General features: G+C 40.9%; 2 protein-coding genes across 4 annotated transcripts in view; one reads left to right on the top strand and one right to left on the bottom strand.

The window, feature by feature from the left end:
- Window positions 1–24,029: 24,029 nt before the first annotated feature.
- Window positions 24,030–61,612, bottom strand: cpne3.S (copine III S homeolog). The gene is made up of 16 exons (XM_018223846.2): window positions 61,457–61,612; window positions 50,565–50,696; window positions 48,950–49,129; window positions 47,826–47,900; window positions 46,850–46,921; window positions 44,761–44,844; window positions 43,834–43,923; window positions 36,688–36,786; window positions 35,367–35,453; window positions 35,102–35,161; window positions 33,848–33,981; window positions 31,066–31,120; window positions 30,188–30,239; window positions 28,968–29,101; window positions 25,380–25,616; window positions 24,030–24,326 (listed from the first exon to the last, which is right to left on the bottom strand). The coding sequence occupies exons 2-16, from the start codon at window positions 50,694–50,696 to the stop codon at window positions 24,216–24,218; spliced, it is 1,602 nt and encodes a 533-aa protein (XP_018079335.1). The 5' UTR covers window positions 61,457–61,612; the 3' UTR covers window positions 24,030–24,215.
- Window positions 61,613–65,802: 4,190 nt separating this feature from the next.
- The window catches only part of rmdn1.S (regulator of microtubule dynamics 1 S homeolog), a 9,782-nt gene continuing 3,495 nt past the window's right edge, over window positions 65,803–72,089 (top strand). The window contains exons 1-8 of one of the 3 annotated variants that reach the window (XM_018268570.2): window positions 65,803–65,927; window positions 67,721–67,838; window positions 67,919–68,006; window positions 68,513–68,672; window positions 69,573–69,662; window positions 70,534–70,589; window positions 71,817–71,904; window positions 71,995–72,025. In XM_018268570.2, coding sequence (XP_018124059.1) covers window positions 65,922–65,927; window positions 67,721–67,838; window positions 67,919–68,006; window positions 68,513–68,672; window positions 69,573–69,662; window positions 70,534–70,589; window positions 71,817–71,904; window positions 71,995–72,025 — 637 coding nt within the window. In that variant the 5' untranslated portion in view covers window positions 65,803–65,921. 3 annotated transcript variants of the gene reach the window in all.

Genomic DNA, 72,089 nt, shown 5'->3' with positions numbered 1-72,089 from the left:
GATTCGAACGATCGAAGGATTTTAATCGTTCGATCGAAGGATTTTCGTTCGAATCAAACGATCGAAGCCATTCGATCGAATGCTTTTCATTCGATCGAATGCTTACAATCGTTCGAACGAATGGAAATCGTTAGATTTTAGCGGTCGAAGGAATCGAATGGTCGAATGGTCGAACGATTTTTATTCGAATCGAACGCGAACTCAAATTGGCGAACGTTGCGCGACGTTCGCGAACATTCGGCGGACGTGAACAGTCGAAGTTCGCGCGAACTAGTTCGCCGGCGAACAGTTCGCTACATCCCTAAATATAACAACTCTATTTTATGAAGCTTTCCCAGGCTTGTGTAGTGTAATGTATTTGCTGCTACATATACGTCCATTGTACTTTAACTTGGCACCGTATGCAAATTAGGCATCGCTAGTGTAACTTCGCTTTGCTTGACGAATTAACGGTAGTGCAACTTTGCTACCTTTCGCCTCCCTGAGCGCAACTTTGAATTTTAGTGATTAGTGGTGAAGTGCGGCAAAGGCGTTGCTAGTGCATTTTCGGCGCTTAGTGAATTTGCTCCTACTGTTTAGTGAAAAAGTAGCCCAAGTAATATTGAAAAGTAAAAAATCTTTATTAGGACATGCTTTAGCCTAACACGTTTCACGTTTCAAGCACTTTATCAAAGGCTGCCGGTCTCCCCTCCACACAATCCTTTTAAAGGGGATAATGACCAATAAAATTTACATAAATGACATCATGCGCTCGATTCATAGTTGTGAACCAATAGAAGTGAATGACATAAGTTACATCATACATATATGGTCCAATCAGAAAAAGGGGGTGTTTTCACAAAATATTTTTATATTATTATTTTATTTAATAATGACTGTAATCTGCCACCTTGGGAATGTGAATAATTAACTCAGCATATGGAAACATATGGACAACAGTGGGCTAGATTCAAACTGGCTGTCCTAATTTACATTATTAACATGGGGGCTGCTTGTGGGGAGTGAATAAATATAGAAATTCTCCGACAACCGGGCCCCATTTTCTCATCGCTTAATAAATTTATTGCCCTTCGAAACCTTTCAAACTTAAGATTTCAAACTAAAATTGAACTTTGCTGCTTTGTTTAAGAAGCTGTTTCTCTAAAGGATACGTAGGCTGAAACATAATCGCTTCCTCAGCTGAATCATGCCCCTGTCCCATCAGTTTCCAAACTTGCATGAAGGGCAAAATGTTTCTGTAATCATTCATCTCATTCAGTGAATTTTAATTTGTCATTACAAAAGGTCATGTTCAGAATTTATCAGAATAATTCTGCATTAAAATGTTTTCCCCTGACCATGAGCTGCTAGATCATTATAGCTGCAAATGCAATAGAAAGAATACAAATAAATGACCCATACAATATATCTACAGTAAAAAAATGTCCGACCCCCATCTTGGTACAGTCAATAACCCCGTTATCCCCAATGGCTCTTGGAAATGTTGGGATTTGTACAATATCCGTAGGGATGAATTTCAGACATGTCCAAGATATAACCAACCGCCAGAGTCATATGAGTAACGTTTCATTATATTGTTTGGACTCACGCTATGGTTCTCTTGGGTAACTTTAAAGGGAATGGCAGCAGAGGTCAGTTCAACGTTATCTTCCCAAGTTCCTTTTCATTTCGCTGTATTTTCTTCTTCAGTGTTGGAAACCTGTTAAAAAATATTGCCAGAACCGGTGGAGCATTAAAGAAAATACACCTCATAAAACTCTGATCCTGACCTGAATCTCTCACATTATTTTCCCTCTACTAAATTATATTGCAGCTATTAACATATTAGCATGAAGCTGCATAATAGCATCCCTTTCTTTTCATACATTCTGACTTAGCCTGAAGTCTCTTTGTTAGCCGTCCTTATGAATCCAATTCAAGGGTTTATGGCACCTCATATTACTGATGTGTTATTCTCTAGCAATCAGTTTTAATGTCTGAATTAAAAAAATTTAAAATCTCTCACTTGTTGCCATATTACAGACCATATCAGTCTTTATTGTAGTTTTGTAGTTTTACAAACACAATCCATATCTATAGATGATGAAAGTTGAAGGACTTGAAAATGTAATTGTTATATTGATGTTTTATGAGCAAATGAAGCATTTGATTGGTTTCCTTGACAGCAGCAAGCAAATTAGATACATTTATTAGCAGGGGCAGTGTCGGACTGGCCCGGCTGGACCCCGGGAAAAAACCCGGTGGGCCCCGACCCTCATGGGCCCCCGCCGGGCCAAACCCCTCCTCTCCCGATATTCAGGATTGTACAAAAACAATCTCCAGCTCTGCGCATGCGAATACGCATCACAGTAGGGGGCGGGGGAGCCGTAGGGGGGCCCCGGACAACAGTCCCGGTGGGCCCCGAGCCCCCAGTCTGACCCTGAGCAGGGGAGATCCTGGCCAATTTGCAGATTGAGGCGGCCTTCCTTCTGCCGCCCCCTCCCCACGGCAATCACCTTTGCAGTGCTGGAGGGGGTCGGAGGTCCACGTCGTTATTGCAGAGAGTGGAATTGCACTCTCTGCAGTAGAAGGAGCAGAATTTTTGCCGCCTGAGGCAAGTTTCTCAACTTTCCTTATTGGCGAAGTGCCCTTGTTTATTAGGATTTTGAGGCAGAGTTGAGCTTGTTGAGACATGTTTTGGATAAGGAAGCACATTATAGTGACTTGTAGATATTTTTAAAAATAAAAATTATAAAAATGTGTGTTTTCTACTTGGTTTTACTTTTGTTTGGCGATTGTATTGATTACAAATACTATGAGCTTTTACCGCTGAGCAATATAGTTGACAGTAAACTTCACTTAGAATAAGGAAAGGCCTATTTAATTGGGGGTGTCAAAAGTTAGGCACCCCCAAGTGAATGTATTAACTTACCTGACACCCCGTGCCGGTGCTCCTATCAGCAGAAAACTGCACAGGTCCAGGGGTTATTCCAGAGAGCACCACGGAGCGATCGGTTTCTTCTTTCTTTGCACGGCTGCACATTCACAGTAGCACAAAAACTCGAACTTTAACAAAGAAGTCGGATATTTCGTTCTACTGCACATGTGTCTGCCCCAGGAAATGTGAAGAAAGAAGAAGGAAGAGATCACTCCGTGGTGCTCACTGGTATAACCCTGGGCCGGTGCAGTTTTCTGCTGATGGAGCACAGGCCCAGGGTATGAGGTACATATATTCAATCACTTGGGAGTGCCTAACTTTTGGCACCCCCAATTAAATAGGTCTTTCCTTCTCCTTTAAGGCACCAATGCACCCTGATTATATCCATTTTCTTCCCTGAAAATACATTTTAGAAGTATAAGAAAAAAATGCAGTACTTTATTAGTTGGGGGTCCCTCCAATCAGCTCCGCAACCTCCGTGTGCTCAGCCACCAGTGTCCCAGCTGTGATATAGATCCCAATAAGCAATTCAGGCGGCACTCGGATAGGTATAGAGGAGGTTTATTGCAACATGAATTGCTAATTGGGATATATATTAGGAAACTCTAACAAAACAATGCATGTCTTTTCTACTATACACATTTTTTTTCTTCTGGGGCCTCCCTAGTGCTGATGGACGAGTCTAAACACCCTTTCTGTCCTTTGTGCCTCTCAAAATAAGGGGAATCGGGTACTTTGTAAAATCTCTGAGTTAAAGGGGTCGTTCATCTTCCAAACACTTTTTTTTAAGTTGAGTTGTTTTCAGACTGTTCACCAGAAACAAAAACTTTTTTTCAATTACTTTCCATCTTTTATTTGTTATCGTTTTCCCAAAACTGAAGTTTAAAATTAAGGGGCAGATTTATCAAGGGTCGAAGTGAATTCGAGGGAATTTTCGAAGTAAAAAAATTCGAATAGGATACTACGACTTCGAATTTACTTCGACTTCGATTCGAAGTAAAAATCGTTCGAATATTCAACCATTCCATAATCGAAGTACTGTCTCATTAAAAAAACTTTGACTTCAAATTAAACCTGCTGAAGTGCTATTTTAGCCTATGGGGACCTTCTAGAGCAGTTTTCTAAGTCTTTAGAGGTCAAAGGAAAATTGTTAAATCGATCGCTGAAATCAATTTAAACGTACGATTTTACCTCAATCGTTCGCCAAATTTGGTAAAAAATCCTTCGACTTTATAAGTATTTTAATTAGATGGTTGAATTTGGAAGTATTTTTTACTTCGAAATTCGACCCTTGATAAATCTTCCCCTAAATGTTCGTGTCTCTGGGGTTTCAGTCTGGCAGCTCAGTGATTCTGAACTGTTACAATTTGCTATATGAGTTGATACATTTCTCAGCAGCATCTCTGGAGTATTAACAACTATTGTATCAATTCTAACAGCTGCCTGTAATGAAACCCAGAGATTCTGCTCAGCAGGGACAAAGATAAGAAATGTATCAACTACATGTTTTAGAACATATAACGGGTCGGCGACAGCCCCTCCCAGAGCTGCTTAATATTAACACTTCAATATTAGAATAACGGTCAAAAAAAAAAAAAAAAAAAAAAAAAGAATAAAGGTCACAAATAGAAAATAGAAAGTCATTTGAAAAGTCTTAATTTCTGGTAAACACAAATAAATCTGAAAACAACTAAACTCAAAAAAGTGTTTGAAGGTAACAACCCCTTTAAGGAACAGAAAACACAATGGCTAAGCCTCAGATTAGCTGTGATATAAAGGGAAGCATATTGCTTAGATTTAAAAGCTGTCATTTCTTGCCAGGAAGCTTTATTGAATCCATTGCTGTCAGGGCAGATTGTTTCAATAAAAGATCTTGTTGAATTTCCTTCTTAGATGCGTGATGTAATTGGAGCAGCAACTACGGGTCAAAGCTATTACCGTCTCTTACATGAACTCAAACAAAATCCCCAAACTCGTACAGAACCGTGTGAGGACCTGGTATTAATACACCTGGGACTTCCAAGGAATGTTAGGTATGACTCTACAATTACATATCTAAGCACTAGAGAGATTGAGAGAAAACCTTCTGTAATATTGGAAGGTAATGCTTTGAATTTACGTGGAATTATGAAGATATTTGATGCAAAATGTGACGCACCTCCTATAAAGCAATGTTTCACTACAGAAATAAATAGTGATTGTGTATGTGCTCTGAATATTAGGTTTGCATAGCTGAAAAGGTTATTGTTTAGTCAAACTTTATGCTTTTGTGTGAAAAATATTATATTGTATTACTTTAATAGTACCAAGATAATACAGTATAGTTACAGAGAACGTTTCAGAATTCCCATCTGACCCTACTCCAGTGTGGCTTATAATATAACTTTGCAATAGTGATGTGCAGGGTAACATTTTGACAAACACACACAAACACACACACACACACACACACACACGGGTTTATTCAACAGGCTGTAGAACTGCAAAATTTGCTATACATGGCTGTGGCAGAACCATAGTGCCTAGGATACTGTAGGATACTCTCTGACCTGCGATAGACGGCGCCCTCTAATGTCAACAGTGCTGCATTGCAATAAACATGAATAAGGCATAATAAACATGTTCTGGGCTGCTGCTAAAACACTACATGTGGGTTGACCCACAACCTGTGGTTGACAACTGGTTGGGTGGGTTCAGGTCAAAATCTGGTCAACCATTGCAGATTAGGTTTGGGTGCAGGTCAGCAGTAACGTAACTAGAGGGGGGCGGGCCCTGGAGCGGGACGTGCAGCCGGGCCCCTGTCCCCCTCCGTACGTCATTTTCCGCCGCCAGAGTCAGTGGCACGCGAGCTGCCGGGGGCCCTGAGGGGGTGCGGGCCCAGGCCCAATCGCACCCCCTGCTCCCCCGGTAGTTACGCCACTGCAGGTCAGACTGGAGAAATACACTCCTCCACTGTGCCAGAAGATTCCCTGTCTTGGAACCATAGGCGCACTCAGAGTGTACAGAGCAAGATGACGCAGGTTGGGCACGGGTCCTACAATGGTAACATCTTGCTGGTTAGGGTCAGGTCCAGGTTAAGGATTTGTAGGTTAGGTTTGGGTGCTGGTTGTGTTTTTCCTGGCCCGCACACCAGTCCTTTGCTGCCTAAGGTGCACAAACACACATATCTTCTACACACACACATATAATGAGCTAATTATCCCACCAGTGAAGCCACAACAATATTCTTGCCATTGTTGACAAAGTGGAGTGGTTCAAATTAAGTTTTTATTACAATTTACAACTGAGGTTGCCAAAACTGCTCATCGCATTGTTAAAGAGAAAGAGATTTCCATGTGAAGTGCTTCCAGATTTATTTTAGTTCTCTAAAACCTAGGTAAATATAGAATAAGAGCCTCAATCAGTTGTAAAGATGATTATGCATAGCCTGCAGGTTAGAAAAGATATATATGCCACAACCCAAGAAAAATAGAGAAAGGGAATGTTGAAATGTCTTAGTATGTGGACACACCCTCCTCCCTCACATAGGTGCCCCTGAAGAAGCTGGTAACAGCGAAACGCGTAGGGCAGCATAGGTGGACGGTGGGGGATATAGCCCCTATCCGCTCCCCACGTAGACAGGCAGAATTGGGCACAGGGGAGTTCTTATTGGCCTTAAGGCTATGGGATATTCACTTGCATTATCCCCAACAGATGTGTGCAAAACTTTGATGCACATAATCATTGAGCTATATACATTTTTTGCTTGATGTATCCCTCACCTACCACCTTTAGCATTAGTTTTTAATATATGTTTTTATGGCGACTGTCCAGCACTATCCACGGGTTGTGGAGTAGTGAATCTGTTTAAAGGACAAGGAAAGTCTAAAATAGAATAAGGCTAGAAATGCTGTATTTTGTATACTAAACATAAGCATGAACTTACTGCACCACAAGCCTAATCAAACAAATGATTTATGCTTTCAAAGTTGGCCTGTCATCTTGTAACTTTGTTAAACATCTTTGCCTGACCCTGACCCTGCACATGCTCAGTGTGGTCTGGGCTGCTTAGGGATTGTCATAAACAAAGCTGCTTGAGTTCTGCATGGCTGGGAAGTAAGGCGGGGGCTCCCCCTGCTGATCATAAGTATGATTGTTTCCCTGCTCAGCAGTTAGGGACCATCTGACAATTCCTATCCACAGCAGTAAATGAAGGGAGAATTTCACTGCATACAGTCAGGTTTCTTATAAAAACAGTACACATTTTTTAATTAAAGTATATTGGAGATAGGTTTCTTTTTCATTAAAGAAAGTAAAAATGGGATTTTATTTTTTTGCCGTTTCTTGTCCTTTAAACTGTGTTTGGTGTGTTGTGTGGGCATGGCCCAGTGCTGTTTGTACTAACTTTTAATTGTTTGAATTAAAGGTGAAGATTTAGTGTTACGCCACTAACTTATTTAAATTGTATCCTTGCCTGGACTGGTTAGCATTAGAGAGGGAGAAGGGTGTGTCCACATACTAAGACACTTCAACATTCCCTTTCTCTATTTTTCTTGGGTTGTGGCATTCTCTAAAACCTATTCACAGTCCCAATAAACTTGTATTGTACAACTAGTGTACAAATTCCATGCTTTCTACTTTGTTGCAACATTGTGGCTGAGGGCTTTTCTGTCTCAGTATAATAATGTTTAAAAGGTTTATGGCCTACCCAAGTGAACATTTGTGCAGGGCTCCATGACCCATTTCAGCTGCAAGAGTGGGTTCTACTGCTCAAGTGGGGGTACATATTGTTCTACCCTATGGAAAGGTGCCGCTCCTTGTTTTATATCTCTACAGTGCTATGAAATGTATGTCTATATGGTGCCCAGGTAGAATATTCTACATATCTCTTCTGTATTTGCCTATTTGCATAGCAGATGAGAGATAAGCTATTTAGAATGTCAGTTGTGGTTTCAATTTGCCATTTTTTATGTTATGATAAATATTTTTATTAAGTTTTTTTTTCTTCTACTCTCACTTTACCTTTTACCCATACTTCTTAACTTATGCCTTCTGCTACATAAGATTTATTTTTAAGGTGTTGTGGGTTCAAGTTCCCCTTTGTACAGCCTCCCTTAGCTCATAGCAAGATTACCTAACAGATCAGTAAACATGGTTGTAACAATCACTTTGATATACAGCAATTGTGAGAATAATTTAAGACAGTAAAATTTTATTCACCCTAATTGGGCTATGAGTTGGTTGAGCACCTCTGCATTAGATATTCTCCCATTATTACTAAGTACCCGTTAATACTCTCTGCAGGGGCTAATCAGGTGTCAGTATCTGCCCATCCAATCATATCCCACAAGTATTTCTTTAAATATATATTTCATACTATATATTTAGCTGATGCCTGTTGTTTATTTCAATAGGGTTGTGATGGCCAAATGATCCTGCTGAGACTAAAATTCACTGTATTTTTTACCAGGGGATTTTGTGAGCTTAAAAACCTCCTTTCATAACAAATGCATTTTATTCCTTGTGTGTTCAGCAGATAATAGCTTTGATGACATAATTGGCATGGCTAGGACAAGATTATGGAATATGTTAAACCTGGACCTGGAGTCAGCAGTTGGTTGGTTGCATAGTAGACATCCTTGGTGTATAAATTGCAAATATCCACCAAAAATGTATTTATTAGAATATATGCTTTGTGCTTTTATTTATTTAACGGACAACCATTGCCTCTCTGCCACATTTGAAATCTCTCCCTACTTAGCTTGTGGGGGCGCTGCTCTTCATGTAATTATTGAATCTGCTCCATTTGCCGTATTGGTGAATAAAATACATCTCAGCAGAGAGTTAATTTCAACAGAAGATTTAACCGGCTGGAATTACTGTCACACTCTAAGTATTAAATTGCTCAACTCAGCGATAAATTCAGCCCATGGCACTTCTCTGCTGTAAGATAGAATATTCCCAGTTGGCACGACCGTCTCTGCGTCGATTTATCTGCAGGTAAAACTTGTTAAACTTGCTATGAAAAAAAAACTGAAGAAAAGCACCTATTTATCAAGGGTGACTCATGTATTTTAATTTATTATAAGAGCATCCTTAACTTCAGCCGCCAATGGTAAGACGGCAGGGGCTGAAAAACAGAGGGAATTCGGCATAGGAAGAGCCTTTTTTACACGGGCACCTCAGTTGCACAGTGACAGCACTACATGAGTTATGGGATCTTCCAAGCAATGTGCACAGTGTCAGCAGACTTGTTCATTTAAAAGTCAAGAGATAATGATTTCAAATATATTGCAGGTTGGGTTTAGCTGTAGGACTGATGGTTTCATTGAAATGCTCCTGGTATACATTATCTAAAACGAAGGCAACTATTTATTAACTCCAGCGTGATCCAGTCATGTTCATACATTTGTTAAAATAATTCGATTTGAGAGTAATATTCGACATCTACAGGACATCAGCGAAATGGCTGATTTTCATTATGTACAGTATGTAATGGCGATTTGAAATCAAATCAGGGTATTAAAAGGAGAGCTAAAGCTTAAGAGAAACATAGGCCCGAAATGTTGTACATTATGTTTTGGGTTTCTGTTAGAGATGCACCGAATCCACTATTTTGGTTTCGACCAAACCCGCGAATCCTTCACGACAGATGAAGGAGAAAGGTGGAAACTTTTTTTTACTTCCTTGTTTTGTGACAAAAAGTCACGAGATTTCCCTCCTCACCCCTAATTTTCATATGCAAATTAGATTCTGATTCGGTTCAGCCGGGCAGAAGGATTCAGTCGATTCCCAAACTGAATCCTGGATTCGGTGCATTCCTACTTTCTGTACCAGCCCAAGGCAACCACAGCCCTTTAGCAGTAAAGATCTGTGTCTCCAAAGATGCCCCAGTATCTCCCCATCTTCTTTTCTGCTGATTCACTGCACATGCTCTGTGCTGCTGTCACGTATCTATCTTGTATATCTATAACTAAGACCAGCATATTAAGGTTTACAGTATAAAACAGCAGCATCTACGGCAGAGCGGAGCTTTACCAAATCATCCAGCAGAGCATTTCAGTGTCGGGAACATTATTTAAAGGGAATTAAACTGACAGTTATGGATTTTTACAGCAATACCTGTTTGTCTGTACATTCTTTCTGAGTGCAACTGGGATAATCTCACGTCAGACAGTTTATTAAATAGTTATTGATGGATAAATCTATAAGGAAGTAAATCTACTGGATAAGGATGAGAGGGAGGTCAAACACCATCTCTTGGTTTTCATTCTCCTGTTAAAAAAAAAAAAAAGAAGTCAGGATGATATTGGTAATGATGGGTCTATATGTTTTAAGGCTGTTATTACCCATTTCTATACTGTATGTTGGGACTGATACTTCTACCGATACACGTAAAACCAATTAGACACTCTGATATGTTCCTTTAGAGCCAGGGTTGTCACCATTTTTGGTTCAAGTTGAACGTATGTTCAGGGCCCCACATATCTCATAACAAGGAAAACATTGATGTATTTGCCATTCAGCCACAATTCCAACAAGCAGATCTCCAAGGAGGGTGATATTGCACTAATCTGATCATTTGGCTCTAGGGCCAAATGCACAGATTACAATGACCACAAAAGGGTTTACGGGGTGAGGACCACATCAGCAAGCCAATGATGTCCCCCATCCGATGTGAAAATCCAACCTGTCGTTCAATATCTGCCAAATTTTTGGCCAGATATCCGTCGGGTAGCCCCTTTGGAGGTCTTAAAGAATTGAATCAGCAGCTTAAAAAAGCCCATGTATGGCCACCTTAACTGACCCTCAAGCTGGTCTTTCAGGTATCTAGTGTGGTATCTAGTAAGGCTGGTAGTATTGTCAGGGTTGTCCTGTGCTCCCTGACACTGTGGTCTACATCTCATACCAGATTTTTTTATTCGGCACAAGGTGAAGACCACAACCAGATTGAGGGAAGAAGTGTTGTCTGAGTGTGCACTCTTGTAGGGGTCATCTAACTGCAACAAATGCAGTGTGTAAAGTGCAATTTCTGCTGCATTTGCCATTTCCCCCATAATTCCAGCATCAGTGTGCGCTTCAATTGGAATTGGATGCAACTGCTCTGAAATTGTTATAAATACGTCTGGTGCCACTTTCGAAAAGCTTTCCTACCACTGACGTCAGACTAACTGGCCTATAGTTTTGAGGCTGAGAACGGGGTCCTTTTTTAATAGAGGCACCACATTAGCAATTCGCCAGTCTCTCTGCACTATGCCAGATCTCAATGAATCCTAAAAAATTAAGTAAAGAAGTTTGGCAATCACAGAGCTAAGCTCGCTAATTACCCTGGGATGAATACCATCTGGCCCGGACCTTTGTTAATCTTAACATGTTCTAGTCTCTTTTGAATTTCCTCAGGTGTGAACCATGCATCATTAGTTGTATTACTAGAATTGGGACTATTAAGAAGGAAACCTTCACTTACTGGTTCCTCATTTGTGTAGACAGATGAAAAATATGAGTTTAGAATCTGGGCTTTTATTTTGTTTTCATCAACCAGCTGACCCCTTCCTGCTTCATTTTTTTACTTTTAACCTATTTAAAAAATAATTTTGGATTTTTTTTTTACTGCTTGCTGCAATATACTTTTCTATATAAATTTTAGCTTGCCTTATAGCTTCTTTGCATGATTTATTGGCCTTCTTGTACCTTATAAATGTTTCGGCTGTACCAGCTAACTTGAAAGCCTTAAAAGCACGTCTTTTCTTACCCACCTCAACACCAACGCTTCTATTGAACCAAAAAGGTTTTGCTTTGCAACGACGTTCCTTGCTTACAAGTGGAATATACTGACAAGTATATTTATTAAGCAGCATTTTAAAGACTTCCCATTTTTTCTGTGTTTAACCCTGTGAAAAGCATTTCCCACTTATTATGTTACAGAAATGCCCTTATACTGTCAAAGTTTGCACGTCTGAAATTTAGTGTTTTAGTTACTCCCTTATAGAATTGCTTCTGCAACAGAATCTCAAAGGAGACCATGTTATGATCAGTATTCCCTAAATGCTCACCCACACAAATGTTAGAGATGAGTTCAGTATTATTAGTTATTTCAAGGTCCAAAAGTGAGTTATTCCTAGTAGGTTCTTGAACAAGCTGGAATAAAAATAGATAGATTGATGACAATAATAGATACACAGACAGACAGATCGATAAAAGAGATATAGATTGATCTCAATAGAGATAGATAGATAGATATAGATTGATCATTAGAGATAGATAGATGTGTTTCTATAAATATCAGCGGTTCTGGTCCTTCATTGCTAAACGGTTAGTACATGTCCCTGCTGCCTATGAGCTATGAGATATTGCCGGAGTATTAGCTGTGACATGTGCTAATGCACTACTGCCGCTCTCAGATTAGGTATCATGCTTTAGGCAGAAGTAATACACAAAGAGCCTTCCTGGAACAGTCCTTGTATCTCTGGGAACCCACGTGCCACAACACACGAGTCTCTCACTGAAGCAGAAGAACACAGAAAACTGCTTGTTGTAAAGCCTGCTTGGTTTGAGAATCCCAGGAACAAAGAAAGAAGGAGAAGGCAGGACAAGATGGGAATCTACCAGGCATCAGAAGGGACCCACAGGCCCCAAAATGCTCCTAGTCAAAGCTACATATCAGTATAGTGAATACAAATATGTTTATTATACATGTCAGGGCAATTTTAGCCTGCAACTTTCCAATTGTTGAAAAACTATAGCTCCCAGCACCTCCAGGCAAGCCAATGTTTGACATTCAGAAGGAGGGAGAAAAATAGTCAGTGTATATACTGGTTATTTTTAATATTCCCCCTCAATATGCCAAAGAACTGCCTGTGAAATACTGTTTCCCGTGTGGCTCATTCCTGCAGGTACAAGTATTTAGTTTACAGCGCAATAGAAAGGGGGAGAGAAGGAATGAGGAGAAAGGGTTATAAGAGCAATTACATAAGGGGAGAGCAAGAAATGAAGAAGAGAAAAGCTTGGGTCAGTCAGAAATAAGCTAAAGAACAGTAAAGAATAGAAGAGGTGCAGAAGAAGAAGCGCAGAACTATAGCAGAACTGAGAAGGTGAGTGGGGTCAGGTAGTTGTCGCTGGAGCATGTGCCCTTGGTTTTTTGGGTACCAAAAACTCCCCTGGATCATGTCTGATTCCCCATGTTGTGATTTAATTGAATTCAGATGTTTAGGATGTGCCTGACATTATGGGCTGGGGAGCTTGACTAAAAGTTCAACATCTTAGAGGCTTTTCCAAAACAGTTTCAAGACCTTTGCTTTACAGTCTGTCCCTTAAACTGGGTTCATGGTCAATTATTATAAATTGTGGAAATAAATGAGTTTGGTGTTATGATAACAACCCAATTAATTATATGATACAGGTACATGAACCTACTGAAAGAGAAGGGCAAGCCTGCAGGACCCACAGTGGTGAATAAAGACCTAGGCCTCCTGATACCTCCAAAAACTGAGACGCCTTGTGAATGAAGTCTGCTATGGTGGCCACACTGGACTTAGTCTATTAATGAGGCTCACACAAGCAGCATCAGTAAGAAATCCATAGCTTGTGCAGATGTTGTTTGTTCTCTTGTGATTTTATCAGTAAGGTTCCAGCATATATACCTCACCTCTAGTGATTAAGCTTTGGGAAGAGAAACAGAAATCTAGGTTTAGGAAAATAGGAGAAAATCTTTAAAGGGGATCTAAAACCTCCAAATAAATGTAAGCGCAATTGCTCAAAGCACTTTTGCAATCGAAAGCATTTTTTTTGCGATTTTCAAGATATTCACAGTTTTTTCACTGCTAATATAACAAATTTGAAAAAACAGTGCCACCGGCTGTTGAGTTCACCCATCCAGCCAGCTATGAGAAGATTTATTTAATGAAAAGAGAAAAGTCAGAGAACTGAGCAGAGAAACAACAGAAGGCCCTTCTCAGCTTGCTAACTTAATTTTTTTTGGCAAAGTAGCTTTAGAAGACTTTTCTATTGTCACTAATAGCGCCCCTGAAAAGAATTCCCAGATTTTTCAAAGTACAGTGAGACTTCAATTTTACATACCGTGTATTTTACACTGTTCTGTGGTCCCACCAATATATAACATGTATATATTTCCCTCATTTTACATTTTCCTGGATTTTATCTCATTTTTTTCTGGGTCCCCTGAAATATACATCAAATACATCATTTGCAAGCGGACTCAAGGAAGTCTGTGAAAATATTCTCCAATGTGCAACAAAGCACACAAGCAGCTGTGCCCTCTCTGATGAATTAAATCACAATTGCATCCTATTCAACTCCTGAAACCTTCTAGAATTCTAGGAAAATAGTGCATTGTGATGGAAAAAACATGGTGCTTGCACTCAAAATTGCACTTTCCACACAGTGTCAAGGTAAGTAAATGTGCTATTGTATCTCCTTAGCAAACTTTGCTTTAGTGCTGTGTTCCCAGCATAACGTCCAATCCCTCCAACTCAGCACATTCCCAGCAACCCGTCTGTCCTTCTTGAATCAAATCCTTCTACCAGTATGTCTGTCATTCCAGCATTATGTCTGTCGAATATTTCTGTCCCTTAAGATGACTATATATGGGCAGATCCAAACTGCATCTTGAACTGTTATGCAAACCTTGAGTTGACGATTTGGGGCTGATCCGATTGTGAACCAAAGGGATCACAAAGCCACAAATGCAGGTGGTGGAATCGAGGGCTGCATCAACAAACCGATGCAGCCCTTGATCCAATGGGAATTTTCAGCCTGCCTGGTTGACATCTGGCCGAATTTCACCCAGATAACGATCAGGAAAGCCCGTTGGAGGGGCCATACACTGGCCAATAAGCCGCCAACTTTGTCTGTCTACAGCTAAATGCCCACCTTCAATATGTTTGTCCCTCTAGCTCCATGTCTGCCCAATGCACCGTGCCTCATCTCAGTATATATGTCCTTATCTCTGTCCCTATGTCTCTTCAGCTCCAAAAGAACCACCAGCAGTCAAATGGTCCTGTACTGTGCTCGGACCCTAATAGACTTTCTTTTACCCCTGTACTGTGCTCAGACCCCAACAGACTGTCTATTTCTCCTGTACTGTGCTCAGACCCCAACAGACTGTCTATTTCTCCTGTACAGTGCTCGGACCCTAATAGACTTTCTTTTACCCCTGTACTGTGCTTAGACCCTAAGAGACAGTCTATTTCTCCTGTACTGTTCTCCAACCCCAACATACTGTCTATTTCTCCTGTACTGTGCTCAGACCCCAACAGACTGTCTATTTCTCCTGTACTGTGCTCAGACCCCAACAGACTGTCTATCTCTCCTGTACTGTGCTTAGACCCCAACAGACTGTCTATTTCTCCTGTACTGTGCTCGGGCCCCAACAGACTGTATTTCTCCTGTACTATGCTTAGACCCTAACAGACTGTCTATTTCTCCTGTACTGTGCTTAGACCCTAACAGACTGTCTATTTCTCCTGTACTGTGCTCAGGCCCCAACAGACTGTCTATTTCTCCTGTACTGTGCTCAGGCCCCAACAGACTGTCTATTTCTCCTGTACAGTGCTCAGGCCCCAACAGACTGTCTATTTCTCCTGTACTGTGCTCAGACCCCAACAGACTGTCTATTTCTCCTGTACTGTGCTCAGACCCCAACAGACTGTCTATTTCTCCAGTACTGTGCTCAGACCCCAAAAGACTTGTCTATTTCTCCAACCCTGAGTCCCACAGGTAGTTTCATCTGCCACTCTGTCCAAACTGAAAGGTATACATTTCCCTCCAGGCACAGCAATAAATAAACAGGCAACTGATAACTACTAGGTCCCTCCAGCAGCTGCAAACTGTCACATGCTCCCATGCAATAGGCTATAAATGCCAGGCCAACATAAATGTGCAGCCCTACAACAATGGTTGCTGGACAAAATCTACAAGTAGTTAAGAAGATAAAGCCCAACGAATGATAAAGTTGCAGAAGAGAACTTTTTGTAAGACAGGGGAATAGTGATTGTGCCCTTAGTGACACATTTCAACAAAGAGGCCAATAGATACATCATATGGGGAAGATGATGGATCTACACTTACAAAAAAATCTAGCAGAAAAGATAGATTGCATAAGCAGAGGAATTCTAATTCGATCATCCTTAAAGCTGGCTAAGCATGAGGCTGGGGAGCCTGGAGCACAATCGCGGCAGATGCATTGGAAAACACAAAGTAAAAGAAAATTGCTAACACAACACACTCCATTATACAAACTTCTAGAAAGTCCCTGAACTCTAAAATAAAAAAATATTTTTTTCAAGGCAGTTTTTAACAAATAGTTTGGGGCTTAGCCTTATACAGGGACTTGCTTTTCATACTAAGGTACATGTATATTTTATACATTGAATTGATTTTATGATACTAAATAAATAAGGATTTTAACAAATTGTTATATAATTAAACAGCCCACAATAGTGGTTAGTTCTGGAACAATAAGGATTAAGGACCCTATTAGAGCCCATACAACTATCATTTGCTCCCCTGCCCATAGAACATAACTGCCCTGCCTTAAAGGGCATGAAAAGGCAAAAAAATAAAATCCCATTTTTACTTTCTTTAATGAAAAAGAAACCTATCTCGCATATACTTTAATTTAAAAATGTGTACCGTTTTTATAAGAAACCTGACTGTATGTAGTGAAATTCTCCCTTCATTTACTGCTGTGGATAGGAATTGTCAGATGGTCCCTAACTGCTGAGCAGGGAAACAATCATACTTATGAACAGCAGGGGGAGCCCCCGCCTTACTTCCCAGCCATGCAGAACTCAAGCAGCTTTGTTTATGACGATCCCTAAGCAGCCCAGACCACACTGAGCATGTGCACAGTCTTAGTCTTGCAAAGATGTTTAACAAAGTTACAAGATGGTGACCCCCTGTAGCCAACTTTGAAAGCATAAATGATTTGTTTGATTAGGCTTGTGGTGCAGTAAATTCATGTTTATATTTAGTATACAAAATACAGCATTTCTAGCCTTATTCTATTTTAGACTTTACATGCCCTTTAAGCACAGGGCTCCCTTGCACTTTATATTCCAGGAGATTCCCACAGTTGGTCCAAGTGACGCCCATCTAGGATGAAAAATGCACAACTGTTTGCAGGCCCGGATTTGTGGAGAGGACATCAAGGCCCGGGCCTAGGGTGGCAGGATTTTAGGGGGCAGCATGATGCCAAACACACCTACATTGGTTCAGAAACACAGGGGATGCGCAGGAAATTTCCCGTGCACCAATCCCTATTGCTCCGGTCCTGATGATGAAAATTTGAGTGAATGAAAAGGGAGGGTAAAGGGGTGGCCCCTATGTAAATCTGGCCCTGAATGTTTGTGCTCCAGGCTGGGTGCATAGTTGTGCCTATGGCTGTTGGGTACAAATTCCAGAGGACAAGGTGTACATGACACATTGCAACTATTTGTGCCTTACCCCAATGGTTGTAAATGAAGTTTGTAACTGCTATCCCACAGTCACACTCCCTTCCCAGAGACTATTATCCCACTGTTACTATAGGCACCATCTCTCCCTACTTTACCTGCTATCCCACAGTTACACTCCCTTCCCAGAGACTATTATCCACTGTTACTATAGACACCATCTCTCCCTACTATACCTGCTATCCCACAGTCACACTCCCTTCCCAGAGACTATTATCCCACTGTTACTATAGGCACCATCTCTCCCTACTATACCTGCTATCCCACAGTCACACTCCCTTCCCAGAGACTATTATCCCACTGTTACTATAGGCACCATCTCTCCCTACTATACCTGCTATCCCACAGTCACACTCCCTTCCCAGAGACTATTATCCCACTGTTACTATAGGTACCATCTCTCCCTACTATACCTGCTATCCCTTAGTTACCATACCTTCCCAGAGACTATTATCCCACTGTTACTATAGGTACCATCTCTCCCTACTATACCTGCTATCCCACAGTCACAGTCCCTTGGCCACAGCTGGGCCAAGTAGTATCTGATCAGCATTAATACTTGGACAAATTACCTAATCCCCTGTGTTTTTCCCACCATCACGTGCACAAGCCTTGCCAGATGTTTACTTACAGTCTCACTCCCCACCTGGGGATGCTGGACAGTTTTGTTCATTCTGTCCCTTAAAATTACACCCCCTTTTCTCTTCCACACTAGACAGCTGTCTCTGCTGCACACCCCTAGTTCTTATCTTCTCTACTTCTTGACAATGCCCCCTTACACCATAGGCTCCCAGCTGTGGCCAATAGCTCCTGTATCTGAGGTCATTTCTGAGGCATTTAATGGTTTACCAAATGTCAGTATATAGGTACAGTCACAGGAATATAATAGGGAATACATACAGAATATTCTAATGGAAGATTTTGTTATAATCTGTTTAGGACCTTTGACAATCTCTTGTCATCACTGCCCTCTAGTGTCAGTTAAGGTGAATTTAGTTTTTTTCCCCTACTCACTCACACCAAAATTATGGGAAGAACAAGCCTGTCATTGTAGCAAAGACAGAAGAAGCAAATACATTTTCCATGAAGTAACTGGAGATCTAGCGGTTGGGCCCCATCCACAAAGACACAGGCTGAGCTTGATGGACCCGTGTCATTTTTCATCCTCAGCTTCTATGTATGTTACATTGGCGATCCATTAAAAACCAATGCAGGTCTAATTAGGTCCATTGTCTAAGTAATTAGCTGGAGTATGCATTAGGGATAATTAATACTGAGCTGGAAGTTTTATAGGAACATCCTTCCAATTAAATAAGGAGTAAACCCCATAACTGCAGAACGACAGATTTGGTCTGACCTATAATCTATAAGGGATGAGTACAAATGCTGACTGAGGCTCTATCTGATTTGCTAGTAAAGGATAAAACACTCAGTTGAATGACTTATGGCTCAGCATGATATTTACCTCTTTCCCAAACTTTGACTTATGTAGAGAGTGCAATGTAATCAAATGGTACTAGAGCGAGGAGTCTCGGGGTGAGTTCCAGTTTCCCACATTCTGCTTATATGAGATACAGTCGTGTTACATGGGCATGAAATCTCTGTGTTCCACTGTGTTACCATATGATATGGAACCTGCTATCCAGAATGCTTTGCACCTGAGGTTTTCAGAATGTATAATTGATATTTCCATTTGCATCATCATACATTAATTTAACTTAAAATGAATTAAAATATTAAATAAAACCAATAGGCCGGTTTTGCATACAATAAGGATTAATTATATCTTAGTTTGGATCAAGTACAAAGTACTGTTTTATTGTTACAGAGAAAAAGGAAATCGTTTTGGTTAAAATGTAGTCTATGGGAGGCGGCCTTCTGATGCTTTGCAGCTTTCTGTAAAACTGGTTTCCAGATAACAGATCCCATCCCTGTATTTGTCTTTGTTTGAGTTACTTGAGTCTGAGTCTCTTTCTTTCTTTCTTTCTCTTTCTTCAGGGTTGGACAGGCCTGCCAGGGAGTCTTCCAGTGGGCCCCTGATAAGTTTGAGCTTTCTGTATAACTGGTTTCCAGATAACAGATCCCATACCTGTATTTGTCCTTATTTGAGTTACTGTTTTTTCTTTCTTTCTTTCTTTCTTTCTTTCTTTCTTTCTTTCTTTCTTTCTTTCTTTATTTCTTTCTTTCCTGCTTAGTCAGGGCAGATGTTAGTGCAGGCCCTTCCACTCTCCATCTCAATTAGATGAAGTACAAGGTACAGGTATGGGACTTGTTATCCAGAATGTTCAGGACCTTGGGTTTTCCAGATATTGGATCTTTCTATCATTTGTTTCTTCATACCTTAAGACTACTAGAAAATCATCAAAGTCTTAAGTCTACTAGTAAACATAAAATAAACCCAATAGGTCCCGAGCATTCTGGATAACAGGTCGCATACCTGCACTTGATTTGATTGATTTATTCAAAAATACATCTTTTTGTTTGAAAATATTGCCCTAGAAACCTGGCACAGAAATAAAAGAATTATCCTTTACTTACAACTAATCATATTATATATATGTTTGCTTTTCTTTCCTGTATGTGAGACTTCTTGCTCTATGTGCTTGTCTCTGGCTTTGAGTCTATTATTATTATTAACATGTATTTATATAGCGCCAACATATTGCGTAGCACTGTAAAGTAAATGTGATTATACAACTACATCACATGAATTACATACATAGAATATATGGAGTAACAAACATCACAATCAATACAGGTACAAAGAGGTGAGGAAGGCCCTATGCATAGGCATACAGTCTAAAGGGAAGGGAGTAATACACAAGGTGTGGGAGTGGGCAAGATCGAAGTAAGTGGGTGAGAAATGTGGTGTTGTATTTGGTGTTGCGTTTGGTAGTTAAGCAGAGTGAGGGTAGGCTTCTCGAAAGAAGTGCGTTTTCAGAGATTTTTTGAAAGCAGAAAGGTTGGGAGAAAGTCGGACAGACCGTGGGAGAGCGTTCCAGAGGAGGGGTGCAGCCCTTCCAAAGTCTTGAATGCGAGCATGTGAGGAGGTAATGAGAGAAGAGTTGAGTAGCAGTAGTTGAGCGTAGTAAGCGAGGGAGTGAGTATATAGAGATGAGTTCAGAGATGTAGGGTGGGGCAGAGTTGTGAAGTGCTTTGAAAGTCAGTGTCATTAATTTGAATTTGATTCTGAAAGGTAACGGAAGCCAGTGCAGGGATTGACAGAATGGTGAGGCAGAGGAGGAGTGGTTGCTGAGGTGTATGAGCCTCGCAGCAGTGTTCATTATGGACTGGAGAGGTGACAGTCTCTGGAGGGGGAGGCCAATTAAGAGAGTTACAGTAGTCTAGACGCGATATGATGAGAGAGTGAATAAGAATTTTGGCAGCGTCTTGGGTGATAAATGATCGTATTTTGGATATGTTCCTTAGGTGGAAGTGACATGATTTAATAAGTGACTGGATATGAGGAGTGAATGACAGGGCAGAATCTAGGATAACCCCAAGGCACCGGGCCTGGGGAGAGGGGGTGATAGTGGAATTGTTAACTATGATGGATACTTCGGGGATGCTACTGGTGTTTCTTGGAGGAAAGAGAACCATTTCAGTTTTAGAGAGGTTTAATTTAAGGTAGTGTGCGACATCCAGGTAGAGATAGCGGACAGGCAGGAGGAGACGCGAGTTAGGAGTTCTGGGTTGAGATCAGGAGATGAGAGATAAATCTATCACTATTTCTCTCTGGGAAACTTTGCATTACTTGCCTCTCTGCGTCAGACAATATTTTCACATAATGGGGCAGATTTACATCTCATTCGGCTCAATATATTTAGGCTTGAAAGAAAGCGAGAGAAAGAACCTGTAACTCAAAGGCTTATTACTGCAGCTGTGACTGATAGAATTTATAGAGCCACACAGATATACTAGAGCTGGCACTGCTATCCATAGCACAGTTGTAACACTTGCCAACCCCCCTGTTGTACCGTCTTACCAATTACCAATGCAGGTCCTGAATCCCCTTTGCAAGGTGAAAGATACTGGGAAATTCCTCTCTTGGCGATGCCTCCACCTAACGGGATCTGGGAATAAACCTGCGGGTGGCCCTATTAGGAATACAGTAATCCATACAAAATGCTGTATAACAATATCAACTTTATGCAAGATTAAAGGCAAAGTAAACATTCCGTTTAATCATACGCATTCACATAGCATGACCCACTACCCTTGGGAACCTGTGACAGTACCATTATGGCACCTACCTGCCAGGCAAAGTCCCGCACTACTCCTTTGGCGGACAAAGAGTCTCAGTCCCTTTTCCCCAAAGAGCCCAATTCTTCCCAGGTAGCGCTACCTGCCTAAACACCTTTCTCTCTCTCTCTCTGGACAAGGTATTTGCTCCCACGTGGCAGGCGCACATAAAGCCTGTGTCACAACAGGAGAGCTGCTGGATCCTTTCCTTTTCTCTACCCTCCCACAGGCAAACTCACCCAGGGGCTCACACAAAGCTCGAACAGGCATCCATGTGATGACATCCTCAAAGTCTCCAAGCTCTCATAGCTGAGCACACAACTTGCTTTATCCTCCAGCTGAACTATAGCTTCCAGCACTGTCCATAGCGTGAGCACACAAAGTCCAGGTTTTGCATTTAGGAGCTTTAGACCTTTCTGGTCTAGCTCCCAGGCTTGAGGCTTTTGCACAAATCCTGCATGTAGAGAGACATGATTTCTGGTGATTTTAATAGAGTGAGCTCTAATACATCTTCTAGGCAAAAGGAGCCCCCCCCCTATAAAATATATTGGATCATTCACCTGACACCCAACTCCTGAATAAAGACAAAATAAGAAGCAGCAGATGCTGAGAGATGGATAGTAAAGATAGACTTGATAATTTCAGAAACGGTACAGAATATTTAATTGATTGTATTTAGAAAGTTTTTTATATCAGTATGCTGAAGCTTATATTAAATTTTCATTTTCGTAATAGTTCTCCTTTAATTTCTTCCACCAATTGCCTCCTCTCACGCTGGTCACTTGGGACAGAGGGACAGTGAGTTAGCTGTGTCTTCACCATAACGGAGATCCAGGATAGGAACATTAGCACAGACCAGAGGTGAAAGGCCAGTAGTTTGGGAACCAGTGTAAGGGGCCCGAAGGCTCAGCCAGAGGTAGCGGACCAAGGAGGAAGCACAGTCAGTCCAACCGGATCGAGGTATCCAAGGGGTTAAGAGAAAGGCGAAGTTGGGTCCAGGCAATAAGGTCGGTACAGGCGGCAAACGGTTAAACAGGCAAGGTCAAGATCAGGATCAATAGCAGAAGAATATAGCGCACCCAGGAACTCACTATGTGGAACCTATTGTAGGGCAAAGTCATCAGTGCTCCAGCATCTTTTATAGGCCTCCTTTGGCACCAAAAATGGACGCAGTGACATCATGACGCTGGCATCCTCATGCTGGTGTTTCGATGCTGGCATCCAATCCGATGCTTTGGCGCTGGTGACCAATCCGACGCTGGTGGCGCGTGATGTCACAGAGCTGCGCCCAGGAGGAACCGCATGGGAGACACCGCCATCTTGGGATGCCAGTCTTCCTTACAACCAGTGACTGGTGATCTTCTTACTCAATGCATTAGTAATAACATTTTGCATATTCTGAAATTCTATGAAACTCTATGGTTCAAATAGCTTAAATAGAAATTGTATGTGTACCTCTTCACCTTGTCTTGATGGGCACCATTACGTTTCTGTAGTATAGGTGAGACCTAACATTAGGGATTTGTGTAACTGAATCTAAAAAGCTTTATTAAGGCTGACAAGGTTTCACTTGGGCACTAAATATGAATGAGGTGTGTTTGAGAGCATGACTATTCAAGTGAAGGAGCTCTCTAACAAGGTTGGAATGAGGTGGAAAATAGAGGGACCTATAGGAACACTTGTGTTGCAATAACAATGAGCAATTAAAGCTATTGTATCTTCTTGTATACTTTTTTTATCTTGTATTGTTTTTTCCAATGATTTAGGTTTTTTTAGTTTAGCCGCTCTCTTCTAACCAGAGCGACCAGGCAGTGGTTTGAACGAGAGACTGGAAAATAAATAGGAGAGGGCCTAAATATACAGTAATAAAAAAGTAACAATTACAATAAAATGAAAAACTGCTAGGAATTGGCCATTCCATAACATACTAAAAGTTAATTTAAAGTGAACTACCCCTTTAAGATGTGGGTCACTCTACAGTGATCCCCAACCAGTGGCTCATGAACAACATTTTGCTCACCAAACCCTTTGGATGTTTCTCCCAGTGGCCTCAAAGCAGGTGCTTGTAGGCAAGTTTTGGTTGAATAACCATGTGTACTGCCAAACAGAAGCCTATGATCAAGGGATCCATTCCCGAAACGCGCAAGGCGATTGTTATCTGCAGGACCCTGCAATAAACCTACTTTTTTCCTGGAGTGCCGTCCTTCTTTGATTGTGGATACTGCCAAACAGAGCCTCCTGTAGGCTGCCAGTCCACATAGGGGCTATCACAGCCCTTATTTGGCATCCTCAGGGACTTTTCGCATGCTTATGCTGCTCTCCAACTCCTTTTAAATTTTAATGTGGCTCACAGGCAAAAAAAAAAGTTGGGGACGCTTGCTCTACAGACATAAACCAAAGAGGCAAATGTTTTTATAGGAATATTTTATTTATGTACAGTGGTTATATACAGAAAACAAGCAGAGAATTCGGGTTCCACTGTGGATTTTACTATGTGAAGGTTTTAATATAATCTGGTGGTTATGTAGAGAAAGAGAGAGAGGGGGGGGGGGGGGTTGGATATGGAATTACAGTTACATGGTAGGATTTGCTTTCTGAAAGTTCCTTTATTTTGCAGCTGGGTCGTTCGGTGGTTTAAGCTTGAATGTATTGAAGTAGGAAACCACCTGCTGGGGCACCTCGGCCAACACGCTCTGAGCCAGGGCTTCCTTTGGAGCCTACGGATAGCAAAGTAAAAAAACAATTATCAGCTTAATCCTAAAGGACACAGACAAAGTGCTGCACAGTTTGAATGTTTTGTACAGAGATCTAGAAGGGATTCCATGCTGTGCTTTATTTACGGATAAGTATCCGTGTTTTCTTTTTTAATCCATGTTGGGCATTTTATTGTACCTTGCACAGTCTCCGGCAGGTCAGTGAGTGATATCCTGCTATTTACAGGCTGCTGTTCTACCAGGTCATGGTAAAATATCCAAGTGTGTCTATGCATCACTAATCAAGATGTAATCAGTGGGGCTCATTTATAAACACTGGGCAAATTTCCACCTGGGCAGTAACCCAAGGCAACCAATCAGAGGCCAGCTTTTATTACTCAACCTGTAGCTGTCTTAAAAAAAACAGATTGGTTGCTATGGTTTACTGCCCAGATGCAAATATGCCCTGTGTTTATAAATGAGCCCCAATATGTTCTCTGCTCTGACTGCTCACATTTTAAGACCATTCATAGGTTCCTCTCCCCATCCTAAATAACCTACCTCTGAATCCATTTAAAATGATGATGAAATCAAATAACCCATAGCTATAAATAAAAAGGGCCAAGTGCTTAACCGATGTATACAGGAATGGGACCTGTTCTCCAGCATGCTCTGGACTTGGGGCTTTCCGGATAATCGATCTTTCCAGTAATTTGGATTAGAAAAGCATATAAACATAAAAAAAAACAAATAACCCCAATAGGCTGGTTTTGCTTCCAATAAGGATTAATTATATCTTAGTCTGGATTAAGTACAAGATACTGTTTTATTATTAAAATCTTCAGCTTCATTTCAAAATCGGCGCTTCATTTTCCAAAGTCGCCTCACGAGGAAACTTCGGGCGACTTCGGAAAACAAGGCGCCGCGAGTGCTATCCCGCCTGCGATTTTTCATTATAGCCAGTGGGAAGGTAGTTCGGGGAGATTGTTGCCGGAGCGACTAATCTGCCCGTGTGTCCTTACCCTTAGGGAGAAGAAGAGACACCCTACAGGTCTGATGGACAGGAACAGCACTAACCTGTGCAAACTGTCTGAAAGGGACAAACTGTACAATGTCTCTGATAGCTGCCTCGCCAGTGGGAGATTTGAGCGCTCCATTGTCCCCATCCAGAAATTCCATGGCGCTGAAATCAGCCGCCCCAACACCGATGATAATGATGGACATGGGAAGCTTTGCTGCGTTGACAATGGCCTGTCTGGTCTGATCAAGATCGGTTATGACTCCGTCGGTGATGATCAGAAGCACAAAGTATTGCTGTGGAACAAACACAATAACAGAACAAACATATTAGTTGTGTCAGAAGACACATCCGTGAGAAGCTCAAGACCTACAATAATTTACTTTCCTGTGTCCCCTATCACTTGTAGTAACATGAAGGGTCAGACGTTGCACTTCACAATAGCGGAGAACCAAAATGGTGAATTACAAAATATTATTATTGGGATAGAAGAGATAATGACAGGATTTTAATCATTCTTCACACAACCTGATGCACCGCAAAGGTCAAAGGGACTCACACTCTTTACATATTATTTTACCTCTCCCCCATCTCTGGAAACACTGGCGATATTTTAAAATATCCCCTTTCCCTACTGCCAATAGGTAAGCAGACTGAATCCAACCCACCCCTTAAAGGAACAGTGTTGTAAAGTAATGAAAATATAATGCAGTGTTGCCCTGCATTATATAACTGATCTGTTTGTTTCAGAAACACTTCTATTGTTTATATAAACAAGCTGCTGTGGCGGAAATTGAAAAAATTTAAATTTCCTCATGAGGCAACTTCGGGCGACTTCGGAAAACAAAGCTCTCCGAGTGCAATCCCGCCGGCGATTTTCATTCTAGGGATGCAGTTTGGGGAGATAAGTCGCCCCAAGAAGAGGAGATTTGTCGCAGGGTGACTAATCTCCCCGAATCTGCCTGTGTACCCTGACCCTTAAATAGAACCTTAACCCAGATTATAAACAAACTACAGGGGGCAGCAAGTATATATACACTTACTATCTATTATCTAGCCCACAGCTCTCCTGCTGTCATTGAACTACAACCTCCAGCATCTGTAGCCTTTAGCTTGGGAGCTTTCGTTTATAAGCACATTTATGGAGGGCAGTCTTGATAAAAAGTTATACAGACACCATCTTGACTTACTAAGCACAAGTACATATTCTACAGCTGCAGCCCTATGCAGAAAAGCTTACTTTTTTTGAATGGCATTGAAGATGTGACACTGTATAAAGGCCTTGTGGTATGGGAGCCTCAAGAAGAAAGGACCATTATTCAGTCAGTCAATCAATTCTGTAGTGCTGATCTGAAGAGCTCACATAAATCCTATAAATCTAGCCTAAACTGGGGCAATTACTAACTCCCCACTATTACCAGCAGCCACATTTCTTTCTTTATACTAGGGATGCACCAAATCCATGATTCGGTTCGGGATTCGGACTGAGCCGAATCCTTCTGCCCAGCCAAACCAAATCCTAATTTGCATATGCATATTAGGGGCGGGGAGGGAAATTGCGTGACTTTTTGTCAAAAATTTGTTTTCCCCTTCCCACCCCTAATTTGCATATGCAAATTCGGTATTCGGCCGAATCTTTGGCGAAGGATTTGGCGGTCTCACTATATAAAACACAGAAAGCGGATACTTATAAAGACATTCCACTAGAATGATCTTATTTCCCCAGGCCAGTATTAGCAGATAAAATGTTAAATTCATTTTATTTCTCGCATAGCTGCTCCTATCTGTAAATGAAGTCGGCTTTATAGGATCCACTCTCAGGGATGCTGCTGGCAGGAGAGAACAGCAAGGCACTTACAAGAGGACAGAAGGTGGAAAAAGGACAGAGAGTTAAAGGAACAGTAACACCAATGAAATTAAACTGATTTTAAGTATTTTAAATATTATGTGCTGTTGTCCTTCACTGGTACAGCTGGTGTGTTTGCTTCAGAAACTCAACTATAGTTTATATAAACAAGCTGCTGAGTAGCCATGGGGGCAGCCTTTCAATCACAAGTTACACAGCAGATCCACTCTTCACAATCCCATTGTATGATACAGAGCGTATCTGCTAAGTAACCTGTGCCATTTCTCCTTTGTTTGAATGGCTGCCCCCATGGCTACACAGCAGCTTTGTTTATATAAACTATAGTTGTGTTTCTATAGCAAACAGATCAGTTTTACCAACGCAGGGCAACAGTGCATTATTTTTTAAAGCGGTTGTTCACCTTACATTAACTTTTAGTGTGTTATAAAATTGCTAATTCTAATTTTCAATTGGCCTGGATTTTTTAATATAGTTTTTAAATTATTTGACTTCTTCTTCTGACTATAAAGCTTTTTAAAAACCCCATCTAAAAAAACTCAAGCCCTGTAAGTCTACAAATGTATTGTTATTGCTGCTTTTTATTGCTCATCCTTCTATTCAGGCCTCTCCTGTTCACATCCCAGCCTTTTATTCAACACAATGCAAGGTTGCTAGGGTAATTTGAACCAGGATGCTGAAACTGCAAACTAGAGAGCTGCTGAATAAAAAGCGAAATAAAAAAATGTAATTTAATCGCAAATTGCCTCAGAATATCACTCGCTACATCATATTAAAGTTAATTTAAAGTGTGTTTTTTCAAAACGCATCAGTTAATAGTGCTGCTCCAGCAGAATTCTGCACTGAAATCCATTTCTCAAAAGAGCAAACAGATTTTTTTTACATGCGATTTTGAAATCTGACATGGGGCTAGACATATTGTCAATTTCCCAGCTGCCCCCAGTCATGTGTCATGTGCCTGCACTTTAGGATGGAACCACTTTCTGGCCGGCTGTTATTTCTCCTACTTAGGGCTAGTCCACACGGGAGATAGCGACGCGTTTGCGGTCGCGGCGACAAAGCGCCGCGACAGTCGCCGCGACCGGCGCAGGCGACAGTTTTGTATGGGCGCCTATGTAAAAACGCCTGTGCTAACCACACGAGGCGATGCGCTTTTCAACAGACGCCTGAAAAAGCCTGGCGCGTCGCTATCTCCCCGTGTGGACTAGCCCTTAAAGTAAATGAATCAGTCTCAGTGGGACTTGGCTTTTACTATTGAGTGTTGTTCTTAGATCAACCAGGCAGCTGTTATCTTGTGTTAGGGAGCTGCTATCTGGTTACCATTGTTCTTTTGTTAGGCTGCTGGGGCAGAAGGGGTGATATCACTCCAACTTGCAGTACAGCAGTAAAGAGTGACTGAAGTCAGCTGGGGGCAGCTGGGAAACAACCAATATGTCTAGCCCCATGTCAGATTTCAAAATTAAATATAAAAAAATCTGTTTGCTCTTTTGAGAAATGGATTTCAGTGCAGAATTCTGCTGGAGCAGCACTATGAACTGATGTGTTTTGAAAAAAACATGTTTTTCCATGACAGTAGCCCTTTAAAGGCAAACCCCTTTAATTGAAATGTTTTTATTTTAGGTGTTACTTTTCCTTTAAGAAAGATGGCAGCTTGGAGAAGTGCAGGATGACAGTTGGCAGGCTGGTCAGGAAGTATCATTGAAGACCAATGTTACTGCAGAAATACTAAAAATGAAATCAGGAAAGGGGATGTGGCAGCAGGATTATCACAATTATCACTTACTGAAGCGGTCTGTTGTTGTGTGGCTGCAGCTGCAAACCGAGCAACATGATGGATGATTGGAGAGAAATTGGTGGGCCCATAAAGTTTAACCTGAGGAAGGCAATTTCTGTAGGCATCAACTATTCCTTGGATTCCTGTAAAGGAAAGCATTGAGAAATCAGGCAGCCAATGCAACATGTTGGGCATAAAATGGGCATTTATCCAATGTAATACAGAAAAATCTCTGATTAGAGGGATGTCTGGGACTGAAAATACTATGGATGAGGCCCCATTAACCATCAGTGATGTAATTAACTAATCATCATCACTCATTGAGAGTTAATAACAAATTAGTAGGGATGCACCGAAACCAGGATTCGGTTCGGGATTCTGCCTTTTTCAGCAGGATTCGGATTCGGCCGAATCCTTCTGCCCGGCTGAACCAAATCCTAATTTGCATATGCAAATTAGGGTTTGGATTCGGTTCGGTATTCGGCCGAATCTTTTGCGAAGGATTTGAGGGTTCGGCCAAATCCAAAATAGTGGATTCTGCGCATCCCTACAAATTAGAGAAGGTTATCAGGTTACAGCATCAGTCAAACCACAAAAAAGTCATGTTTGGTATTTGTTTAATCATAATTACCCTGCATTGTTATTATAACTACGTCTAAGATACTATGTGGCCTAGTGGGGCTGGTATTCAAGCTGGACTAGGGCTGTAGGGCTCACATCTGTACATTAGTTGATAGATAGACTATTAAAGAAACAGTAACACCAAAAAATTAAAGCATTTTAAAGTAATGAAAATATAATGTATTGTTGTGCTCCACTGGTAAAATTGGTGTGTTTGCTATATAAACAATGGTAGTTTATATAAACAAGCTACTGTATAGCCATGGGGCAGCCATTCAAGCTGAAAAAGGAGAAATGGCACAGGATACACAGCAGATATGTTCTGTAGTATGCAATGAGATTTTTCAGAACTTATCTACTGTGTATCCTGTGCTTCTGAAGCAAATACACCTGTTGTACCAGTGCAGAGCAACAGTGCCTTACATTGTCATGCCTTAAAAACACTTTCATTTTTTGGTGCTACTGTTCCTTTAAGGATATCAAGCAGTCCAGTTATCACCAAGGAATGACACAAAGACAACACCTTACAATGAAAACACAAAATGGAATGAGCAAAGTAACTGTAAATGCTGCTGAAAATCCCCTGTATCACTGACTCCATTACTTACCTTGACAGAAAGGATTGGAAGGGTTAAAATTGATTGGGAACTCATGTGAAACCTGAAAAATAGCGTTTACGTGAGACAAAGACACATTTCTTGGTGTATTCATTATACAGCTGTCTGCATACAGGAAAATACAACCGATCAGGCAATCTTGTGAAAATATATATATATTATATACTATTATTATATATTATTTAATATGCTATATACTGTGAAATACAGGAGATGAGATTATATGCGCCATATTTCATTGAGATAATATGATATAGCAATACAGAGCAACTAGAGCATTTTCGCTGAGACTATTCTGTGAGCTGGGGAATATCTGGGTTACTCAAGGGACCTTTTGGGGAGCTCCAATGGGGCAGGGACTGAATGATGAAAATCTTTGTGCAGCGCTACATAACATGTTGGTGCTATATAAATAATGGATAATGATATTAATAATGTTGTACAGTCCTCAGACTTTAACATTCCTAAGGGAAAATGTAATACAGTAAATGTCATAAACAAAGAAAAAAATTGGCACAAATAAGTAGGGATGCACCAAATCCAGGATTCAGTCATTTTCAGCAGGATTTGGCTGAATCCTTGTGCCTGGCCAAAGCGAATCAGAATCCTTAAAACCATGTGCCTTTTTGTTACAAAACAAGGAAGTAAAAAAATGTTTGCCTCTCTTTTTACCTCCCCTCACTGATTTGCATATGCAAATTAGGGTTTGGATTCGGCCGAATCTTTAACAGAGGATTCGGCCAAATCCAAAATAGTGGATCCGGTGCATCCCTACAAATAAGAATAAAAATGTGCATTTCACAATATAATATTCTCCATTAGACTCTTATTGCATTGCAAAATATATATTACAGACCAATGCTACTTACTTGTCCTGCGGGGGGAATCTGAGCTCCGAAACCAAATGCGGGAAACATTTTATCACTAAAAGCAAATTAAATAAATGAATTAATTAAAAAGTGCCAAATCTACATACAAAGTCACACACAGGTTTGTGCATGTTAAAATGTCATTCACAGAGTAGTTCCAAATTTCCATTCACAGATATGTCCTGTACTCGTATTATGAACCAATCATGAAGTACAGGGCCTCATTTGCACCTTCTGCCCATGTGCACTATTTAAAGGGGTTGTTCGCCTTTGAGTGATATTCTGAGACAATTTGCAACTGGTATTTTAATTTTTTGTTTGAGGTTTGTTTTGTTTTTTTTTAAGTTATTTAGCTTTTTATTCAGCAGCTCTTTTGCAGATTCGGCAATCAGGTTAGTCCAAATAAAAAGATAAGTAATAGAAAGTAGCAATAACAATACATCTGTAGCCTTAGGGTCAGGCCACACTGGGTGTTTTGGGGAGATTTGGTTGCCTGGCGACTAATCGCCTCGTTTTTGTTGCGACCAATCTCCCCAAAAGCGTTCCCTCACTCTGCGCCGGCTAAAATGAAAAAACACCGGCGCTAATCACACGCAGCGTTTCGTTTTCGAAGTCGCCCTAAGAGGCAACTTCGGAAATCGAACCGCCACGTGTGATTAACGCCGCCGTTTTTTCATTTTAAGCCGGCGCAGAGTGAGGGAACGCTTTTGGGGAGATTGGTCGCCACAAAAACGAGCCGATTAATCGCCAGGCGACCAAATCTCCCCAAAATGCCCAGTGTCGACTTACCCTTACAAAGCATTTGTTTTCTTAGATGGGGTCAGCGACTCTCCCATATGAAAGCTGGAAAGAAAAAAAATGAAAGATATAATTTAAAGGGGATGTTCACCTTTGCATTCACTTTTAGTATGATGTAGAGAGGGATATTCTGAGACAATATACAATTAGTTTTCATTTTATTATTTAACTGAGGTATTTAGCTTTTTATTCAGCAGCTCTCCAGCTTGCTGTTTCAGCAGTCTGGTTGCTAGGGTCCAAGTTACCCTAGCGACCATGCACTGATTTGAATAAGAGACTGGAATATGTATAGGAGTGGGCCTGAATAGAAAGATCATTAATAAAAATAAGCAATGACAGTAAATTTGTAGCCTTACAGGACATTTGATTTTTAGATGGGGTCAGTGACCCCAATTTGAAATCTGGAAAGAAAAATAATTAAACTATACAAAATAAATAATGAAGACCAACTGAAAAGTTGGTTACAATTAGAATTAACTCTCTTCTATTCATATACCAGTCTCTTATTCAAACCAATGCAGGGTTGCTAGGGTAATTTGGGCCCTAGTTACCAGATTGCTTAAAATGAAAATTGAAGAGCTGCTGAATAAAAAGCGAAATAACTCAAAAACTTTAAAAAAAAATTAAAACAAATTGCAAATTATCTCAGAAAATCACTCTCTACATCATACTAAAAGTTATCTCAAAGGTGAACAACCCTTTTAAATGAGAACTAAAGTCTAACTAAAGAAGTAGGTAGAAATGTTGTACATGATGTTTTGGGCTTCTGTACCAGCCCAAGGCAACCACGGCCCTTTAGGGCTGGGACACAGTGGACGATTTGGGGAGATTTAGTCACCTGGCGACTAATCGCTGCGACTTTCCGCGACCAATCTTCCCCCGAATGCCTCCCCTCGCTCTGCGCCTGGCTAAAATGAAAAATCCCCCGCGCTAATCACATGCGGCGATTCGTTTTCCAAAGCCGCCCGAAGTTTCCTCGTGAGGCAACTTCGGAAAACGAATCGCCGTGTGTGATAAGCGCCGGCGACTTTTCATTTTATCCAGGTGCAGAGCGAGGGGAGGCATTCCGGGAGAAAAGTCACGGCGATTAGTCGCCAGGCGACTATATCTCCCCAAATCGCCCAGTGTGTCCCAGCCCTTAGCAGTAAAGATCTGTGTCTCCAAAGATGCCCCAGTAGCTCCCCATCTTCTTTTCTGCTGATTCATTGTGCATGTTCTGTGCTGCTGTCACTTACTGAGCTTAGGGACCCACTCACAATATACAGTACACATAGAATAGAAATGTCACAATATAAGGCTGATTAGTAATTAATACAGATAATTACTACATGGCAGCACAGAAACCATTGCAATAAGACAGTTATTACTCGTGGAATTTCAACTGTAAGACCTGAGGAAAGGCTCAATTTACTTGGGGTTTGCCAAAAGTTAGGCACCCCAAGTGCCGTTTTCTGCTGATAGGAGCACGGGCCTGGGGTGTGAAGTAAGTATATATAATCACTTGGGAGTGCCTAACATTTGGCACCCCAATTAAATAGGCCTTTCCTTCTCCCGTTAAGGTGTCTTTTATTATTGCACCAGTATTTTTGATGCAAAAATAATGGTTCAAACAGTAACATTCACAACCCTTTTTCCTACTGGTGGATGGGGTTGCTAAACACTTTCCAGTTTTGCTAGAGCTATATTAACCAATATATATTAACACCCAGGGGAATCATTATTTGTGTTTATTTTTTCCATGAATGACTTACCTTTTTATCTTTCCCTATTACCGTCCTTTTGTATACTGGTATGAGTGAGTGCAGTAAACCTATTTTGTTGTCTGTATATATTACAACCTCATTGCACCCCCACAATCTATTTATAAAAAGTTTAGCAGTGAGTACAACTTTCCCTTTTGTACCGTGGGACAAAAAAAAAAAAAAAACAAGGCAAACCAGTTGTACATTTATCTTTACCAGTCTTACCCATAAGAAACACTTACGCATCATAGTCCTGAATAACACACCCAACAGACCAGATTGCTCTGAGATATTCATTGACACCATTAGAGCTAATGTGGTGCAGAGAGTCTGGAGAGCGGGGGTCGCCATTCGATCCGGTAAAGTCAATTCCAACCTGTGAAATGACTGAAGATTCAGTTCCCTTCTTATGTACAAGTGAAGCAAATGAGCTAAATGAGTTCCATGCAGAGAAATCCATCACAAAGTATGCACCAGCTGTTGGTGAACTACATCTCCCAGTATCCTGGTGCTACTGAAGGACACTGCCACTCTTACTATCAATTCAGTACAGGTATGGGACCTGTTATCCAGAATGCTCAGGACCTGGGGTATTTCTGTAATTTGTATCTTCATACCTTAAAGGAAAACTATATCCCAAAATGAATACTTGAGCAACAGATAGTTTACATCATATTAAGTGGCATATTAAAGAATCTTATCAAACTGGTATATATATTTAAGTAAATATTGCCCTTTTATATCTCTTGCCTTGAACCACCATTTCGTAATGGCCTGTGTGCTGCCTCAGAGATCACCTGACCAGAAATACTGCAGCTCTAACTGTAGCAGGAAGAAGTGTGGAAGCAAAAGACACAACTCTGTCTGTTAATTGGCTCGTGTGACCTAACATGTATGGTTTGTTTGTGTGCACCGTGACTCATACGATCCCAGGGGGTGGCCCTTATTTTTTAAAATGGCAATTTTCTATTTATGATTACCCAATGGCATATACTACTAGAAAAGTATATTATTATGAAAATGGTTTATTTACATGAAGCATGGTTCTATATATGAGCAGTTTCATGCAATATCATTTTATAGAGACCTTCATTGTTTAAGGGGTATAGTTTACCTTTAAGTCTACTAGAAAATCATGTAAACATTAAATAAACCCAATAGGTTGGTTTTGCTTCCAATAAGGATTAATTATAACTTAGGTTGGATCAAGTACAAGCTAATGTTTTATTATTACAGAGAAAATGGGAATCGTTTTAAAAAATTCTGATTTGTCGGATAAAAGGGAGTCTATGGGAGATGGCCTTTCTGTAATTAGGAGCTTTCTGGATAACCGGTTTCCCGATAACAGATCCCATACCTGTATTCAGCAGCTGCTTAACTATGACAGGCTTCAGGCTAGTAACAAGTGTGCCAAGAATCAATGAAGTATTTGTAAAAAATATTTTACTTTTAATTTTTGTATCAAAAAGCAAAATTGCAAATATGGAGATACTTACAACAAAGTTCATCTGACACCCTCCCATGATGTAGTCAAGAAAAGAGTATTCCTTTGTGATCTGAAAACAGAAGCCCCATACAGAATAAGGATCCGTATATTCAGGCCTGGCCAACAGGAGGCCCATGAGACGGCTATGGACCCCCAAAATATTTTATGCCATTCAGTTACCAGCCCTATGTTTGACAGCACCACTTGATACAGGTTTTAGGGGCAAAAGATGTAAAATTAAATGTTTATGGATATACGTCTGTATATGTACAAACCTCACAGTGCTTCACGCTCACTGTCCCGGAATTCTTGTAGCCTTTCTTTTTTTTCTTCTTCTTCTCATTTATGCAATCAAATTCCATCTACAGAAATAAGAAAATGTGCTGTAATGATTATGCGTCTTCCCTATACTTCATTCCCCATTGTTAGAGCTAGAATAATCAGGCAGAAACCTCATACTTCCCAATAACCTTTGCACCAATGATTAACTAAGAAGGGGAACTCCAGTATATAAGTCTAGTATATATAGGCACTAGCCTAAGGGCAGAGACAGACGAGAAGATTCGAGGGAGATTTAGTTGCTCGGCGACAAATCGGAGTGCTTCATTTTCCCGAAGTTGCCTCACGAAGAAAACGAAGCACTCTGAGTGCCATCCCGCCGGCGATTTTCGATTCTAGCCGGCGGGGAGGCAGTTCGGGGAGATTAGTTGCCCAAAGAAGAAGCGATTTGTCACCGGGCGACTAATATCCCAGAATCTTCTCGTCTGTCTTTACCCTAAGAGACATTTTTTCCCCAGGTAACAGGTATATACAGTCTAGGGGTAATAAACGACAGGGCTAGAGAATATGTGTGCATGGTACAGGATAAGCCAGCTCCTTTTGAATATTAGCGAAAAGGCCACAGGCAAAAAAATGCCATAAACAGCTATGGGATCTATTGCCCGTAAACCATTAGCCAGAAAGCTCTGAAATACGGCAATGCTGTTTATCACTGTATCCTATTTAAATAAATATTCATTTTTGACTTGCTCTGTAATAATAAGACAACAGGGTTTATTTACTATGCACTGTGTACAATTAACGGCAGAGAACTACCGATCCTTTTCATAATACTCCAGAATACTCAGGACCTGAGGTTTTCCAGATAATGGGTCTTTCCACAATTTGGATCTTAAGTCTACGAGAAAATCATGTAATCATTAAATAACCCCAATAGGCTGGTTTTGCTTCCAATAAGGATTAATTATATCTTAGTTGGGATCAAGTACAAGCGACTGTTTTATTATTACAGAGAAAAAGGAAAAGCATTTTTAAAAATGTGGATTATTTGATTATAATGGAGTCTATAGAGACGGCCTTTCCATAATTGAGAGCTTTCTGGATAATGGGTTTCTGGATAATGGGTCCTATACCTGTACTACCAACCTTCCCAATGAGAGTGACTCAATACACAAATCCCAGACCTTGGTGTTCATTCCTGGTGCTTCCCAATTAATCCTCTTTAATCTAATTCATCTGTATGAAATCATTTAGATGTGATGAAAATGAGATTTGCAACTAGCCCCTATCACATCCTTAATGATGATCTCCACTTACTGGTGAGGAGCGAGAAGCTTGCTGGAGTTTAGACATGCTTGTGTTAAAGGTCCCAATGAGGTCGTGAGACCCATCATCATCATAGTCAAAACATTCAACCTGAAACACAGGGAATGCATTCAGTCCAGGCACCATTGAGGGGCAGACGAAGATCTCATGCATTAAAAGTGGTTTTTCACCTTTATATTAAGTTCTAGTATGATGTAGAGAGTGATATTCGGAGACAATTTGCAACAGGTTTTAATTTTTTATTATTTATGGTTTTCGAGTTATTTAGCTTTTTATTCAGCCACTCTCCAGTTTGGAATGTCAGCAATCTGGTTGCTAGGGTCTAAACTACCCTAGCAACCATGCATTGTTTTAAATAAGAGACTGGAATATGAATAGAAAAAGGTCTGAATAAAAAGTATCAATAACAATATTTTTGTAGCCTTACAGAGCATTTGTTTTTTAGATGGGGTCAGTGACCCCCTATTTGAGTGCTGGAAAGAATCAGAAGAAGGTAAATAATTCTAAAACTATAAAAAATGAAGACCAATTGAAAAGTTGCTTGGAATGAGCCATTCTATAACATACTAAAATTCAACTTAAAGCTGAACCCCCTTGAAATTGTTCTGAAAGGTATGAAAACCAATGGAGAATGTATCCACAAAAACACAATGAATAGTCGTTAGTAGGGATGCACTGAATCCACTATTTTGGATTCGGCCGAACCCCCAAATCCTTCGTGAAAGATTCGGCAGAATACCTAACCCTAATTTGCATATGCAAATTAGGGGTGGGGAAACATTTTTTACTTTCTTGTTTTGCAACAAAAATTCACGCAAGTTCCCTCCCCCACTTTAATTTGCGTATGCAAATTAGGATTTGGATTTCTTGTTTTGCAAAAAAAATTCACGCAAGTTCCCTCCCCCACTTTAATTTGCGTATGCAAATTAGGATTTGGATTCGGTTCGGCTGGGCGGAAGGATTCGGATCTCATGCATTAAAAGTGGTTTTTCACCTTTATATTAAGTTCTAGTATGATGTAGAGAGTGATATTCGGAGACAATTTGCAACAGGTTTTAATTTTTTATTATTTGTGGTTTGAGTTATTTAAAAAAATTCACGCAATCCGAATCCTGCTGAAAAAGGCCGAATCCCGAACCGAATCCTGGATTCGGTGCATCCCTAGTATTTAGTAAGATCATATGTATGTATGTATGTATGTATGTATGTATGTATGTATGTATGTATGTATGTATGTATGTATGTATGTATGTATGTATGTATGTATGTATGTATGTATGTATGTATGTATGTATGTATACATATATACACACACACATATATATATATATATATATATATATATATATATATATATATATATATATATACACACACACACACACACACACACATATATATACACACACACATACACATATATACATATATATATATATATATATATATACACATACATATACACATACATATATACACACACACATATATATATATATATATATATATACACACATATATACACACATATATATATATATACACACACATATATATATATACACATACATATATATATATATATATATATATATATATATTATATACATGATTAATGGCTCTGAGATCAATATACGGTAGCCTTCATTCAAGAAAAGCAAACAAACTCAAGAAAGGATGATGATTCTATAGTTAAAATGAGAGTCATGTGATGATTGCCAATGATCTTTATGCCACTTTTCATCCCTCAGTTTGTCCTATTTGGTAAATCGATGGCGTCATTCTGTGGCCTTTTAAGTCTGGCTTTACAGAAAATACACCGTTAAAGGATAAGTAAACCTTACAAATAAGTGAATGTAATATTGATGAGGTTGCTATTCTAAGCACTTATGCAATGTAAATTCATTATTATTTTTTTTTAATTCCAAGATATTAAGGGATACATATACTGTTAACATCAATGAATTTTGTTACAGCAGCACCACCCGCTGGTCATTTTCAGACCATTCTGACCACCAAGTAGACCAGGAAGAAGTTTTGAGAAAGTTTATGGTTTTTCCTAAGCAGAAGAACATCAGAACAGCCTCTTTCTTTCTCCTGACAACTTCCTTGACTACTTGGTAGTCAGAATGGTCAGAAAATGACCAGCAGGTGGCGCTGCTGTAACAAAATTCATTGATGTTAAAGGGATACTGTCATGGGAAAAATGTTTTTTTCAAAATGAATCAGTTAATAGTGCTGCTCCATCAGAATTCTGCACTGAAATCTATTTCTCAAAAGAGCAAACAGATTTTTTTTATATTCAATTTTGAAATCTGACATGGGACTAGACATATTGTCAATTTCCCAGCTGCCCCAAGTCATGTGACTTGTGCTCTGATAAACTTCAATCACTCTTTACTGCAAGTTGGAGTGATATCACCCCCCTCCCTTTTCCCCCCAGCAGCCAAACAAAAGAACAATGGGAAGGTAACCAGATAGCAGCTCCCTAACACAAGATAACAACTGCCCGGTAGATCTAAGAACAACACTCAATAGTAAAAACCCATGTCTCACTGAGACACATTCAGTTACATTGAGAAGGAAAAACAGCAGCCTGCCAGAAAGCATTTCTCTCCTAAAGTGCTGGCACAAGTCACATGACCAGGGGCAGCTGGGAAATTGACAAAATGTCTAGCCCCATGTCTGATTTCAAAATTGAATATAAAAAAATCTGTTTGCTCTTTTGAGAAATGGATTTCAGGGCAGAATTCTGCTGGAGCAGCACTATTAACTGATTCATTTTGAATTTTTTTTTTTTCCCATGACAGTATCCCTCTAACAGTATCCTTTAAGGTCTTGGAATTAAAAAATAAAATGAATTTACATTGCAAAAGTGCTTAGAATATCACCCTCATTAATTTTACATGAACTTATTTTTAAGGTTGGCTTATCCTTTAAACAGGTACGACAGTTAGCGGTAATGGATTATTTCCACGATTTTGATGCATGGTGTTAACCGGCCTCTACACTGCAGATTTAACAATTGCACTATATTACCACCATATTACCTATAAACATAGGCATTCATACAAGTAATAAAAGAAATATGTTTTTCTTACCAGTACAAATATGCTGCTCTGCATAATATTACAGTAAGGTAAACACTAAGACAAAGGTATTATTTTAAGTCTTTCTAAAAACACTGAATAGGGCAATAATAAAAAGATAATTTGAAGTATAATAATAGAGAAGTATTGGTACAGGCTACAGTTTGGCAATGTCTAGAGCCGGTCACACATAATATCGAAGACTAATATTGGGGCACAGAGCTCTGATCAAGCAAGAGGAGCAATGACATGAACTACCACAATGTGCCAGAGAATAAAGGATTTTTATCTCAAGAGTAATAAATACCACACATGCTAGACCTTCTATTGGATTAAAATGAGGGGTCGGCTAATTCTGTGACATGCTCTGTTCATCGGTCAATCCATTTTAAAGTAACAGTAAATTCAAAAAAAAACGGAAAGTCTATCAAAGAAAATCAAATATAATGTAGTGTTGCTCTTCACTGGTAAAAGCTGCGTTTTCTTCAGAAAGACAACTTTAGTTTAAAAAAATAAGTGGTTGTTTAAAGAAACAGTAACATCAAAAAATGAAAGTGTTTTAAAGGAATGACAATATCATGTACTATTGCCCTAAACTGGTGTGTTTGCTTTAAAATATAAACAAGCTGCTGTGTAGCCATGGGGGCAGCCTGTCAGGATCCCAAGGGTTCTGGCACTGTCCTTCGACGCAGACGTTGGAATCCACTTTGTGACGCAGCGCGTCCGGATTTGACACAGGCCACATGACGCTGGCGCCGTGACGCATCGCCATTGACGCTGGGGCCTATTTAAACCTTCCTTCAAGGTCAGGACTTTGCTCAGACATCGTCTTGGCTACTCTACCTAAGACTTTTGGAAACTCTATTTCGTGAATTGATTTTGGAACCTTCAGACTACACTTGCTGATCTCGCTTACTGCTGTGACGCTTGCAACTTCTCTGCTTTCCTGGTTCGACCTTGCCTGTCCCTGACTACGATGATCTCCGCCTTCCCTGACTCGGCCCACCTGACCATTCTTCTTCTTCACTACAGAGAGAGCCATACTTCACGATCATCACCACGGTTATTTCGGCTCTCATACCTTCCCCTACCAGTTTCTCCTCTCTGCATATTTGAGGACACACCGTGTGGGGTACTGTAAGAGCGGCCTTCCTCCAGCTAATTGGTTGAAACAGACTCCGGTAAGCCTTAATCAGCCATTCAAGCACAGGATACACAGTAGATAACAGATAAGTTCTGAAGAATCCCATTGTATACTACACAGCTTATATGTTATTTGCTGTGTATCCTGTGCTTTTCTCCTTATTCAGCTTTGAATGGCTGCCCCCATTGCTACACAACAGCTTGTTTATATAAACTATTGTAGAGATTCTGAAGCAAACATCAGATGTACCAGCGCATCACAATGGTATATTACATGCTTGTTACTTTAAAACACTTTCATTTTCTGAAGTTACTGTTCCTTAAAACATGGGGCAGCCATTCAAGCTGGAAAAAAGGCACAGGTTACATATAACAGATAAAACACCATTGTATTGGACAGGGCTTATCTGTTATCTGCTATGTAACCTGTGCCTTTTCTCCTTTTTCCAGCTTGAATGACTGCCCCCATGGCTACACAGCAGCTTGTTTATATAAACAAGAGTAGAGTTTCTGAAGCAAACACACAGCTTCTATCAGTGCAAGGCAGCAGTACATTATATTTTTATTACTTTGCAATACATAAATTTTTTGGTGTTACTGTTCCTTTAACTACCAATAGATTATGAGCTACTGAGATACGGCTATGGAACTGTACTGCTGCATCTCTATGGATAGAAAATGGGCTTTGGTGCGTGGTTCCCAAACCGTGGGACTTGAGGGGTGCTGTGCAGAGGATGGGGGGGTCCAACTAGAGACCACATGGGGTTACATTTAGGAGTGAATGTATACTTACTGCCCTGGCTTTCCCTGAAATTGTTGCAGGGTGAGTGTCATGTCCATAAACTAAGGAGGGCTTGACCGAATAGGGCATCAACCTAAGGCTGTGACTGACCTTTAACTTCCCATAAATCACAAACCCCTAATTTTAATCAGCAGAATGTGCAGTATCAAAACAAAGGGTATTTTTTGGTAAATGATGAACGAGATTCTGAAGAATGTAGGGATGCATCAAATCCATAATTTTATGGTTTCGGAGGAATGCTGAATCGTGCACAAAAGATTTGGCCAAATACCAGATTTGGTCGTCGGTGAACTCCCTGGACTAGACCTGCCCAGAAGGGTAAGTAACAAGTTAGGGGCATTTGCCCAGCGGGAGGGGTAGGCCAGGGGGAGGAGGGAGGTGGGGCAATACACGGGAGGGGGTGGGGGGTTTGCGCCGACTAGGTTTCCTTCCCCTTTAAGGGCGTTATTTCTGACTATTTTCTGAAAACGACTCCAACCAAATCTGCACAGACTTTTCCCCCCTATTTATCAATACATATTCACAATTTTTTCTTGTGTGGGAAAAAGTCCCAATAAAATCGGTAAAAAAACCCAAAGCCTGCGATTTTTTCTGATTTTGTGATTGAAAACTACGTTTTTTTTCGTCAGATTGCCTGAAAGCTAAAATTTTTTCTAAAACCCAGAGCAACTCAGAAAATCTCAATTGTTAACGTGACATATGTCACCGACTTCTACATGTTCTCGGCAGGACTGAGTTGGAGTACTTTTTTCATCTGTCTTTTAATACCATGGGACTTTAATAAATCACAGAAAAAATTGCATCCTCCCCTGTAAAAGTCCGACTAGAACAATTAGAAGCTTAATAAATTAACCCCTAAGTGTTTTAAATTAACTTAAAGGCTTTTAACAAATTGAACCATGGATTTGGTGCATCCCAAGAAGAAAGCGGAAATACTGGAAATAAGGAACATAAAAATTGTTCTACTTACATAGTTGCTCCCCATTAAGCATGCCACTGAATATATAAATGTAACAATACTTAGCTTTCCTTATCATTATAATATTTTTAAGGAAAAAGAGAGATAATGCAGATATCTATGTTATTGGAATTAGAGAGAACAGTAAAAGAGTCATTTGCTTGTGCAGTGCGCAAAGAACATTGCATGGGGGTGGGGCAAATAATTCTCTCTGAGCGCCACAATTTCTTGTGTGCACTGGCCTCATAATTATATACTGTACTTGTGTATACTTGAGTATGACATCATATCACATATATCTGCCGGTTTATATTCTTTGCACTACAGTTCTGACTCTGCTACATTGTTTCACTATTTAAAACACAAAGGGATAAATAAGCACTGCTTTCAGCTGCAAATTTACAAACAACTGATAATAATAATAATAATTATTAATTGGAATATTGGAAAATTGCTCAGAATTACATGCAAAAACATATTCTGGGTGGAGATGCCCTGGTTATGTACTTAATTTGTACATGTAAACTGGTAGTTAAAGGAGAAGGAAACCCAGTCGGCGCAAAAACCCTCCCCCCTCCCCTGTGTTGCTTCCCCTCCCTCCTCCCCCCTGGCCTAACTGTCCCGCTGGGCAAATGCCCCTAACTTGTTACTTACCCTTCTGTGTAGGTCCAGTCTACGGAGTTCACCGACGCCATCTTCTTCCACGCAATCTTCTTCCTGCTTTGACCGGCGTTTTGGCGCATGCGCAGTAGGAGCATTTCGCCGGTACGGATCTACTGCGCATGCGCCAAAAGTCACAAAGTTTTCCTTTGTGACATTTGGCGCATGCGCAGTAGATCCATAGGGGCGAAATGCTCCTACTGCGCATGCGCCAGTCAAAGCAGGAAGAAGATCGCTTGGAAGAAGATGGCGTCGGTGAACTCCGTAGACTGGAGCTGCGCAGAAGGGTAAGTAACAAGTTAGGGGCATTTGCCCAGCGGGACGGGTAGGCCAGGGGGGAGGAGGGAGGGTGGGCAACACAGGGGAGGGGGGAGGGTTTTTGCGCCGACTGGGTTTCCTTCTCCTTTAAGGTAAGAATACATTCTTCTGCACAGCAGACGTTTCTGTCCTTATTTGCAGCTGTACAGTAAATGCTTGACACTCACCCGGATTGGCTTTTCCATGTCACCATTGCAGAGAGATTGAAGGGGGATCTTGAATGGTCTCCAGACAGGATTCAGATTGTTTTTAATCACCTTAAAAACAGACATACGCATGAGATTGAAATTCACTATTCCTCATTCTGAATCTCTGTAGTACTTGAACCCCCAATTTGATCAGCATGTTCCCACTACCCAACTAGCCTTCCGACCCTAGGGGGGGGACACGCGAAAACGGACGAGCTGTCACATTTGACCAGAAGTGACGTCACTCTGGCACTGAATCTTCGCAAAAGAATAGATCCCCCACAAGTGAGGGATCAAGCCCGCACCTTTGTTCGGTACCCAGCCGGGTTACCCGCAGACTGCCTGCACGCAGGTCTGGATTTGTGGAAACCAAGGCCTGGGCCTAGGGCGGCAGGATTTTAAGGGGGCGACATACTGCTCAACCACATCAATGTAGGTTAAAAAACACTGGGGATGAGCGGAAAATATATTAGTTTTTAAAAATTTCCTGTGTGCCAATCCCCAGTGCTCCAGACCTGATGATAAAAAAGAGGGGAGGGTATGGGGGCGGCGAATGGCAGCAGGCCTAGGGGCACCCACTATGGCCTACCCACACGGCCAAGGAATCAGGGACTTTTCAGCCGAAACTGGACCACATTGCGGGTATTCCGCTAGTACCGGCCCAATACAGGACGTTAGCAACTGTCAGCCAATCAGACTGACTTATGGATGCAGCTTCTTATAAGTTACTGTCTACACAAACAACTTACTGATATTCTTGTATTAGCCAGTTATTTTATATCATTATAACAATTAGTACTGATTATTGTATCCCTTCTTGTTGCCTTTGTTAGCAAAACAAATAAGGCCAGTTATAAGTAATATAAATACGGTTTTGTCTGTGCTGAGGTCTAACAGGAATCTTACTTCTGTTCTATGAACCATCTGCCACCGCCCATCGTCTGTCTGCTTGTGGAACTCCAGATAAGGGTCAGACTTGCCGAAAAAGTCCTGCAAGATTTACATCAAAGCCACTGTAAGACTCAAAGTATAGCTGGTTATTATTTCACAGTTACAAGGGTACAACAACCATACAATAAAACAGCGCTATCCAATTCTCAATATAGTGTGTAACATGTATATACAAAAACTAGATATTTTCCACTTTCTCTCTGGTGTTTAGGGTAAAATATGAAGGTGAGTACTTATTTAATATAATAGATATCCCTGTTACTACTGACATGCCAAACAATAGCTTCATACACTGTACAGATATGGGACCTGTTATGCAGAATAGGTTTTTTCAGATAATGGATTTTTCTGTAATATAGATCTTTATTCCTTACGTCTACTAGAAAATCATGCAAACATTGAATAACCCCAATAGGCTGGTTTTGCTTCCCATAAGAATTAATTATATTTTAGTTTGGATCAAGTACAAGGCACTGTTGTATTATTACAGAGAAAAAGGAAATCACATTTAAATACTTGGGATTTTTTGGATAAAATGGAGTCTATGGGAGACGGCCATTCTGTAATTCGGAGCTTTCTGGATAACTGTTTTCCAGATAACGGATCGCATACCTGTACCTATAACCTTGACTAAAGGTAGGGATACACCAGATCCAGGATTCTAATTTGGCGGAATCCACGTGCCTGGCCGAATCATCTGAATTTGGTTCAGTGTTCGCCTGAATCCTTCAGTAAAGATTTAGGATTCATCCAAATCCCAAATTAGTGGATTCGGCAGGACGATTCGTCATGCTTGGCTTTGAACTGTGTGTACGTGCCTGTTGCTTCTGTTTTATTTAAGAACTAACTTAAATCCAATGCAGTTATACTTACTATCTGCCTAATAAAAAGGAATTCCAGCAATTAGAATTTCCGTTCAGACAAATGAACTGTGAAACTGTACCATGCATGCCCCAATGGTCTGACAGATTTTTGCCTGACCAAATCTGTACATATGAAGCAGTGTTGTGGAGTACAGGTATGGGATCCGTTATCCAGAAACCCGTTATTCAGAAAACTCAGAATTTCAGAAAGGCTGTCTGCGATAGACTCCGTTTTATCCAAATAATCCAAATTTTTAATTTTGTTTTTTACTGTTATAATAAAACAGTAGCTTGTACTTAATCCCAACTAAGATATAATTAATCCTTATTGGAAGCAAAACAAGTCTATTGGGTTTATTTTATGTTTACATGATTTTCTAGTAGACTTAAAGGGATACTGTCATGGGAAAAAAAAAATTCAAAATGAATCAGTGAATAGTGCTACTCCAGCAGAATTCTGTACTGAAATCCATTTCTCAAAAGAGCAAACAGATTTTTTTTTATATTCAATTTTGAAATCTGACATTTTGTCAATTTCCCAGCTGCTCCAAGTCATGTGACTTGTGCTCTGATAAACTTCAATCACTCTTTACTGCTGTACTGTAAGTTGGAGTGATATCACCCCCTCCCTTTTGCCCCCCAGCAGCCAAACAAAAGAACAATGGGAAGGTAATCAGATAACCAGATAACACAAGATAACAGCTGCCTGGTAGATCTAAGAACAACACTCAATAGTAAAAACCCATGTCCCACTGAGACACATTCAGTTACATTGAGAAGGAAAAACAGCAGCCTGCCAGAAAGCATTTCTCTCCTAAAGTGCAGGCACAAGTCACATGACCAGGGGCAGCTGGGAAATTGACAAAATGTCTAGCCCCATGTCAGATTTCAAAATTGAATATAAAAAAAAATCAGTTTGCTCTTTTGAGAAATGGATTTCAGTGCAGAATTCTGATGGAGTAGCACTATTAACTGATGCGTTTTGGAAAAAACATGTTTTCAAATGATAAGATCCCTTTAACGTATGAAGATCCAAATTATGAAAAGATCTGTATTCCGGAAAACCCCAGGTTCTGAGCATTCTGGATAACAAGTCCCATACCCGTACTAGGATTGTGAAGGTAAAAAGCAATCACTTGTATACATTTAAGCACATTTTATATATATATATGTATATATACCTTATTGTCTAATTTCCTTGCTTCAGCTTCAAACTGAATCACTCTGTTATCCTTCACTTCCTCTGCTGATATCTACATTGAGATGAAAAGAGATGAAACAAGTCACTCCTGGCTTCTTGAACGGGACAAAATTAATATTATTGTTAAATATCACCCTTAAGTATCTTGCCCTTCTAGAAACACGCATCACTAAATATCTTTTCTACTGCATATAAGACATTTATAGAAAGTGTGCTTACTGAAATGACAAAACAGAAACCCGATGTAAAAAAACGCGCTTTTAAAGAGATATTTTGGTAACAGCTGTAATATCTACAGTATGTCACACGTAGGGGGTTATTTATCAAAAGTCAAATTTTAGAGTAATGTGAATTTTTTAAAACTAATAAAATTGATTTTATTTACAATTCGCATGGTATGTTATTTATGAAAAAACTTGAACGTCTAAAATTCAATCGATAGCCCTGACCCGAAAACGCTAATCGAACTCGAATCGAGTTTTCCTTCAAAAAAAAAAACTTTTGCATGTCAAATTTTTTTGACATGCAACATTTTTTTTCTCCCATTGGAGTCTATGGGGCGTCATTTTCCAAGCGAAACTTGGCAAAAATTTGGCTCATCGCTACTATTAACATCTTGAAATAGTACAAAGGGCCTTGTCCATTGTCTTGTACGTGAACCCGGCAGGTTTTAGGTGCAGAATAGTTGAATTAGAACTGTTTCCAGGGTCGAGGTGAGATAAATCTTACATGCAAATTCGAGTTGGTGCTTTTAAATTTAAATGTGTGAGTTTTGATCCAAATTTTTTTTTGAATTTACCATTTGAACCTTAGTAAATCTGACCCATGGGGTTTTTTTTTACCAGCGGAGAAAACACCATGTATAACATTAGCCCAATCAACAGACTTAAGGCACTGGTTACCCACAAAATCTGACTGTAATAAAAAATGACACTAACAAAGGAGATTGTTCATACCGTGATGGATCCTTTTCCTGCCGGCTTGCCATTTTTCAGTACCAGGGGCTTGGTTAGGTTCTTCGAAGCAACAATCTTTAACAGATTTGAAAAAAAAAAGATTTTAAAAAAGTATACATTCTGTTCTAAATATAGAGGAACTTCCCTTTTTAAGGCAGAGACACACGGTCAGATTTGGGGAGATTAGTCGAACAGGAGATTAGTCGAACTGCCCTTCTGCCGGCTAGAATGAAAATTGCTGGCGGGATGGCAATCGGAACGATTCATTTTGCAAAGTCGCCTGAAGTTTCCTCGTAAGGCAACTTCGGGCGACTTTGAGTGCCATCCCGCCGACAATTTTTATTCTAGCCGGCAGGAAGGCAGTTTGGGGAGATTATTTGCCCTGAAGAAGAGGAGATTTGTTGCCAGGCGACTAATCTCCCCAAATCTGACCATGTGTCTCTGCCCTTTAATGGCACATAATGGATGAGGCCACAACAAAAAGGCTAGGAGGAGATAAGGAAGGTTGTGGTCAGCCAGACTTTTCCTTTTAATAACCACAAAAAGAACCGAAAGATCCTGTGTATCATAGATGCAATAAAACTTTATGTTACCGCACACCTCCTTCCACTTATTCTGCGTAGTGGTGCTGGTCCACCGTTGACCTTGCCAGGTCACCTTACTGCTTTGTAGTTTCGAAAAACGGTCCGCACACACCAATATTGCAGTCGGGGATTGTGCCCCTTTTATTAATGCCACCAACAATAAATATTCAACGTTTCGGGGGGACACAGCCTCCTGAAGAAGGGAGGCTGTGTCCCCCCGAAACGTTGAATATTTATTGTTGGTGGCATTAATAAAAGGGGCACAATCCCCGACTGCAATATTGGTGTGTGCGGACCGTTTTTCGAAACTACAAAGCATATCATAGATGCAATCTCATTAGAAGATTCAACAAATTTTCTTAACTCTAAATTTTTCCAACCGCTACGTAAGCAATTGCTTTAAGAAGAAACCCATTATTTGTAGAATGAATGGGTGGGAACAAGTATTTATTTACATTCTGACCTGTAAATTGCAGGACAACCTAAAAAAAAAATCTTGATTTAATCGTGCTGTATGATTTGTCAATGGCCTCTACCTACCTGTCCCAATGTACATTCAAATTCTCCCAAGAAATCATCATCACCCAGGTCAACGGTTTTGTTGTCAATGTCATAAATTCCAAACTTCAGCTTCTGAACCACTTCAAAGTAGTAATCGACTAGGAACTTATTTGAGAACTTTGGGTTCAAGCAGTTCTTAATCCTTTCGGTCCTGCCGATCTGACAAATAAACAATGGCACTTATAATTCTCAGAGGTCCTGAATGCAAAGTCATTAAAATTTAACACATTAAGACAATTAGGCTGCCCCTGGCTGCTCTTTCACAGCTTAGAGAAGAAATTCACCTGATTTCTTTGGTGAGGGAAGGGCATGGCAGCCTCCAATCATATCAATAAAATCATAATACACATTTTATAATCATTCAGTACACTATACTAGGAAAGGTTATTTTTGGCACAGCGAGTATGAAACTATGGGGATATTTGCAGACCCAATCTACCACACTCAACTCACTTTAGAAACACAGGAATCAGGATTGCAGTTCCCATTTACTTATTGACATTGGAAGCCCAATGACTTCCTCTGCAGCTAAATGGTGTTTGACCTGAGAGTTCAGATGGCTGTTCCACCAAAACTGTTGGGTTGTACTATGAAAAACAAGAGAAATTCCATTCCAGGAAATTGACTCCTTGGGTAAGACATGGATATAATTACTCAAATCAGGTCAGTGTCTCTTTAAAAGGAGAAGGAAAGGCTTAAATTAAGTAAGCTTTATCAGAACACCCTATATATATATATATTACACCAGTAAACCCTCAAAATAATGCTGCTCTGAGTCCTCTGTCAAAAGAAACACCACGTTTCTTTCCTTCTATTGTGTACACATATGGGCTTCTGTATCAGACTTCCTGTTTTCAACTTAAACCCAGTTTGCTACCCTCTCCCTTCCCTTTTCCCCCTCTCCTCCCTGCTGTAATTTGAGCCAAGAGCTATGAGAAAGCAGGCAGGAAGTGATGTCATGCCAAGCTAATATGGCAGCTGCTATCCTAAACAAACAGAGAGTGTTTCTAGAGCCGTTTATGGTAAAGCATTCTGCAGAATAAATATAGTGTTATAACTTGCTTCTGTAGCTTTCCTTCTCCTTTAAAGTCTCAAATCACACAGTGTCGTTTGGTTGCCAGAAGACACACACAGCCATTTTCAATCTGACGAAAATTAATTTCTTTCTGGATTTTAACATAGACTTTCATGGAGTGTTCACTAGAAAAACCATGAGATCAGATTTCTTCTTGAAACAAATGTGACCCATAATCCGTCCCGGCAAGAATAGCCATGCAAAATAGATATTTTTTAAATATATTATACTCTGTATTAATATAAGTTGCCCAGTATAATGTTCCATCTCAGTGGATGTCAAACCTGTAGGCAACCAGCTGTAGCTAAGAGAGAACCGTTTCCCAATTCTGTTGGAGGAGTTGTAGATCAGCTTGAGCTGAAGGTTAGGTTAGACTTCCCAGAACTGAAAGCAAGAAGGATCTTCCGGGGATGGAAATCAATGTACAGTAATACTTACTTCTGAAAGATCTTTATAAGTATGGTAGTGAATTTGTCAAGAAAGCTGGCAGATGATATACAGATATTTGGTCAGCATTACCTCAAACCATTGGTTGCCACTGGAGTTCAATAGCAGGATACATAGTGGGTCAGACTTGGAGCTGACATCTCGATCTAGAAGATTGGTGCAGGAGACGCTCAGCTCCACTTTGGTGACACATTGTGCAGCCATCTATTAAATATAAATGGAAAATGGAATATTAAAATATTGAAGATGTGCGTCTTCATTCTGCCAGCAAGACATAAGCCAGACCTTCTGCCCTTTCTTTATTTTCTATCCAGTAAACAGACTTGATGGGCATGTGTCTCTAGAAAAATCATATTTCATTAAACAGATGTCGCATCAGGATTTGCCCAAGGAACCACAGCTGCTTCATGTAGTACAGTTATAATACACAAAAGCCATGAATATCTTGTAAATTCTATCCTTATAAACGGTGAGTTCTGATGTCATCAGTTATAAACGGGGAGTAGTGATGTCATTTCTGTCACATGACTCACTAAAACTTGTGTATTATAATAAATAAAATACCCCCAGTTGCAGAATATGAGGATATTAGAAGTCACCTCAGAGTTCCATGACCTGTATAAAAACACTCGGCCTTCGGCCTTGTGTTTTTATAAGGTCATGAAACTCCTCGGTAACATAATATCCCTATATTTTACAAGAGGGGGTCCTTTATTCACTATACAAACAGTGACTAGTGATGTCATCAGTTATAAACGTGACTAGTGATGTCATCAGCTATAAACGGTGAGTAGTGATGTCATTTTGGTCACGACTCACTAAAACTTATGTATTATAATAAATAAAGTACCCCTTGTTGGAAAATATGAGAACATAAGACGTTACCTCGGAGTTCCATAACCTCAGCCTTATGCTTTCATATGGTCATGGAACTCCTCTGTGACTTATAATATCCTTATATTTTACAATAGGGGGTACTATATTCACTATATAATGATCCATGGCTAAGGGCCATAAAAAAACAATAAATAGGGATACTACTTGAAGGGCTTAGCATCAGTATGAGATGCTTTATCCGGTAATCCATTATCCACAAAATTCTGTATTACAGGAAGGTTGTCTCCCATAGACTCCATTATAATCAAATAAACCACATTTTTTAAATGATTTCATTTTTCTCTATTCAGGTATGGGATCCGTTATCTATGGATCCCATTTTTTTTAAAAATTATTTCCTTTCTCTCTGTAATAATAAAACAGTACTTGCTCTCAACTAAGATATAATTAATCCTTATTGGAAACAAAATCAGCCTATTGGGTTTGTTTAATGTTTATATGATTTTCTAGTCGACTTAAGTTATGTAGATCCAAATTACGGAAAGATCAGGGTTTCCTTTTTCTCCCAAAAAATCATGATCACCCAATTGTCAATATCATAAATTCCAAACTTCAGCTTCTGAACCACTTCAAAGTAGTAATTGACTAGGAACTTATTTGAGAACTTTGGGTTCAAGCAGTTCTTAATCCTTTCCGGCCTGCCAATCTGACAAATAAACAATGTCACTTATAATTTTCAATGATTTTCTCGACATTTCAATGAAAACGATGCCATGCTTTTAAAGAGATTATTCACAGCAGGGCAGGGATTGGTGTAAGAGGTGAATAATCTCTTTAAGGGTAAGGCCAGACGAGGAGATTCGGGGAGATTTTGTCGCCTGGCGACTTATCGCCACGTCTTTTGCGCGACTATCTCCCCGAACTGCCTCAGCGTCTTTTCCACATAGGCTACAGCGCAAAATCGGCTGCGCTAATGCACACGCGGCGATGCGTTTTCAATAGTCGCCCAAAGTTGCCTCAGTGAAGCAACTTTGGGCGACTATTGAAAACGCATCGCCGCGTGTGCATTAGCGCAGGCGACTTTTCATTCAAGCCTATGGGGAAAAAGCGCTGAGGCAGTTCGGGGAGATAGTCGCGCAAAAGACGTGGCGATAAGTCGCCAGGCGACAAAATCTCCTCGAATCTCCTCGTCTGGCCTTACCCTAAGGATCAGGGCACACAGGCACATTCAGGGAGATTAGTCGCTCAGCGACAAATCTCCTCTTCTTCGGGGCGACTGATCCCCCCGAACTTCCCGCCGGCTAAAATTTTGCAGAAACTTCGACGTCTTCGGAAAATGAACCGCTCCGAGTGCCATCCTGCCGGCGATTTACATTTTAGCCGGCGGGGAGGCAGTTCGGAGAGATTAGTCAACCTGAAGAAGAGGAGATTTGTTGCCGAGGCGACTAATCTCCCGGAATCTGCCTGTGTGCCCTGACCCTAAAGCTGTGACCTAAACGTGTATAGAAGGAACTGGATTTTGAGCTGGAAGAAACTACAGCAACTTACCAGCACGTGACTCGCATTTACATAAAAGCCAGTGAAAATGTCTTGCTTATTCCATGACTTCAATGCAAAGTCACTTTCTGTGACACTCGGAGCTAAGGGTGCCTGAGGCAATAAATCGGATCATTTCATCTCAATCTCCTGGCTGAGAGGCAAGTGCAGCACAGTCGTATAAAATAAGTGACTAATGTTTAGTTTAGGCTCGGTGATTACAGTTGGGTGAGGAGGCAGTTATCATAATCAATCATAACCTTTGAGATAACAAACTCTATGATATCGTTGTATAGTAAATATTTATTATAGGTCCACTATTATTTTCCATGATAAGTTACTTCCTTTATTGTATTCACTTGTTTAGGTGCTTAAAGGGCAGGTCAACCCCAAAATAAAACTTTGCCTAATAAAAGAAATTATAATTCTAAGCAATTTTTCAATATACATCAAAGGACCAGTAACATCAAAATTTCTTTAAAAAAATTGTAAGTATACCTCGAAAAAAAAACCCACCAAGACTAATTAAATTAACAAAACAAATTGTTTTTTGATGTTGTTACTTTTTAAACAATGTTGCAAAAGTCTTGGTTCCTCAACAAAGACAGGTCTTTTAAAGGAACAGTGACATTAAAAAAAGACTTCAAGTACTAATTTAAGTTTATTCTTCTAAAATCATAAAATACTTTTCTAAAACTATAACAGACTGCTCTGCTGGAAAACTGTTTATATAGGAAACCTGCTCTAAGGTAGTGCCTCAGACACTATTTTGCCAAATTTAGCCAGGAAAACTCAGATTTTGCTCTTTTTCCCCAGTTCTCACACTTGGACCCCTCACTTCCCAATTCCTACTTTCTGAACAGAGAAAGACCCTCCCCTTTTCCACAGGTGAAAAATCATAAATCCCAACACCTGTACTGGCTTTTCCAGCCTCAGTGAACACATCCCCTGTTATTCTCCACATATTTCTGTCCCACAGAACATTCTGGGAGAGATATAACTTCCCTTTAGCGCAGAGACACGCGCTGCTATTTCGGGAGATTAGACGCAGCTTTCAAATGGGGGTCATTGACCCCATCTAAAAACAAATGCTTATTTGGGTAATTTGGACTCTAGCAACCAGATTGCTGAAATTGCAAATTCGAGAGCTGCTGAATAAAAAGCTAAAAAAACTGGAAAAACCACAAATTAAAAAAAAAAATTGTCTCAGAATATCATTCTATACATCAACGACTTTCTCCAATTACTTGTGTCACAGTTTTTCTAATATTGAAGTGTAAAGTGTAATTTTTCACCTTCTAAGACACGGGAAGATTCAGGGAGATTGGTTGCCTGGCGACTAATCGCCGCGTCTTTGAGGCTACTAATTTCCCTGAATGGCTTGCTGGTATCTTGCACCCGCTAGCGCTAAAGTCGCCTCACGAGGCGATTTCGAGCGACTTTGTAAAACGTGTTGCTGCGTGTGAATAGGCGCAGACGACTTTAGCGCTAGCGGGTGCAAGATACCAGCAAGCCATTCAGGGAGATTAGACGCGGCGATTAGTCGCCAGGCGACTAATCTCCCTGAAATCTTCCCGTGTGGCCTAGCCCTAAAACAGCTCTGGGAAGGGGGGGTCGCTGACCCTGTAAAGTGTTCTAAATTGATACATTTAGTTGATACAGTTCTTATCTTTGTCCCTGCTGAGCAGAATCAGAGTTTCATTACAGGCAGCTGTTAGAATTGATACAATAGTTGCTCATACTCCAGAAATGCAGCTGAGAAATGTATCAACTAAGTGTTGCAAAATTGTAACAGTTTAGAGTCTGCGAGCATCTATGTATGTATATCAATACTCAAACCATTTGTAGAAATTTACCATCTTTTGTCCAGGATACGATGGATGCCCTAAGACATCTACAGGGCATAACATTAAACAGTCATGATTTCCTTGCATGCCTAGATGTGGAGTCACTTTATACCAGTATCATCCATGAAGTAGGCTTAACTGCAGCCAAGGACACTCTAAGACAAAGAGGTCCAGCATATGAAAAACACAGTGCCTTTGTGATTGATCTTTTAGAATTTATCTTGAGGCATAACTACTTCACTTTCAACTCACACTATTACCACCAAACGAGGGGGACCGCAATGGGCAGTACATGCGCCCCCAGTTATGCAAACATATACCTAGGGTGGTGGGAGAGCAATCTGGTTTTTGGGGATGAACTCATCGAATACACGCAACATATCCCTATGTGGTTACGCTACATAGACGATATTATACTGATTTGGTCCGACACCAAGCACAAATTCTATGAATTCATCGATAAACTTAACATTAACGCAATCAATCTGAAAGTGACTGCTGACATCAATATATAACTAACTCCTATGAAATACTTTTTTGAGGCGATCTGGTAACTTTAATATCATTGGAACCACAGTATTTTCGAAGGTTCAGCAGCTGGCCCCTTACAATGAATGTATTGGGGAAATGTACTGGCAACTGATTGCTGTCTCACTAAGAGATGAAGCAATAAGACGCGCACTTCCGCCAGCACATAATAGTGACACGGACGGAATACCGGAAGTGACGTCACGCAGACATGCGAAACTGGAAGTGACATCACGGACATGCGGAACGCAGTAACCAGCGCATGTAGCCTATTTAAAGGGGAGAAAGGAGCGCGACCAGCACTTATGCCCCCGACGAAGCTGCTTGTCAGCGAAACGCGTAGGGCAGCGTAGGTGGAAGGTGGTGTGAGTAGCTCCCACTCTTCCCAACGTAGCTAGGTAGAATACTCTGCTGGGGGAAGGGTGGAAGGGTGGGAACCGGTACCTTTGGTGGTATAATTATTATTCCTATTGAGCAGGTACTGACAATGGGTATTTAAACCTGCTACTAAATACTTTTTACATACCCACCACCAGTCCTACCTACGCTTTGAGTTTTTAATTGTGTGTCATTTTAGGGACATGGTCCCGCACGGCGTAGTGTTTTTTCACGCTGTGAGTGTGTATGCTGATGTGGCCAAACGAATAATACTTTTTAAACAGTTTGAATTAAAAGTTATATTTTAATACTTTGTAGCAACTTTTGCTTGAACTGGTTGGCTGGCTGCAGCTGATCTGGATGGGTGTGACACTCTCCAGTATTCAGTGTAGCTGTTTGTTGTCTTTTTAGTTTAGAGTCTGCGCCTGAATTACTGAGCTGTCAGATTGAAACACCAGGTACAGGGACATTAAACTTTAATTTAGATTTTGTTTTTATGCCAGCTTCCGTTGCTATGGTAACAACTGAGCACAGCAACATGTAGCTTTGACAAAGGACGAGCTGGAAATCTGGTGCAAAGCGGCTGCTAAATGGAATGCCCCAAAACCTTTTATTATTCACCAGCACAGTGCAGACCCTGGGGCTTAGATATACAGATATAAACACACAATAAAATCTAGGTTAATATATAACACAAGCCAACAGATTTTCTTCCCAATGTTCACTGCACTTGCAACATACTAATTATATTATGTAAGGCTCAGTTATTATGTTTCACAGCAAATTCCCCCGGGGATGTGCTCTCTGAGCTCCGCTGCAGATGAAGTACAAGTCTCAGCAATGGAGTTACAGATCCCTGATCCAAACAAGTCAGGCGAGGTGAGCAGAAAGGCCTCTCAAATGGGACATTCATCTTTCTAAACTTATTACTACAATGTTAGTAAGGCTGCAACCGCGGTTGTCAGGCTTTTTAATTTAAAGGAGAACTAAACCCTAAATGTGGCTAAAAATGCCATATTTTATATACTGAACTTATTGCACCAGCATAAGGTTTCAGCTTGTCAATAGCAGCAATGATCCAGGACTTCAAACTTGTCACAGGGGGTCACCATCTTGGAAAGTGTCTGTAACACTCACATGCTCAGTGGGCTCTGAGCAGCTGTTGAGAAGCTAAGTTTAGGGGTTGTAGCAAATTATCAAGCAGAAAATGAGGTTTGCCTGTGATATAAGAGGATACTACAAAGCTGATGATTAAATGATGATGCTAATTGCATTGGTTTATGTGCTGTCCTATAGTAATAATCTGTATTAATCACTAATCAGCCTTATATTGCGACATTTGTGTACTGTATATTGTGAGTGGGTCCCTAAGCTCAGTAAGTGACAGCAGCACAGAGCATGTGCAGTGAATCAGCAGAAAAGAAGATGGGGAGCTACTGGGGCATCTTTGGAGACACAGATCTTTACTGCTAAAGGGCTGTGATTGCCTTGGGCTGATACAGAAGCCCAAAAACATAATGTACAACATTTCTAGCTACTTCTTTAGTTAAGCTTTAGTTCTCCTTTAAGCCCCCCCCCCTCCATCCCTTGCATATTCAGCCTTTGGTCAAGGCCCCCCTTTGCTCTTAAAATGATACTGTCATGGGAAAAATGTTTTTTTTTCAAAATGCATCAGTTAATAGTGCTGCTCCAGCAGCCTTCTGCACTGAAATCTGTTTCTCAAAAGAGCAAACAGATTTTTTTACATTTAATTTTGAAATCTGACATGAGGCTAGACATATTGTCAGTTTCCCAGCTGCCCACAGTCATGTGACTTGTGCTCTGATAAACTCCAGTCTCTTTTTACTGCTGTACTGCAAGTTGGAGTGATATCACCCCCTCCCTCCCCCCCCTCAGCAGCCTAACAACAGAACAACGGTAAGGTAACCAGAAAGCAGCTCCCTAACACAAGATAACAGCTGCCTGATAAATATAAGAACAGCACTCAATAGTAAAATCCAGGTCCCAGTGCGACACTAAAGTGCTGGCTCTTTCTGAAAGCACATGCCCATTTATCAAAGGTCAAATTTCGTATTAATGTGAATTTTTAAAAACTCCCCTAAACTCCCATAAATTCGAAATTCGAAGTTATTAAAAAAAAAATAACATTTTTAAAACTGGGATGAATTAAAACGACCTGAAAACTCGAATCGAATTTGATTTGAATTTAAAAAACTAGATTGGAACGTCAAGAAGGCTGCAAACAACTCATTGATCCCCCATTGATTAAAACAGCAATTCTGCAGGTATTCGGTGGGGAATAGTCGAATTTGAAGGGGCGAGAGTATGATAAATCTCGAAAATCAAATTCAAATGTTTTAAAAAAAAAAACTCAGTGCAAATTTTAATAACTCCCTAGTCGAATTTGACCATAAAAAACAATTTAAAATTTTAATTTCGAATTTTCAATTCGACCCTCGATAAATCTGCGCCTTAGTGTTTCCTACAGAAGAATGAGTCACGTGGACCCCTTCTAACACACCAGCAGTCATATATAATTGCGCAAGTCCCCGGGCCAACAGGTTTTTATATTTTTTGGGGAGGGACAAAAGTAGCAACTGCTTTTCACCCCCTCCATCAATTCCATACAGCCTCTTTATTCCCAGTGCAGTCAGTGTACTTTCCAATTCCATCTAATACAGCAATCTCTCCCTCTCTTGCTCCCAGGCAAGATGCCAAAGAACATTTGCTGCAAGGTGCATGGGTTGCACTGCTTGTTAGACAAGATTTAATGTATTTTTGTTCAAAGAATAAAAGAAATGCATTAGAGCCTCCCCATATAATTAGACATATGTAGCAAGTCAGACTGTTGTACTGTCACAGTCAGCCAAAAACACTGTAATATAGCACTTGTACCACCAGTACAGTATGTGACCGCCACTATAGCATAGGGCCCAATATTCCAGCATGTATCCAATCACTACTATATGTCTTGCGATGCTCCATTCTCATTGGTTTATGTCCCATTGGTTTATGTCCCATTGGTTTATGTCCCAGCAATACAGTTTGTGTCCCACAGCTATAGTATATATCCAACCACTACTCTGTACTGTATATCCAGCCACTGCAGAGCGTGCGTGTAAACCCTGCAATATGTATCCCACCACTACAGTTATAAAGCCAACAGCGATGCCAATTTAGCTTTTATTTTTAAATTTGTAAACCTCAGCACCAAGCAGGCAACATACTGTTCTGTCTCTCATGTTCTTTGTCACATTGCATGGGAAAGTTCCTAGTTTTTTTTTTTTAACCCCACCAATCTATTGCAGATGCTGGGAATTGTGCAAGATTGCACGATCCTGCACCATGGAAAGGCTGTATATAGAAACCACTAAGAATAAGCTATTTAATAATCTGGCACCCTTGTAAGAGAGAGGTTTAGTAAAAGGAGGTAAAACAGACACTTTTCTGTCAGCACCTTTCAATATATGTATTATGAAGCCCATGGGGTTTAGCATTAGAGCGGCTATAACTGGGAAGTCCAGCAGCAGTGTATCTGGCACATAAAGTGATCTTATTGTGACAAGTACTGGTTAATAAAACAAACAGTGCAGCTTCCAAAAGCAACAAAACAGTTTGAAGAACAAGAAAAAGGCACTGTCTCATGCCACCTCTCCCCCTTCCTCTATGTAGGAATTGGACTCCCTGCTCGCTCTCAGCGTCTAAATACAGTAGGTGGTCTGCACAGATAAAATGTATAAAATTACTATAATAATAAATAAGGTGTATACAATTGCTATAATAATAAATATAATAAAAAATATAATAAAAAAATATAATAAATATATAAAAATATAATATTTACACTGTTACACTGAATCAAAAGTTTGTTACCAGGGAGGGCAGCTTCTGCATTATGTTAAACAATGCTGGGCGTTATAGTATATGTTTGGGACCTGTAATCCAGAATTCTCAAGACCTATGAGTTCTGGATAATGGATCTTTGTGAAATTTAGATCACCTAATAAAAAACTATTTAAAGGGATTCTGTCATTTTAATTTCTAAATTGTTTACACTGCAAATAATTCACTCTACAATATAAAATTTAATTCCTGAAGCAGCAAGTGTATTTTTTTCAGTTGTAATATTGGTGTGTAGGCGCCATCTCAAGTCATTTTGCCTGGTCATGTGGTTTCAGAAAGAGCCAGCACTTTAGGATGGAACTGCTTTCGGGCAGGCTGTTGTTTCTCCTACTCAATGTAACTGAAAGCGTTGTAGTGGGACTTGGATTTTACTATTGAGTGCTGTTCTTATATCTACCAGCTGTTATTTTGTGTTAGGGAGCTGCTATCTGGTTACCTTCCTATTATTCTGTTGTTGGGCTGCTGGGGGGGGGGGGAAGGGGGTCATATCACTCCAACTTGCAGTACAGCAGTAAAGAGTGACTGAAGTTTATCAGAGCACAAGTCACATGACGGGTGCACCTGAGAAACTGACAATATGTCTAGCCCCATGTCAGATTTCAAAATGAAATATTAAAAAATCTGTTTGCTCTTTTGAGAAATGGATTTCAGTGCAGAATTCTGCTGGAGCAGCACTATTAACTGATGCATTTTGAAAAAAATGTTTTTTCCTATGCCAGTGTTATCTGCGGATATGGCCTTCCCATAAGTCAGTGCTTTCTGGATAACGGGTGTCAGATCCCATACCTATACAAGAATATGTGGAAGTTCAGAAGTTCCCCGTCACTAACGTGCGCCAATCATAGGAATATAATGAAGCCGTTTACTATATCCTGTACCTGCACAACACTATGAGACTGTGTGGAAATAGTCACATTCCACTAGTAGTGAAGCAATGGAACACTGATGTGAGTCATATTGTGTCATACTGATGTGTCACCGTACGTATAACTGATGGCACATGCCTAAAGGTGGCCATAGACGCAAAGAACTGCTCGTTTGGTGACATCGCCAAACGAGCGGATCTTTCCCCGATATGCCATTAACGAGCATGGCTTTATCGGGGGTAATCCAAACGTTCGGCCGTATGGGCAATGGGCTCCGGCGGGATAGGTCGGGTCAAAATCAAACCTGTCCGATCGACCAAACGACTGATCTCCGAAAGATGTTGGCACTCTCCACACACGATCCGAAAAGCTGGCCATAGGATCTGTGCGTCTATGGCCAGCTTTAGGCAGCAGTATGGCAGCACCACTAGTGTATGAACAGCTGGCAGTTGCAGCGCTCCCCCATTACTTTTTCTCAGGGGTCACAAACGGGAGTCATGTTTGTGCCCCAAAAATTGTTGTGGAACCAGTTCCCGCAACCTTGTCATCACATCTCCTTTCTACTGTAGTTACAAATGAGCCTTTATTAAAGGGATTAGGGAGACCCACCCCAAGCAAATAGGAATCTCTGCTGTAGGGCACATAACTACTACACCCATAAAGCTGCACATCTATCAGGCATGGGCTGGCCGCCTGTCTTTACACAAACACTAGTGAAGCCCACAGACTGGCATTTCATGGTACAGACAACTCTGTAATCAGATTGGCCACACAGTCCCCTCCTGTGAAACAAGGTTGGTGGCACCTCCACAGCAGGGAATCCAGTCTGTTAGCAGCTTGGGCGAAGCCATCCATGCCTGGGGGGGTGCCAAATGTGGACTGGGCATGGGATACCAACTCCCAGTGGCAGGGTCAGGGCCCATAACAAACTAGGCTGCTAGCAGATGGTGTAGCTGACAGGAACATACAGCACAAACAGCCTATCCGTGTAAATACCACCCACTCCTGTACTCGGAACACTATGTGCGCCCCCCCCCCCATAATCTGTGGGTTCAGCTGCCCCTCTTACCTCTGCGCTCCCAGACTGAGCCGAGCCTGTGTGTGTGAGAGATAGAGTGTGCGTGTGTGATACCCTCGGCTGCTGCTGCTTGTGTTGCTTAATTGCCAGGGCCACGCCCTCTGCCCCTCCCGCATACTTTGCTTTAGAGCCAGGGCCGGGATTTCCTGAGTGGGAGTTTATTCCGAGTTGCACAGTAGGTGTGTCAGTGGGGGTTACCGCTCTCATCTCCTACACAACATTACATGGGGAATGCCACAAGGCTGAATGCTAGTACAGGGCCTGCTGCACTTCAACTGGACTTAGTCTGGAACAGATATGGGAGTTGTTGGCCGACGAGATTCTGGTTGAGTGTCTGACTGGGGTGCAAGTCCCCCCCAAACATCTTAGCCCACACGACTCACCGTAAAGGGAGAGTCAACTCCGGAATAAAAAATTGCTTGATACAAGAAAACAAAATTCTGAGCAATTTGGGGTGCTAAATATGGGCTTTGATTGGCTTTTTGGTACTTGTGTGGATTGACAGCCTACAGGAGGCTCTGCTTGGCCAAAATTCCTGTTTTTTATGCAACCAAAACTTGTCTCCTAATCACCTGCTTTAAAACCACTGGGAGCGACGTCCAAGGACTTGGTGAGCAACATGTTGTTCATGAGCCACTGGTTGGGGATCACTGGTATAGGCTGATAAGAATCAGCAACATCTGATGGCACACAGGACTACAGGAATTCTTCCAAAAATTCTTTATTTACGGATTGCAAATGCAACGTTTCGGGGAAAATAAATCCCCTTTGTCAAGCATACGAATTCAGAAAAAAAGTGCATACATATAACCAAATAAATTATTCAATTAGTGTGTCATACATAGTTGTCCAATAGTGTGTAATAGTTAATTATCCAATCAAAGAGAGTGAAAATGGGCTGATAAGGCAACATAGTTGAGTGAACACATAACTAGGGCTCTTCAAATAGGCCACACCTACTCAACTATGGGCTACCGGGAGTTTTACTGGTACCCTGGCAGGCCAATCCAACAGTGTTATTGTAAGATAAAAATAAAGCTGGCGATGCACTGATAAAACCGCATCATCAATATAATTTTTTTATATGATGAGTAAATGTAGCATAAAAGCACAAGTAAAAGTGCCAGCTTAGTCTGGGGTCTGCTCCACCTGACTTTATCAGCCTGTGTATCGGGCCCTCAGGAGGGCCTGTCCCACCAATAACTGGCCAACATGGAAAACCCCACTGGATGAGGGCTGCATTAATGTCTGACAGGTCTCCATTGGCCATTATGGGGTCCAGGCAATTAGCGGCCAGGCCAAGCTCAAAAGGCACACTAGGCCAGTGACCCTGGATTCTATCCCGTCTCTCTAAGCTCACACAGTGAAAAGAGGAGAGGGACTGTGAAAAGTAGGCAGGACAGATGAGCTGACAGCTGAGTATACTGATACTTTGCCAGGGGTTTAGGGAATGGTTTAATAGTTGTACCACCACAATATTCGGGTGTGCTGTGCAAATGTAGCAAAGACCTGTGGGCTGCCAAATACTGCCATGGACACAGCTCCACAGATAAGCATCATTATATATAATCATGAATTTCTGTGCACATCCAGACATTCCTGTTAAACAGCCTCCCAAAATACATGGTCTAGGCTGGATATGCCTTCTGGCTAATTAGAACTGGGCTCAAAAGGAAGGGAGTCTCTGAGTTTGTGTCTCTGCCTCCATAATTCACAAATTTCCTCCTTCAATGGAAAGAGACTGTAGACGTAAAGGAGACATATAGGATAAGTGAAATCCCTCCTTATGTTGTAGGCATTTATGAATAATAGATGGTGCTGGTTTTACTTTTGTCTAAAAACTAACATTATCTTTACAAATGGCCATTTTATTTGAGCTCCCTATAGATCTGCTGTGGTCCCTGTCCATGTTCATGTTTCAAATGAGGGGTGTGCGTATCCTAATACTGCTGCCTGAAGTACAATAGTAGGGGGTTAGACAATCACAGCGCTGCACTTACACAAACAAAGACGAGTTCAGTTTCCTGTCAGGTCAGCCTAGCTGTTCATTGGCTCCCAAGTGCCTCCCAGTGCAGTGTGCTGAGTGCCACCAGCTCCCCTGCACAGCCTGGGGAAGGAGGCAGTAGAAATTTGAAAAGATGGCTAGGATTGGTTTTTGAAGAAATTCTCAATCAACCAATATATATTTACACATACACTTCTAATTCCACAAGATTGAAAGGAAAACATAATAGTCTGTAGCCAGTTCCCTACCCCTCTTAGGGTAAGGGCACACGCTGCTATTTTGGGAGAATAGTCACTCAGCGACAAATCGCTTCTTTGGTTGAATAATCTTACCGAACTGCCTTCCCGCCAGCTAGAATGTAAATCGCCAGCGGGATGGCACTCAGAGCGCTTTGTTTTCCGAATTCAACCGAAGTTTGCTCACGAGGAAACTTCGGGCGACTTCGGAAAGCCATTCCCTGCCGGCGATTTACATTCTTGCCGGCAGGAAGGCAGTTCGGAGAGATTACTCGCCCGAAGAAGAAGTGATTAATCTCCCAAAAATAGCAGTGTGTGCCCTGGCCCTTAGGCTCACAGTGTAATATAACACCTCCCCTGCCTTGTTCCATTGAGAAGTCATATATACTGGGATTCAAATCTCTACTTTCCAGAGAATCTGTGCACCACCCACTATCAAACACAGAGGGATTTAAAGTCCTAGAATCCATCACTTTACCGTATTTAATCTAAACGGCCCTCTAACACAAACCCCTTTGGTACATCTTAACTTGTCACTTTCTGCATCTGTCTGCATGGTACAATATGCTTGGGGCAACCTATTATTATTACTGCAACTCCAACACAGACTGATGAACGCACTTAGTGTTGCAAACTTATAAATAACAAGAACTGATTGATAAAAGTGCAGTGGTATATAGTGATACTAGTGTAGGACTTGAGGATAAGCTTCTGTAAATCAATGGATTTTAAGAGATTAAAAGCCCCACAAATTCCCAGTTTCAGTTACAGCTAAGGTTGCCACCTGGCCGGTAAAAATGATGGTTGATCCCAATGTTATTAATAGGGAAAAAAGATAAATATATAGGAAGGCTGGTATTTTTTTCCAGAAAAGGTGGCAACCCTAGTTACAGCCCCTTTGCCAGTGTGTGACTTGGGTTGTTTGGACACACGTGAAAGCAGCTGTGACATCAGGGTGATATTATGCTGCTGGACCTGATAAAGAAGGGAGGCTGTGCAGCACCGGATTTCAATGTGGGGCGCCCCTAGGCCGCGCGGTCCGACCAGGCGGCCGCGCGGTCTTAGCGCCCACCTCACCTCCCCTTCCCAGCGCGCCGGCGAAAAAATGCCGGCGCAGCTGCTGAAATTCAATGGGGACGCACGCGTCCCCATAGTGCGGCTGGGCGGCATGCCGCCCCTATTTTTTGCCGCCCTAGGCCCGGGCATGAGGCTGTGATCCTATATCATTCCATTTCTTGGGGCTTCAGACATAGGGGTATATTTATCAAAAAGTGAGGTTAGGTTAGAGATCACCACAGTCTGCTAGAGTGAAATACTGCCTCTCTCAATTCATTTCTATGGGATTTTTAAAGGTGTATTTATCAAAGGGTGAAAGTGAAAGTTCACCCTTTGATAAACACGCCTTTAAAGTGAATATATAGGCTAAATGGAAAAAAAAACTAACTTTGTAGGCAATTATAAATAATATATGGTGTTGCTTTTACGTGGTGCTAAAAATTAATATGTTTAAAAATAGCCCCTTTATTGGAGCTCCCAATAGATGTTCACTGGTCCGTCTGTGTTTCAAATGAGGGGTGGGCGTGTCCTAATGGTCCCTGCTAGAAGCATAGTAGGAGGGGATAGCCAATCACAGCCCTGCAGTCACACAAGCAAAGAAGGTGTCAGTTCCCTATCAGGTCCTGCTAGCTGCTGATTGGTTCCTATCTTACAGTGCAGTGAGGCAGCTGAGTGTCGCCGGCTCCCCTGCACAGCCTGGGAATTCAGGGAACAGGAAGTGAAAGGGAGAGATTATTAGGGTTTTTGCAGAAATATTCAATAAATCTGCCTGAACACTACTTTATTATGCACAACTCTTCTATATCTAAATGAGTATAACACACTGATACATTCTTATTTTCTACACAAAATGTCTCCTTTAAAAATCCCATAGAAATGAATGGAGAGAGGCGGTATTTCACTCTAGTGGACTGTGGTGATCTCTAACTTCACTCTTTGCTAAATAAACCCCCTAGGCTGATAGAGGAGTTGTGGTTGTTGTGGCACATTGGGAGCTGACTCTGCCCTTGTGGAGTTTGATACACGTGACACAAGGGCGTGTGAGGGATAATGGAGGAAGGGATAACAGAGAGCAGGAATGCTGGACTGCGAGGGTGAAAGACTGAGGGGATAATACTGCTGCACAAAGCTCTGTACAAACACTGGCAGCTGCAGTTTCATGATGGTGAGAGGGTGTAAGTTACACTATTGTAGGATTCTGACACACACACAAGGGTTTTTTAAGTCTGTGGCTCCCCATTTGTTGCTGATTTATAACGCTCCACTACCAGGAGACGATGTACGTGGAGGTTTCCCGACTGTACCAAACAGAGACATCTTTGGCGCAGCGCTGCAGATTACGTTACGTTACGTGGGGTTAAATCAGGTCAGCCACACACACAGTACGCCAAGTTGTGGCGGAAATGCTTAGACCCTCGGACGGAAGTACTGATTGTGTGGCGGAAGTGGGATCTCGAAGGCTTTACATAGGGGAGGTGCAATGTACTGCCTGACATGCAGACGTCTGCCTTCACATTTGCCATAGAGTGGAGCCGGTAAAGCAGGAGGAATGTTCGCTCGCCGGGTTCAGGAAATGCTTCGTAGCCCCCTCTTTCGGCTGGGGACCAGAAGCAGCCCCCGAACTTCGGGCAGGATTGTCCCTGTTGGCTCCTCTGCTACTGTAAGTACAGGAGATAGTCACATGTTTATACACCAGGGAAAGTTCAAGTGGATCCATGCAGCTGCTTCCCACAATTCCATTGTCCTGGGGGGGGGGTGAGATTTGTAGTTTAACAACAACCGCAGGGCTGCAAAAGATTGTAAGCTCTTTTGCACAGGGTCTTGCTCACCTTTTCTACCTGTATTGGTTGTGATGTAAGTAATTCCATATGTTTTACATGTGATGTGTGTATAAACACGTTCACTTTACAGCCCTGCGCAATATGTTTGAGCTTTATAAATACATAATAATTAATAACCCATGACAGACCGTTAATGTTCTTTTAAAGGGCAAGTAAAAACCAGAACAAAATGGCTAGTTTTATTAGCCTTATGGCATAGGGTTAATGTAACACGGTCAGTGACAAATGGCTTTATATATCTTAAATTAGAAAGAAGCCCCTTTTCAACAGCACATGCTCCATGATGATGGCAGGGAGCTAAATGCAGATACAGAAGAGGACTCTATACCCACGGTGCTGCCCTGTGTAAGAGGAGGGTAATGCCAGGGAACCAGGGCTTTAGTGAGCAGCACCATTCTCTTATCAATAGCAAAAATTATTAATGGGAAAGGATTTTCTTCCAAAAAAAATGTGTGTCACAGTCACTGATTTCACTGCTTTTTTTTTGGTTCCATACGGTTTCCCCTGTAAAGGCTTCTGTTATCTTCTCATTGACCCCTTTGTTCTGAGTTGTAAAGGTGAACTCTCTCAGGGCCGAGAGCAGAGCAAACACAAACCTGATAACACCACATCCTAAATCAAAGTCTGTGCGCTCCATACACTGCAGCCGCTGGTTATACATTACTTACTCATCATGTAAGGGCAGAGACACACGTGGAGATTCGGGGAGATTAGTTGCCCAGTGACTAATCACCTCTTCTTCGGGTGACTTCCTCCAATTGCCTTCCCACCGGCTAGAATCTAAATCACCGGCAGGATGGCACTCGGAGTGCTTTTGGAAAACGAAGCGTTTCCCACGGCGATTTAGACTCTATCCGGCGAAGGCAGTTGGGGGAGATTAGTCGCCCAAAGAAGAGGCGATTTGTCACCGGGCAACTAATCTCCCCGAATCTCCACGTGTGTCTCTGCCCTAAAAGAGAGACGTGTCCAGCTAAACTGAAAACATTTGCACTTTTTTTTTTTATCTGCACCAAAGAGATAAACATATTGGCAAGAACTAACAATGGGATATGGTTACAGTTTTGTTGCAAAATAGCAGAGCCATTCATTAGGTCTGATTGTGTCCTTGTTGCCGTAGGCTGGTGGGAAGATCGCTTTGCTGGAGAGAGGCATTATCCTTTCATCAGTTGCCTACTTAGCATTTGAAACCTACAAATGGAAAAGAGGCCAAACAGTTGTACACGCCAGCATTAAAGGTACGGTTGTGTCGCCACAGGCCTATCCGATACCCTGGCACACTTTATAATACCACCCTCATTTACTTTCTCTTTTTCAGTTGAAGATATCGTAGAGCAAGCGGATTACTTATATGGCAGCGGAGAGACCATAAAGTTATATGAACTTCTTAGCCAGTACAAAGACAGGTAAGTACTACCCTTCCATGGGCTCTATAGACCACTGACAATGACATCATTTTGTTATAATACACAAAAGCCATGAATATATTGTAAATGATATCCTTATAAACGGTGAGTTCTGATGTCATCAGTTATAGGTGAGTTCTGATGTAATTTCTGTCACATGACTCACTGAAACTTGTGTATTATAATAAATAAAGTACCCCCAGTTTCAAAATATAAGGATATTAGAAGTCACCTCGGAGTTCCATGACCTGTATAAAAGCACTCGGCCTTGTGCTTTTATATGGTCATGAAACTCCTCGGTAACTTATAATATCCTTATATTTTACAATAGGGTGTACACACTATATAATCTGCCCCACCAAAATGTGTTTTGTCAGCTAAACGGCCCACTACCAGGAAAGAGTTGGGCAGCTGTGTGTTGCATCAGTTTTAGTTATGATTATACCATTAACCGAGTTACCGTTCCTTTTCGGATTGCTTATACTTTCCTTTGGGTTCTGTTGCAGAAATGACGCTGAGCTTCTGTGGAGACTCGCCCGGGCAGCGCGAGACATGGCACTCCTTTCCACAACCCCTCGAGATGAGAAGAAGAGACTGGTTTATGAGTCCTTCGACTGTGCTAAGAAAGCTCTAGAAGTTGATGAGCTGTGCTGGGCAGCACACAAGGTCATTGGCATCCGAGTTCTCTCTAATGGGTTATTGAGCTGGAACAACACATACACAGAAACATCCACTCACCCCATGTTTTTAGGGGGATAATGATACATTGATTTTTTTTTTTTTTTAAAGGGATTCATTTTTATGGTGTTTTTATTTCTAAATTACACCGTTTACACTGCAAATAATTCACTCTACAATATAAAATTTCATTCCTGAAGTGTATTTTTTTAGTTGTAAAATTGGGGTGTAGGCAGCCATCTCAGGTCATGTTTCCTGGTCATGTGCTTTCAGAAAGAGCCAGCACTTTAGGATGGAACTGCTTTCTGGCAGGCGGTTGTTTCTCCTACTCAATGTAACTGAATATGTTTCAGTGGGACCTGGATTTTACGAGTGCTGTTCTTAGATCTGCTGTTATCTTGTGTTAGGGAGCTGCTTTCTGGTTACCTTCCCATTTTTTTGTTGTTCGGCTGCTGGGGGTGGGGGAGGGAGGGAGGGGATGATATCACTCCAACTTTCAGTATAGCAATAAAGAGTGACTGAATTTTATCAGCACAAGTCACATGACGGGGGCAGCTGGGAAACTGACAATATGTCTAGCCCCTGTCAGATTTCAAAATTAAATATTAAAAAATATCTTGTAACTGACAGCAGCACAGAACATGTGTATTGAATCAGCAAAAAAAAATATGGGGATCTATTGGAGGCATTTTCAGAGGCACAGCCCTGCTAAACAGCTGGGGTTTCCTTGTGCTGGTTCAGAACCCCACAATCTGCAGCATTATTAATGTCCAACCCTATTATGTTCCAACCATTTAACTCAAATATAGAACCTGAATGCTTTGTTGCTGCCATTGTCTTAGGAACATATTCATCCTTTCATCACTGACTGTTCATTTTGTGTTGCAGTGGTACAGCATATGCCTGAGCAACGTCGGTGATTACGAAGGAATCAAAACGAAAATTGGGAACGCCTATATTGTAAAAGAGCACCTTGAGGTACCTTGTAGTGTTTGCATAGCTTTATACTAGATACATGCAGAGCACTTCATTCCTGGTCAGTGAACAGATCCAGTAGTAACGGCCCAAAGGAGTTTCAGTGCTAACCCATGGGGTAAATTTATCAAAGAGTGACGTTAGAGATCGCCACAGTCCTCTAGAGTGAAATTCCGCCACTCTCCATTCATTGCTATAGGATTTTGAAAGGCGTATTTATCAAAGGATTCTCTTTCACCCATTGGTAAATACTCTTTTAAAAATCCCATAGAAATGAATGGAGAGTGGTGGGATTTCACTCTAGGATCTTTAACTTCACTAAATATACCCCATGGAGTGCATGTCATGCTGAAATGCATAGAAGTGTAGCATATCTCTTGTAATGGGCTAAGGTAGGCACAGGCAACTGGACGAGCTCCAGCTTTAGTTGTAACGCTACACACAGGCAGTCTTCAGCTGTAGTTTAAAGGAACAGTTCAGAATAAAAATAAAAAGTGAGTAAATAGACAAGCTGTGCAATATAAAAAATATTTCTAATATAGTTAGTTGGCCAAAAATGTATAAATGTATAAAGGCTGGAGTGACTTGAAGGGGGTCATATCTGTTGTTTTTGAATCTGAGCTGAATGCTGAGGATCAATTGAAAACTCCCTTAACAGTTATGTCCCACGTGGTCCCCCTTCAAGTCACTGACTAACTCAGAGTTAGAGAGCAGCAAAGCAGGTTCTGTTATGTTAGACATCCAGTCACTCCAGCCTTTATACATTAAATTTTTGCCTAACTAATTATATTAGAATTTCTTTTTGTTTTGCACAGCCTATCTATTTACCCAGTTTTATGGCATATTGACTAATGCCAATGTATTTCCGTTACAGAGAGCCAAAGAGCTAAATCCAAAGGACGCCACCACTATTCATATCATTGGGGTGTGGTGAGTATTCATTATTATTTATGTGCTTAGGCCATTGAATTAAATGTGACGAGAGTGAATCTCCCTGCAATTCAGGCAAAATGCTGCAACCAGCAAGTTTCCTGCACGTGTAACTTTCAGAGGCAAATTTCCCATTTTTAATAGATAAGCCAGACCTTTTAGGGCAGAGACACACACTCAGATTTAGTCGCCCTGGAGATAGTCTCTTCTTTGGGGCAACTAATCTCCCCTAACTGCCTCCTGCTGGCTCGAATGTAAATTTCCGGCGGGATGGCACTTGGAGCGATTTGTTTTCCAGAATCGCCCAAAGTTTCCTCGTGAGGCGACTTCGGAAAACGAAGCGTACCGATTGCCATCCTGTCGGCGAATTAGATTCTAGCTGGTGGGAGGCAGTTCGGGGAGATTAGTCGCCCCGAAGAAGAGGAGATTTGTCGCTGGTCAACTAATCACCCCGAAGTGTGTCTCTGCCCTTATAGTGCAGAAACCCAGCACTAGTGATACCTACTCCACCTGCATGTGTTTTGAGCATAGTTTTCCCACGTCTATTGTGGTCCTGCCAATTTATAATGCATAACACATTTTACTGGTTCCCCCCCCCCCCCCCCAAAAATAAAATGGGGATTCTACTGAGCATCAGTCTCTGCCTCAATGGAGCTTACAATTTACATTCACACACTATGGTCAACCTATCAAATACAGGCATGGGATCCATTATCCAGAAACCGGTTATCTAGAAAGCTCTAAATTACGGGACAGCCATCCCCCAGAGTCCATTTTAAATGTAATACCGTATTTTTTTTTTTTTCTTAATGATTTCCTTTCAATCAGTAATAATAAAACAGTAGTAGCTTGTACTCAATGGTAACTAAGCTGCATGAATCTATATTGATGACAATACAATCCTGTTGGGTTTAAATGTTTTTCTAAAAGACTTATGTTATGAAGATCCAAATTACAGGAAGATACCTTATCTGGAAAACCACAGGTCCCAAGCATTCTGGATAACAGATCTCATACCTGTAGAGTTTTTTTTTTTTTTTCATAGTGAGAGACAAGCAATGTAAGCACAGGAAGAATACACAAACTTCTTGCAGCTGTTCTCCACCAGCTTATGACTGGTTATATGTGGGAGTAAAATAATTCAGTTTTTAAATACTCTAACCTAACTGTATCTGGCTTTCAATTAAATGTATAATATGTTGTAAAATTGTTTTTAATACCATCCAGGTGTTACATGTTTGCAGACCTTCCCTGGTACCAAGTTAAAATAGCCTCAGCTTTATTTGGAACCCCACCCTCTGCTACATTCGAAGAGGTAATTGTAGTTCTGCAAGAGCTGGAGCACAAAGTGTTGCCTATATTAGTGTTTACATTTCAATTAACAGCATATCCCCCTCTTTTTCAGGCCCTCACATACTTTCTGCAGGCAGAGGAAGGTAATGCTAACTTGAAGTTCATATGTTGTTGGGCTTTCAGTATAGATCACGTTCAATACTGTAA

The sequence above is a fragment of the Xenopus laevis genome, chromosome 6S, assembly GCF_017654675.1.
Source record: "Xenopus laevis strain J_2021 chromosome 6S, Xenopus_laevis_v10.1, whole genome shotgun sequence".
Classification (NCBI taxonomy): Eukaryota; Metazoa; Chordata; class Amphibia; order Anura; family Pipidae; genus Xenopus; species Xenopus laevis.
Note: the sequence above shows the minus strand (reverse complement) of the source record. Positions and strands in the feature narration are given on the sequence as shown.

What these genes read in the sequence shown, in the direction of transcription:
- cpne3.S (XM_018223846.2), bottom strand. Translation starts at nt 50,696, where the DNA reads ATGGCTGCACAATGTGTCACCAAAGTGGAGCTGAGCGTCTCCTGCACC. An exon ending in AGATGGTTCATAGAACAGAA is followed by an intron (nt 43,924 to 44,760) that starts GTAAGATTCCTG and finishes TCTGTTTTTAAG; the next exon opens with GTGATTAAAAACAATCTGAA. An exon ending in CACAACAACAGACCGCTTCA is followed by an intron (nt 25,617 to 28,967) that starts GTAAGTGATAAT and finishes TTTGTTCCACAG; the next exon opens with CAATACTTTGTGCTTCTGAT.